At 37.3% G+C, this 72,089-nt stretch overlaps 1 protein-coding gene and 1 long non-coding RNA gene across 2 annotated transcripts; both read right to left on the bottom strand.

Annotated features, from left to right (window-relative positions):
* Positions 1-11,992: 11,992 nt before the first annotated feature.
* Positions 11,993-13,818, bottom strand: LOC145073628 (uncharacterized). Its single transcript, XR_013691465.1, has 2 exons — positions 13,560-13,818; positions 11,993-12,363 (listed from the first exon to the last, which is right to left on the bottom strand). It is a non-coding gene; the product is annotated as an uncharacterized LOC145073628 (long non-coding RNA).
* Positions 13,819-29,341: 15,523 nt separating this feature from the next.
* LOC145074831 (GABA transporter 1-like) lies at positions 29,342-32,181 on the bottom strand. The gene is made up of 7 exons (XM_079021154.1): positions 32,001-32,181; positions 30,963-31,193; positions 30,789-30,886; positions 30,510-30,696; positions 30,291-30,421; positions 29,966-30,199; positions 29,342-29,809 (listed from the first exon to the last, which is right to left on the bottom strand). The coding sequence occupies exons 1-7, from the start codon at positions 32,122-32,124 to the stop codon at positions 29,429-29,431; spliced, it is 1,386 nt and encodes a 461-aa protein (XP_078877280.1). The 5' UTR covers positions 32,125-32,181; the 3' UTR covers positions 29,342-29,428.
* Positions 32,182-72,089: the final 39,908 nt, after the last annotated feature.

The raw sequence follows: 72,089 nt of genomic DNA, 5'->3' as shown, positions 1-72,089 counted from the left end.
TTGGTAAGTTCTTGCATATTCAAGTGTTATAACACAATTTTATGTCAAGATAACTCCTTCTAATCAAGGGTGTGTAAATAATACTCTTAAAACTCCCTAGAATTCGAAGATCCCATTAAAGAAGCAAACTAGGCCCAAAAACAACACCACCTTCTTCCAATCTTCTTCGAAACCGAGAACAACAAGCAAAGGTGAGTTCATAGCCCCTATTTTTGATTTTTATTTGGTTTTGGGGGAGAATACAATTTGTTTTATGTAGATCTATGTGTATATGCATGAATATGTGTGTTTTTCATAACTTATTTGTTGATTATGTGCTATTTACTTCATAAATCTAAAAATATGTTAAGAATATCAAGTTTATCACTTGGATCTACATGAAAACCTTGTGAAACATATGTGTTATCACATATAATACATGTAAACTTGTATATCTGGGATTTATACATTTAAAATAGCAAAAATGAGTGTTGTGTTCAAAGATCTATAAACTAAACTCAAAATTCAGCCCTTAACAGAAAAGTTTTGGTCCAATCTCGGACTGTTATGACCAACTTAATGACAATATTTTTCAAAACTGTTTTACATGAAAAAAGTTCAGGTTTATATGTTTAAAATGACTACTCTCACATTTTCATACGATCTTTCTACAATTTTTGGCAAATTTTACAAAACTGCCTATTATATTTGAAATAATTTCGGACCAGCCTGTGAAGGTGAACAATTTCACCCTTGTTAGAGGCCATTAAAAATTTTGAGAAACATTGTGAATAAAGTAGAGAAAATTTCCAAACTTCTAGAATTTACGGATCCAAATTTTGACTTACGATAATTTTTCTACAAATTTTCCAATAACTAGGTCAGAAAAGCCAAAAACCAGAAAAATGTGTATTTTCATAAAAATCAAGCCAAAAATGATATTTTTGACAAAAATGGGTTTAAAATGTTATTTTTATCACAAACTAGTCAAAAACACAAGTTTTGAACAAAATGGGGACTAAAGTGTTATTTTTACAAAAATTGTGCCTTAATTGTAAATTTTTGGCTTAATGGGCCAAGAATGTCATTTTTACAAAAGTGGGCCTTTTAAGCTATTTTAGTGAATACTTGAACCAAGACCAATAATAAACTAACAAATAGATTAATTTTGATCATTTCTAGGTTATTGGGCCTTAATGGCCCATTTATATGTTTGATAGGTTTTGAATACTATTTGGGCCTATAAATATCTTACATGTGAAATGGGCCTTAGTTGTCTTTTTTCATATATTTTGGGCCTATGTTATATAAATCTCATTTCTATTAGGTCTTGAAATGACTCACATGTTTAGCGATGCCCTGGTGGCTCACTTACATGGTTCGTTGGGCCTGGAATGAGTTTTATATGTTTATCTTCACGTAAATTCGATTAAGGATCTAGTGAGTTTTTGTCGGTTGACACCTATTAAGTGTTCGATCGTAGCCTGTAGTTATAATCAAAGTCTCTTGGAAGGAGAGCGGGGATTTGAGTATACGGGGATGACACCCCCACACCTGAGCTGTTCGCTACAGTTAGACTATATCAGTCTAGGGTGACTATAACCTTATTCTATTTTCAGTCGATGTTCACTAACGCGAAGACAGATGAAATTGTCATTATTTAGTATGGTTGTAACCTCTCTATAGCACCTGGTTCCTGGTACGTAAAATTTATCTTAGTGTTTTTCATTTTTAGCCTTGGACTCGACGAGTTGTAGGTCCGACTCGCCGAGTAGAGACGGGATCCGGAACACGTTTAAGTTGGCGACTCGGCGAGTCCATATTCTGGACTCGGCAAGTCCCCGTTGTCTGATGAAACCCTAAATTTCAAGGGTTTGCACCCTATTTAAACCCTCTTATCCGCCCCCAAGCTCGCCCCCTTCACCCTTAGAGCTCTGTACTTCGTTCAAGCCTTGTTCCTTGTGAGTTTGAAGCATTTTGGTGTGTTTTCTTGAAGATTTGGAGAGGGAAGGAGAGTAGATCAAGAAGAGAAGAAGGAGGCCAGGCATATTTGTGTTATCTCAGTGATTCCTTGAGGTATAACTTAGTTTCCCTCTGTATTCATGCTTATTGTCCCTTGTAGCTCCATGAAAGTCCTTCTTGAGCCTTTCCCAAGCTTGTTTGTGTTTTAGGGTTCGTAATAAGTTGTTTAGCCTCTAGATCTAGGCATGATTGAGCTCCAGGAGCTTGGATCTACTGCCTTTATGGAGCCATATTGCATGAAAGCCCTAGATCTACTATTTTGGTGCATTTTAAGCCCTAAAACCCTCATGGGTGATTATTTACACGTAAAGTTGGAAACTTTACGTGTTAATCAGGCCCTAGAAACCCAGATCTATGAATGACATGAGCTGGATTCAAGCAGAACCGCGTGTATAGTATCTGCATGTGGCAGACTCGGCGAGTCGTTCATCTGACTCGGCGATTCGAGTCGCGAGTCCCTGAGTTTTTCCCCTTTTTCGTGTTGCGGGTTGGAGTAGTGAGTCATGGGGTGCGACTCAGTGGGTCGGAAGCCAGACTCACTCATGAAGTAACTCGGCGAGTCAATGCCATGACTAGGCGAGTTCAAGGCAACCTCCTTGCCTCAAGAACAGACTCGGCGAGTTGTTCACACAGCTCGGTGAATCTCAGCATAGAGTGTTCTTCGGATAAAGATGAACTCGGCGAGTTGTTCATACAACTCAGCGAGTAGGATGAAGGACTATTGGGATCTTCGTCTAAACTATAGGTGGCCCTGCATGAAGCGGGATGTGGCCTGGTACGTCGAGCGATGTTTGATGCAGGAAGGTCAAGGCCGAGCATCAGAGACCGCATGGCAAGATGCAGCCGTTAGATATCCCGTTATGGAAATGGGAAGATATTACGATGGATTTTATCACGAAGCTTCCCCGGACGGCGCGAGGAGTGGATTCGATTTGGGTCATCGTGGATCGGTTGACCAAGAGCGCCCATTTTATTCCGATTCAGGAGAGTGTCTCGGCCGAAAAGTTGGCCGATATCTATATCAGGGAGATAGTGGCACAGCATGGTGTGCCAGTGTCAGTGATATCAGATCGTGATGTGCGGTTCACTTATAGGTTTTGGAAGAGGTTTCATGATGAGTTGGGCACTCGTTTGCATTTTAGCACCGCCTTTCACCCGCAGACGGATGGTCAGAGCGAGCGGACCATCCAGACGTTGGAGGATATGTTGCGGGCATGCGTATTAGACTTCGGTGGTAGTTGGGATACCTATCTTCCTTTGGCTGAGTTCTCATACAACAACAGCTACCACGCGAGTATTGACCGTCCCCCATTCGAGATGTTGTATGGACGGAGGTGCAGGACCCCGATATGTTGGGGTAAAGTTGGCCAGAGGGTCATGGGGAGCACTGAGGTGGTACTCGAGACGACCGAGAGGATCCAGCAGGTTCGAAGCAGGCTTCAGACTGCGCAGAGTCGGCAGAAAAGTTACGCCGACAAGCGTCGATCAGACCTGGAATTCTAGGTCAGGGATATGGTTCTCCTGAAAGTGTCGCCTTGGAAAGGCGTCATTCAATTCAGGAAGCGGGGCAAGTTGGGCCCGGGATACATTGGTCCGTTCGGGGTTGTAGCCCGGGTGGGCAAGGTGGCATATAGGCTGGATCTGCCAGCCGAGCTTAGTTACATCCACAGTACCTTCCATGTCTCCCAGCTGCGGAAGTGCCTCGTGGATGATCCAGCGGTGGTGCCGTTAGAGGATATACAGGTTGATGACAGCCTGAATTACATTGAGCGCCCAGTCTCAATCCTCAACTGGAAGTCGAAGGATCTAAGGAACAAGAGGGTGGAATTAGTGAAGGTGCAGTGGCAGCACCGAAAGGGGTCAGAGTGGACTTGGGAGCCGGTGGAAGAAATGATGGAGCATTACCCCGAGCTGTTTCAGGATCGAGCAGCAGACTTCGAGGACGAAGTCTAAAATAAGTGGGGGAGATTTGTAGCACCTGGTTCCTGGTACGTAAAATTTATCTTAGTATTTTTCATTTTTAGCCTTGGACTCGGCGAGTTGTAGGTCCGACTCGCCGAGTAGAGACGAGATCCGGAACACGTTTAAGTTGGAGACTCGGCGATTCCATATTATGGACTCGGAGAGTCCCCACTGTCTGATGAAACCCTAAATTTCAAGGGTTTGCACCCTATTTAAACCCTCTTATCCGCCCCCAAGCTCGCCCCCTTCACCCTCAGAGCTCTATACTTCGTTCAAGCCTTGTTCCTTGTGAGTTTGAAGCATTTTTGTGTGTTTTCTTGAAGATTTGGAGAGGGAAGGAGAGTAGATCAAGAAGAGAAGAAGGAGGCCAGGCATATTTGTGTTATCTCAGTGATTCCTTGAGGTATAACTTAGTTTCCCTCTATTTTCATGCTTATTGTCCCTTGTACCTCCATGAAAGTCCTTCTTGAGCCTTTCCCAAGCTTGTTTGTGTTTTAGGGTTTGTAATAAGTTGTTTAGCCTCTAGATCTATGCATGATTGAGCTTCAGGAGCTTGGATCTACTGCCTTTATGGAGCCATATTGCATGAAAGCCCTAGATCTACTATTTTGGTGCATTTTGAGCCCTAAAACCCTCATGGGTGATTATTTACACGTAAAGTTGGAAACTTTACGTGTTAATCAGGCCCTAGAAACCCAGATCTATGAATGACATGAGCTGGATTCAAGCAGAACCGCGTGTATAGTATCTGCATGTGGCAGACTCGGCGAGTCGTTCATCTGACTCGGCGATTCGAGTCGCGAGTCCCCGAGTTTTTCCCCTTTTTCGTGTTGCGGGTTGGAGTAATGAGTCATGGGGTGTGACTCAGTGGGTCGGAAGCCAGACTCACTCATGAAGTAACTCGGCGAGTCAATGCCATGACTAGGCGAGTTCAAGGCAATCTCCTTGCCTCAAGAACAGACTCGGTGAGTTGTTCATACAGCTCGGCGAGTCTCAACATAGAGTGTTCTTCGGATAAAGATGAACTCGGCGAGTTGTTCATACAACTCGGCGAGTAGGATGAAGGATTATTGGCCTTTAGTTTAGAAGGAGGACTCGTTGAGTCAATTCTTAACTCGACGAGTAGAGACGGGTTTATGATCGTACAAAGGGATAGGGACTCGGCGAGTTAGCAAGTCAACTCGGCGAGTCGGGCCAGCTGGCAGTTGACTTTGACTTTGCAGCAGAAGACAGTCAGTTCCCACATAGATCAGCAACTACTTTGAGGTGAGTTACCTTCCAGTAGCGGTGGGTCTACGGCCACAATGCCGGCCCACCAGTAGGAGTTGTATGTTAGATGACTATCTTTGTGATATCATCTAGGTTTTCTACTACCTGATATGTTATATGCTAGCGTGATATGCATATGTGATAGTAGTAGAATTCGGTTGTTAGGACCGAAGGGTAGGTCAGACACCCCAGATATGTATGACAATATGTGATGATATGTTTATACGTTGGCATGATATGTTATATGTGATAGTGGTAGTAGGAGGGGAATAGTCCCCAAGTTCGGTCGTTAGGACCGAAGGGTAGATCGGACACCCCAGATATGTCTGATAATATGTTATGTTATGATATATGTGATAGTAGCAGTAGGGGTGAAATAGTCCCCGAGGATCGGTTGTTAGGACCAATGGGTAGTCAGCACCCCAGAATGGCTTGACATGGGTAGTCAGCACCCCAGAACGGCTTGACACGGGTAGGTCGGCACCTTAGAATGGCCATACCGGGTAGGTCGGGCACCCTAGAATTGCCCGGCAGTATGTATGATATATAATTGTATGGTATGTGGTAATATGGGGGAACTCACTAAGCTTCGTGCTTACAGTTTTCAGTTTTGGTTTCAGGTACCTCTTCTTCGAAGGGGAAGGAGCCGGCACGGTAGCGGTACATCACACACGCTTTGTATTCCGCACTATGGGATCCTCCTGGGGTTTTGTACTCTGATAGTATTATGTTTTACGAAATGGTTTCCAGACAAACATCTTTTATGAAATGTCATGATCCGTGAATGTTTTATTTATAATGTTTTGCAAATGGTATGTTTTAAAATGAAATTTTTGGCTCGTATTTTTGGGACGTTTCACGCTCACCTAGAGGAATTAATGTTATGAAGTTTGCGGAAGACTATTTTCTTTTATGTTGGATTACTAGGAAACTTACTCAGACTGGTACCCCACCTCGGTGTTGGTACGACAGCATTATCTATTTTCTTTTATGATTGGATTGTTCGGTAACTTACTCAGACTGGTACCCCACCTCGGTGTTAGTACGGCAGCATTATCTATTTTCTTTTATGATTGGATTGTTCGGTAACTTACTCACACTGGTACCCCACCTCGGTGTTGGTACGAAAACATTAACTATTCTTCTTTACAGGCGACGTCGGGTTGTCCGAGGACATTCTATTTACATTCTCTTCAATCACTTTTGACATTCTATTAAATAATAACACACATGCATTAATACAAGATTGGACATAAACATACCAAACTATTTTAAGAAAATACAGGATTTTCTTGTGATTACAAAGTTATACAAATCATTTTCTCAAATATACTTATGAACTCACCAACATTAAATATGTTGACATTTTCAAAATAACTTGTATTCTCAGGGACTCGTTAAGCAGAAGAATCAATAAAAATAGAGGATTTTGTTTTGTGTACTATTAAACATCATACATTGAATGTTTGGTCATGTTATTTAAAAGATTGTACCTAATGTAAACAATGGCATTTGTATTATATTATACATGGTAATGATGATGTTATGTTTCATTTATATTCACTATAATGATATTTCAAGATGAAGTCACGCACAAGCCCCCAGACGTTTCCGCCGTCTGGTTCAGGGGTGTGACACTAACTGCTTCTATGTTACTTTCACTGACGATTATAGAAGATATGAGTATATATACTTAATCAAACACAAGTCAGAAACCTTTGTAAAGTTCAAAGAGTTTAAACAAGAAGTGGAGAATCAATTGGGCAGGAAGATAAAGATGCTCAGATCCGATAGGGGTGGTGAGTATCTTAGTATCGAGTTCCACGACTATCTTAAGGAATGTGGAATTGTTTCACAATTGACGCCGCCTAGGACACCATAGCTCAATGGTGTAGCTGTGAGGCGCAATCAAACCTTGTTGGACATGGTTCGTTCCATGATGAGTCGAGCTTCGCTACCTATCTCATTTTGGGGGTATGCCTTAGAGACTGCCGCCCATATCCTAAATCAAGTCCCAAATAAGAAGGTTGTCAAAACACCTCACCAGATGTGGACAAGGAAGGTTACCTCGTGGGCACATATCAAGGTTTGGGGTTGCGAGGCTTTCGTAAGATGAGAGACTCATGACAAGCTTGAACCTCATAGTGAGTGGTGTATTTTCATCGGCTATCCACATAAATCTTTTGGATATCTCTTCTACAGACCGAATGACCATGTTGTCTTCGTTGCGAGGGGAGGGGTTTTCCAAGAGAGAGAACTCATATGCCAAGAGGACAGTGGCAAGCAAATTGATCTTGAAGAGCTTTAAGAGTCAAGCGAAGAAGGAACCTCTAACACTAGCGCTCAACTTGAGGAAGAGATTCCTGTTGAACCAGTTGACGAGCCCTTACCTCTAATACATTCCATTAGAGGCTATGGACATTTATCAGCGATAATACACTGATAAAGTTGGATGAACCAACAACTACAAGGAAGCCATGGCGGGCCCGGAGTCTGCAAAATGGAAAGAGGCTATGGACAGCGAGATTCAGTCCATGTATGACAATCAATTTTAGAACTTGGTTGACAATCTACCGGGTCATAAGACAGTCGGGTGCAAGTGGATCTTCAAGAAGAAGATCGACATGGATGGGAAAGTGCATATGTGTAACGCCCATAGATCCGGGCTAGTCAATTTAGAGATAATAGGGGTCGAAAACGACTTTTCGACAAAAGATTACTTAGAATAAATAATCTTAACCAAGTTGTAAAATACGTCTCAAGGGTTCCATATATATAAAGAACGTCTAAATCCGAGTTATAACGAAGAAGTTATGGTCCATCGAAGTTTTACGGCAAAACCAGCACGACACCGGGAGACGTAAATAGTGAATTTACTATGGAGGACTTTTTAGCCTTAGAAATATAAACAAAAGTTTCACTATACGTTAAACCAAGAACATACAAAAAAAACGTCTAAATCTGACTTCGTATGAGGAAGTTATGAATTTTCTAAGATTTGGCTTACCAGTGTACAACCCGAAACTCGAAATTTAGGTCGAGCGGTTTTTGGCCTACGCGAACTAAATGAAAATTGAAGATCTCATTAATAGGAATTTAACGATAAAAAGACAGACGAAAACAGAGTTCGTATGTAGAAATCATGAATTTTATGCGGACATTTAACAGTATAATCTTCTCGTACTGTTAAATTTAAGATCGGTCGAGAATTAGCCAACGGAGTCTAAATGAAAGTTGTAGATCTTATTTTTACCTATGTGTGGATATAAAAACCGTAAAAACGGAGCTTGTATGTGAAAGTTACGGATTTTAGAAGTCGGAAGTGTGTTGTGCGAAAATGGGTGATGTGGCACAATCTTGGCCATTGCTTTCTCCCCAAGTCTTGCCACCAGATGGTGACATGTGGCACCAAGTTCAACCATATTTCACCCTATAAATAGAACCTCTCTCACCCTCATTTTTTTCACACCTTTCCCATTCTTTCTTCTCTTTACTCTCCTCTCTAGAACCTCTCTCTAGCCCCGAACCCCCCCCCCCCCCCCGAAAAGCCTAGGGAACCTCCGTAGCACGAGGCGGAAGCCCTGGAGTGCTCGACGGCTCTGAGAAGAAGAGATTTTCGGCTCGGGAAAGCTGCTCCAAGCAAAGCCCAGTTTTCTATAAAACCCGTAGTAAGTGAGCTACGCCTACACTATTATTAATATAACTTTTATTTAATTATAGTAACATTATTAGGAACTTATAATAAGTACTTGGGATATTATTATGGGTTATATAAGTATTGTTTAACGCTTATATAATAGTAATAATATCTAGACTATTAATTAGTCTCGGCGAATAATAGACTAAACTCTAGTGGTAATAATACTAGGTTTCGTCGAAGGAAATTATTTTTAAGAAGCGAAGCGCTGTCTAAGTTCGGAATCACCACCTTTTCAAGTGAGTGCATAGTCTCTTTCATCTTACACATATATATGAAGTATTTTATATAAACTACGTGCTATGTGTGCATATTATATGTATACTTTCTATCTATACTGGATGAACGATTTTATACAAGTTTTATATGATTTAAACTGTATATGTATTTATATCTACATAATATGTTGGGTAAAACATGGGTATATGAAATATGAGTTGGATGATGAGTTGAGAGGTGATATAGACCATGAGGTAAGCGTGAGAGGTGGACGATGTGAGAAGCCTTGTTCCCAAATGTTGGCCCCGTCATCTAGCAGAGTATAGATGACAACCACGGACTATTCTAGACAGTCTAGTAGAACACTAGCAGGCTCGCAACCTATAGGTGTTGTGAACGATGTGTTCACCGGTGTACTCTAAAAACCCATTGACATGTATTGCGAGTGGACTCTCAAAAACGATACTGTCAATAAACGAGATAACCCTAGCAGTTGTGCTCGAAGGACAATACTAGCAGCTGCACCTCACATAGAATGTCACAATTCTGGCAGCTGCGCCTAAGTGATAGAACAGCTGTGCCATTGACAACGATGGACTTCGTACCTATTCCTTAGGATAATCCTCAGGAATGAATGAATGAGAAATAGTTGATTCTTAGGGTAGATCCTTAAGAGTAAAGAAGATAATGGGGATGGGTAATTGGGTTAACCGTTTGATGATTAAACATAATAATTATATTATTGTGGGTTGAAAACCCTATGTACTCACCAGGTTTCCTAACCTGACCCACTCAGTTTATTTATATCACAAGTGTTGATATGAAGTCACATTGCACTGAGAGATTAAGGATCACTAGTGATAATGTATGTAAGTTCTGTTTATGCTTATGTTTCTATATTGACGATGACATCCCAAATGTTTTAAAATGAGTAAAATTACTTTTCTTCGGAAATGATTTGATAACGTATTTATCATGTTTTACTGGGAACAAATTCCGCAATATTTTTATTAAAAGAGGTACTCTGATTTTTATAAAGCATAAACAAAATCAGTCTTTTATGGCCGTGAAAATGGGGATGTCACAATACGTTCAAGGCATAATTGGTTGCGAAGGGCTTTACTCAAACCCCTGGGGTTGACTATGATGGGACCCTCTCACCAGTGGCCAAGATCAAGTCTATTAGGGTTATGTTGGCCATTGTTGCGTTTCATGATTATGAAATTTGTATGCTAGATTAGGGTTTGTAAGCCTTAGATAATTATTGCATGTACAACTAGAAAAAGTAGATCCAAACATTAGGGTTTGCATGTACACCATATGATTGATGTATTTCTCATAACCCAACAGTAACTTGATTGTTTCTTAACGCAACAAAGAACTAACTAAGATCATAAGTGGAGGTTCTTCTTCTTTTGACTCCCTTCTAAGCCTCGAAGTTTATCTTTGTCTTCAAACCATAACCGGTCAAGGCTTCCTCATGTATCTCTATTATTGTCTATCTCGTTTGTGATCCCACAAACCATAAGAAGATAGAAACTTATATTAGCACATAAGCAAATGGTATCCCCGAAGTTCAGGAACGTATATAGCTTTGTACATACAGGTTAACCGACTCCTTTGGATTAAATCCCTATTTATGACATTTATCTTTAATTTAATATATTATTTCACTAATATTCCATTAACTTTCCAAAATAACTCTTTAAACCCTTAAATTTTCATAGAATACACATTAACATGTTTACTTTGGTTAACATGTCAATATTATACTTTATCTTACCGTTATAACATCTTAGCCACACTTTAATACTTATGTGTGTGTACGTCTATATATATATATATATATATATATATATATATATATATATATATATATATATATATATATATATAATATTTCCGTCTTTAAATAATTTAATTAGATTAATATAATCTCGGTATACGTTTATAAAAAAAAGTTATATGAATTTAACACCTTCAAGTGAAAACATCTAGCTCTGATTTGCATGTGTTACACATGTTTTCTTAAATGACGGTCATGTTTTGGTCAACTAGACCCAAAATAGCAACCTACTTCATTAAAATTCATTTCTACCCATTTTAGGAATTCGACATCAAAATATGATCTATGTTTTGCATAAATAGGCTTATTTAAGCAGTGCACTTTCATAAGTTAAAATCTAAATCAACCCCCAACTTCAAATGTGCATAACTCTCTCATATCAAACACTGTTTTAGCCGATTTTTACGCTCACATGTTCTGTGTTATTGTGGATACATTCTAAGATCAATAACTTGTCATTTTGACCACTTCATACTGAATTTTCATAGCCATGAACATTGGATATCGGCTAACCGCTTATTGGCATTAAATCATCAAATATCCTTAAAAAAACACAACTTTTCAATATAGTATTTTACTAATATATATATATATATATATATATATATATATATATATATATATATATATATATATATATATATATATATATATATATATATATATATATATATATAGGCTTAGGTTATTCTATTCAAAGTAATTATTGTGTTATTGTATACATAAATATGGACCACTCATTTTACTTATTTAAAAAAGTGATTAATATATATTATTAAATTAAAGATAATTGAAAAATACCATCTAATTTCATTCTAAGGGTATTTTAGACAATTGAGATAATTTTAAAAAAGGAGAATTCCATATTTTTTGGGATAATTAACTCTCTTGATTTTAAAATTATCATTTTTTTAATTACTTTAATTTTAATTATAACGTAATTTTTATAGTTAAACCCGATTTTATTCTGTCAGAATGTTATTCTTTTTATAATGATATTCTATGAAAATTCAAGCCATAAACTAATAAAGAGACTTACTTCTCACAAAATAAACAAATTTTTAGATACAAGTTAAATTTTTTCTATCACACATCCTTGAAAAAATAAAAAACTTTATATTTTATTCTATAATAATGAAACACTCCCTAATAACAAAAAAATATAATATGTAGATTATTCTATTGGAATATACTATTACATATACTCTTATCATTATATTATAGATTAATCTAATAGAATATGACAATGAGTAGTGCATTTTTCTAGAAGATCGGTGACCATTGCGGATTGTTCATGTCTATCCCAAACGCATTCATCCAACCTTCGGGTCATTGATCATCATGCACTCCATTCATTCTATGAGAACAACTGTCATGAAAATGAATTATATAAGAATAAAACTATGTGAGAATGCTTTTATACGACAAAAATAAAACAAATTTTAGTAATTCTAAGAGAACTCATACAACAGGATAAAATCAAGTAACACAAATAATGAACTTATAAATTATTTTTGTGTTATTCAAGAATTTGAACATCAAGTTCTCTTTCAGACATTTCTACAGACACCTGGTGTGCAATATTCTCGTAGAATTATTTTTGTGTTCTTTAAGATTTCTACAAACCCTTTCAATATATCACTACATAATCGTAAATTCTTTAATAGAAAAATGAAAACAAATGTTGTTGATGATTTGATCATCTACTCATCACCAAACTACTTTAAGAAACAAACACAATCAACAGATAAGGGAAGAGGTCCAATCTTTAAATCATAATCATGCAATATGTTTGAACTCTAGACAACTATGTATGTATGTAATTTACTGTTTTTCTCTTAATTTTTTGAATTCACTGTCAAAATCAAATCTAGGAAATTTCATATCAGAATCAATGTCAAACTCTTCCGTTTTATACAAGGATTATGCTGTTTGTTTTGATCACATTCAAAGAGAGTACAAGTTAGAAAAAAGATTATTTGGTTAATTGAAATTGTTTACTGTTTAATTCTAAATATAATTACCATTCAATGAAATCTCATTTTTCTTCTACATAATTCAATCAAATCCTCTTCTTCTTTTCAGGATTAATCATTTTTCTAACATTAACACCCACATAATTAAGATTCCTAGCTAATATTCGTTGTACTGGAAGTGGCTCTAGTTTTAGCTCTTATAGAAGAGACATTTATAATGATGAACAATGAGTTATTCTTTTAGAAAAAGGTATTATAATAATCACCTATTTGTCCTATCATAATCTGTCTAGTTAACTCTAAAGATGTATGGTTTAATTTTATGTCAATATACATTTTCAGGCTCGCCTTCTTCATACAACATGCATCCTGAATTTGTATGTATGTTACTGGAAATTAAATCACAAATTAACGGGAGGGATACACATAAATGTGAATGCAAATCACTATCCAATAAAATGATGTAAAATAGCTTTAAAATTTCGAACACAATCAGATGAACAGTAACAATTGCACATACAGAAATAACTAAAAATCGATTTAAACTCGAATCAATGAGTAATTTCACGTGAATAGGAAAAAAACTAACCTTTATTGTTTCAGGTCTGGGTTTGACGATACGTTGTTAGTGACAAAGGAACTAAAACCGCAGTAACGATCGCAATCCCTAATATTCCATTAACGATCGACGTAGCCTCGATCTGTCTCTCTTCCGCTTCGACTCCTTTCTCAGCTGACTCAGTTACTTCCTTCACAATCTCCAACGCTTCTTCCTCTGCCTTCTTCAGCTTCTTCCCCAATTCGAAATAGCCCTGTATCCTCCACCATCGATGGTATCTCCATTGCCGTAATACTTGTAGGTTTTATAAACTAAAGAAATTAGGTTAAAAGTCAAATATAATTATAGGGATTATTTTTGGTAGTTACTAAACAAATTACTATATTAACCTTATTTATTTATTTAATTATTTAATTTTGATTGAACCATATTTATGCATACAATAACATAATAATTAGTTTAAACAAATGAACCTCTCTCTCTTTTTATATATATATATATATATATATATATATATATATATATATATATATATATATATATATATATATATATATATATATATATATATATATTAGCTTTTATCCTACAACCAACTCTTTTTTTAAGAATAATACAACCAGGGTTACCACTCAAACTCTAAAAATAGGGTGTTACATTAGGAGACTAATTATAGTTTATTGAATTAATTACATCATCTCATCTTATTTTCCCCAGTTTCAACTTCTTTTGCATATAATTAACCAACGCTTAAAAAAATCAAAATTGGCACTTTTATGGATTTTGTTGTTAAGAGGAGACCATACGGTATGTGGTAATTAATAAAGGGATTTCCTATGGCCCATAGGAATAGCAAGTTTCTTGAATTAGCCAAAAATGGGAACATACTTGGTTTAATTCGATTTTAACACCTAAAATACCATTTTAATGACTTTTATTAATTCAAATATTTCTAATATATTGTTCTAATTTGAATTATCAATCGATTAACTTCCTTAAAAGAAATTAACTAAAAAACCCATTATATTAGCTTATGAATTCCAACTTTGACTGTTCCAAGTTGTAACATAAGTTCTAATCAATCTTTCCTTAATAATAGTTCACTTAATAAACGTCACTTTACATTTACTTACATTTTCATTATTCTCAAGTTTATTATTTGACTAGTTTATAACCCGTGGCACCACGATTACAAAACTAATTAAACTTTCACAGTAAAAACTCAAAATTATTAATCAATTATATTTTTTTAGTTATATAAAATTATAGTCGTTGATTTAGATAAATATGTGACCTTATAATCTGTATTAATTTTATTTTAAATGTTATTCCAATCTTATTTAATTTAATTTAATTAGAATGAGAAATTTAAATTTTGAAATGCATAATCAATAGATTGACATGTGGCATGACATTAATTATGATGTCTAATAAGGTGACACATATCAAAAGAAGAATCAACCTATTCTTTTATTAGAATACAGATTTTAACAAGTTCCATTACTTCAAATGTCATTTACTTTAGTCTTTATTTTTCACTATTCTTCATCTCGATACCGTTTCACTTCTTAATAATCTAGAAGTAGTTTATTATTTTACTAAATTTCCTCCAAATGACCATGCATGGAATTTATCATATCTTATAAATCTTCAAGTCATGATTCATAATCAATAACCTTAAAAGTTTCCTTATTAAAACTTGAATAGAAAATATACATTTTTAAAAAAAAAAACTTTCATATGGAAATATTTGGCTTTTAGATCATAAGTTCATGCTCATATGTAATATGATGAAATCCAATGCATGATTCAGAGCGTGCAAACTTTTGAGACGACCTATTCGAATCATTATAATTTTGTTGCATAAATATGAAAATCACTTATCAAATCTATAGATATTACAATCTTACATATCGGTCATTTATACTTTTAGGCGCAATGATCTATGAAAACATGTCTAGGGATCTGTCCCAACAAAACTTTGTACTATGTATTGGTGTATCCCCAATGGAACACATCCTAATAGACATATTTCCTTTGGATATACCATATGACATCCCCAAATTCATTGATACTTTGAGATTTTCTTTATGCCCTTAAAACCCATATTATATAAAACTTGAAAGAATTTCTAAGCATATAGATAAATCGTAAAATGTTTCAAGTAAAACCATAAGGGATGTTCTAATCAAGTATCACAAATAATAGTAAAAGCATAAGTATTACATAAGCCCGATACGTTAAAATAACATAAGAGTATCCACAACATTCAATACAAACTATGTGTCCCTAATTATAAGTATCTCTAAACTGAAATTTATATTTAAGTTGACACTATGATGTTATATTTAAATTAACAGTTTAAGTATTTTGTCCAAATTGTTCCAAAGTTGTAGCTTTAAATTGATAATGGTTTATATACAACAACATATTAAATCTAATAAATTAAGTATAATATGTTAAAAGTTAAAAACATAACTTTATAAGGAGAAGTAAAGATATTATTTTATTATTGAAATTTAGTTTATTTATAATTACACTTTAGATTTAATATTTATTTAACCTTATTAACCAAATTATAATCATTATTAGAAAGACACTACAATTTATCACTTTTAACTATTTACAAAATATTATTTGAGTTGTCTAAGTTAAACTAAAATTTATATTTAAGTTGGTCCTGTAATATTATATTTAAGTTTATAATTTAAATATTTTATACAAATTGTTCAAAAATTGTAGCTTTAAAATGATAATGGGTTACATACAAAAATATATTAAAACTAATAAATTAAGTATAATATGTAAAAAGTTAAAAAAACATAACTTTATAAGTAAAAGTAAAGATATTCTTTTAATATTGAAATTTAGTTTATATATGATTAGACATTAGGTTTGATATTTATTTAATCTTATTAACCAACTTATAATCATTATTGAAAAAAAATTGAAAAGTCATGAGAGTTTCAAATAAATTTAGTGAAACAAAAAATAATTTCTTTATAATATAGTATGATATTTCTGTTTCCTAATCACTCTAATAAAACAACTATATATCTTTTCAAAATTCTTAATTCAATGGAAATGATTAATCATAGAACAAAACTCTGCTAAAATAATAAGATTTTTTTAACCTTCTTACTTCTAATTGTATCGTTTCCCATTTTAATCTTCACATTAAATTTTACAGTTTACTAAGTTTTTTATCATAACCATTTTACTAAGGATGTCAACGGGGGCAAACGGGACAGAGATTGCATCCCCCGCCCCCGTCCCCGAATTCCCCTTCTTACCCCCGCCCCCGCCCTTGCCCCCGTTCCCCCGCCCCAGATTGATTTTGGGCTATCTTATGTAGGCTAAAAAGAAGTTCTTGTTTAGGCTAAAAGAAGCTATTTTTTAGGTAACAAATAGTTACTTATAGTATAATTTTACGTGTTACAAACAACTTGAATTTAGTACGTAAAAATTACTCTATTATTTATTATATTTATATAATTAATATATGTAAATATATATAATTTATTAACGGGGCCTCATGGGGGTTTCGGGACGGGATTGCCAACCCCCGCCCCCGCCCCTTATTTTTTCAAAAATACCTCCAAACGGGACGAAATTTTCACAAGATCGGGGTCCCACAGAACTTTTGACATTCCTACATTTTACTCATTTTCCTCAGGTTACCAATCACATATAAACTGCATTCCTTGACTATTAACCATCCTACTCCTCTACTATTTCGTACTTTACACACATATAACAGCTTATAATCGACTACTTGAAATGAGGACTGCATCGAATCATTGACAGGAAAAGAAAATGCATGTTTATTATTTCTAAATCAGTTTGTGCAATACATGTAATCTCCCCAAAACATGAAGTTTGAAAAGAAAGGGGGCTAAAGAACTCACAGATAGTTGTGTGGGTCGGAAGTGTCGGGAAAGTCGTGCTCTAACGGGTTTTGCACCGGAAATCTTGGAACCGATCTAAACACTACAAAGCAGAAAATGATGGAGTAAGGAGCTATCGACATTTGTATAGGACTGAATCCAACATTGGGATCATCCTGTTGTATCTTGATCATACCACCAGCCACCATGGCAGTTGACGACTGAACATGTTGGTCTTTGAGCATTATTCGATCAAAAAAAAAAGGAACGAAAAAGGAAGAGAAGCTACCTGATGTCAATGGAGAAGCAAGGGAAGGGCGATTTGGAAACTGCTCAGTGACGAAGAGGGCTGAAGCAGGAAGAATCAGAGTAATTGGTGGTTCTCTCCAAGTTTCCTGCACCGGTGATTAGAGGTAAACAGGGGTAGTTGCAGGTGAGTTGCTTCAACTGGACGTGGTGGCGATCAGGAGTATCTGGGTCGTCTTGCCATCGGAAATTGAAGGAAGGAGGATTGCAAGCGAGGGAGGCAGCAGCTTCGTTTGTTGTTGCTCCTTCTGGTATCAGTCACTGCACGAGAGAGAGAACAGGGGAGATTGGAGGTGAAAGTGTGGAGTGTGGAAATGTACTATTGCTCCAGTCCTTGTAATCTTGAACGAGATTTCATGGGAGACTTTTGTGGGTGTAGGAAGTACTAGCTGATCCTTGGGGAAGATTTGGAGGGTAAGTGGGTTAAACTTGCAGAAGAGGAATGGGGCTGAACGTGTGCATGTGTTTGTGAGATGTAAATCATATCTCAGGTGGTACGTGAATGAGATAGTTCCTCTTTTTCCTTAATAATTTCACCCTCTATCCTACTATTTGCAGATGTTACATATGATTTATCATTTACATATTCACATATTCTAAGGGGTGGACCGGTGGACCGAAGGGACCGCACCAGACCGTTTTTTTGGACCCCGGGTCAGTTCTCGGTTCTAAGATTTCATCAAAACCGGTTCGGTTCTTTTTCCCGGTTCGGTCCGGTTTTTATCGGGTTTAGAACCGGTTGGACCCGATTAAAAAAAATTAGTCGGCATTGCTTTGAGTCTTTGACGTCTTAGAGTTGACGGTCCCTATAAGGAATAAACTAAACAAATTCTTTTTTGTGTTTGGAAGAAACAAAAATAAATGAAACAGAAAAAAAGGAACAAGTTTCTTGCTACTAAAGTTAAACTAAATAGAAGCAATGGAATTGCATTAACAAATAAACGTCTATAACTATTTATACTAGTTAAGATAGTATCCTACTCAAACTCTAAATCAAAAAGAAGAACTCAATAAAATAGAAACCTTATCAAACTCTAAAACAATAAAACTTAGATATGGAACTTTTCTAAAATGCCCTTGCTTTAATATCTGATTAACCCAACAATCACCCCCTTAATCGGATTTGTCATACGAGCCACTCGTCATTCAAAACAATACCGATTCCTCTTCGATTAGACCCGCGACTTCTTTTTCCCATTTAGGACACTCGTTTTTATAGTGACAAAACTCACCACATTTGTAACATCTAACGTGACTTTTATCCCGGACACGTTCATTACCATCTCGACTTCTCCCGGACCCCCGACCTCTTCCCCGGTCATGTCCAAATTCATCCCGATTTGAACGTCCATTGCCACAATGTTTACAAACATGTGATTTTTTCTCACTAGCCAACAATAGCCCACCTTGAGTGTTATCCACTTTCTTGGTTCCTCTTATACGCTCCTCATATGCCTTCAATCTACCAACCGCTTCATCGAATAACATTGAATCCAACTCGAAACATTGCTCTATTAAAGCCATGATTTGAAGAAACGACTTAGGCATTGAGTCTAATAACCTTTTACCAAATCACCTTCTTCAAGCTCATATCCAAGACTCCTTGCTTTTGAGGCTAAACCTAATAACTTTGTCACAAAATCATCAACTGTTTCACCCTCCTTCATGCGCAAACTTTCAAGCTCTCTCTTTAACGTTGCAAGTTGAGCCGTTCTCACCCGATCCACTCCCAAATACCGTGCTTTCAGCCCATTCCACACTTTCTTTGGTTCGGTGTAACTCGCCATTTGCAACACCATGTCTTCGGGTATCGCTTGAAACAATAAAGCAAGATCTTGTTTCGATTTCTTTTGATCCGATGCTTCACCTAACGCCTTTGGTTCGACCGTCTCCCATATGCCGTGTGCATCCATAATCGACTTGACTTTGACCGCCCACACCGGATAATTCGTTGGAGTCAAAATCGGAACTTGATATGTCATCGAACCTTCTTTCACCGCCATTCTTCCTTTTTATAGCTTCAACCCTATTCCGATCAAACTTGTTCAAAGAGATCTATTCCACCGACGAAGAAAACAAGCAACCCGCTCTACCGTCTTCTTGCACCTGCAAAACGAACCAGATCCAAAGCCACCTGCTTTGACGGATCTCTTCCGTTCATTTATTCCGCACCTCCCCGGTTAGTCTCTTTCACCCGAACAAGCCTTCGATCAAAGGATGAAGCCTACACCCCCTTTACTCGAACCAACCCTCTTCAACCTTCGCTCTGATACCAAATTTAAGTAATAAACTAAACAAATTCCTTCTTGTGTTTGGAAGAAACAAAACTAAATGAAACAGAAAAAAAAAGGGAACAAATTTCTTGCTATCAAAGTTAAACTAAATAGAAGCAATGGAATTGCATTAACAAAACAAACGACTACAACTATTTATACTAATTAAGATATATCCTACTCAAACTCTAAATCTAAAAGATGAACTCAATAAAATAGAAGCCTTATCAAACTCTAAAACAATAAAACTTAAATATAGAACTTTCCTAAAATGCCCTTGTTTTAATATCCGATTAACCCAATAGTCCCTTTCCCATAACTACATAGCATACTAATTACAGACGCAAAGAAAGATCACTTCAAATCTTCGATCATCGAAATCCTAGCGTGAACTCGGACGTAACCCTCCAAGTCTCAACCTTGCAAGTTGCAAGTCTCGGTTTTACAGGTTTTGTTCCTTCCGAGTTCTCTCAACGATCTAAACCCTCTCGGATTCTCCCTCTCTCAAGTATCGATTCAAGTGAAAATCGATCTCTGTGAAACTCAAGTGTCGATTCAGAAGTAATGGAATAAAAAATTCGGAACGCTAATTGGATTAGAGATGATGGTGATGAAACTTAAGTAAGGGTTACGATTTTTGGTTGTTTTTTGTTAATTTTTGTTGAATTAACAAAGAATATTGTTATATTTAGTTGAATTCTTGTCAAAAAAAACTTATTGTTATTATATGTAAACTAGGGTTATGATTTTTTGTTGAATGTCATAAAGTATGTTGTTATATTTAGGTTATTTATTGTCAAAAAGTTTTTTTTTTGTTGTGATTCTATGTAAACTAGGGTTACGATTTTTGGTTGAATTTTGTTAATTTTGTTGAAAGTTATAAAGTATGTTGTTATATTTTGTTGATTAATTGTGAAAAAGTTGTTGTGACTATATGTAAACTAGGGTTACGATTTTTTGTTGATTTTTTTTTAATTTTTGTTGAATGTCATAAAGTATACTGTTATATTTAGGTTATTTGTTGTCAAAAAAAAAATTTGTGATTGTATGTAAACTAGGGTTATGATTTTTGGTTGAATTTTGTTAATTTTTGTTGAAAGTTATAAAATATGTTGCTATATTTTGTTGATTAATTGTGAAAATATTTTTGTTGTGGCTATATGTAAACTAGGTTACGAATGTTGATGAAGAGGAATTTATTAAGAATACACCACAAATTAATTTAGTTGGCTATTCGGCAAAAGATGATCAATCAAATTTTAACAAACGAAAAGAACAAATGGGAAAACGAAAACAAGTCGCAAAAAAAGCAAGTGGCAAAGAAACATCCTCTTGTTGGGATACATTTGATAAAGTTATGATAGAAAAGGATGATGGTGTCAAAAAAAGATATGGAAAATGTTATTGGTGTGAAAGACTACTACAGACAGATATGGAAAGAAATGGGACTTCTAGTTTACTCAAACATGTAAGTAGGTGTCAAAAAAACCCGGATAAGCTACAAGATCAAACTCAAACCAAATTGAATCTAAAGAAGGAGTCAAATGGGGAGACTACTGTTAAAACATGGAAACACGACGATGCTAGGATAAAAAAAGCATTACTTAACCTTTTTGTGGTAGGTGAACTACCTTTTAAGTTTGTTGAAAACGAGGCTTTTGTGGAATACACCAACGCACTTAATGCTAAGGTCGTGTTAGCATCTAGACATACGATATCCCAGAATGTTTCCAAGTTTTACACAGAAGAAAGAACCAAAATGCTTCAACTTTTAAGTAACCCAAACACTGCTATACATTTGACAACGGACACTTGGACATCTTCTTGTCAAATGACTACTTACATGGTGGTCACGACTCACTTTATAGATGAGAATTGGATAATGCACAAGAGACTTACAAACTTTAGGGAGATAGATAACCATAAGGGAGAGGATATGGGCCAAGAACTACTCGATTGTATTTGCGGATGGGGAATGAAAAATGTCATGACCATTACCTTGGACAACGTCGCTACAAACATCAAGGCAATTGACTTTTTGGTCAAAAAGTTGCCTAATCTTTACGATGGTGGAAAGCATTTCCAAGTTAGGTGTATGACCCACATTTTAAACCTTATCGTAAAGGATGGACAAAAATACAAAAACTATCATGTTGAGTGTATCCAAAAGGTGGTACGGTATATTAGATTGTCACCACAAAGAATAAACAAGTTCAAGAAGACTTACAAACGAAGAAGTTTCTATGTGGTGACACCCCTACCCGATGGAACTCGACTTTCGAGTTATTGAAGTCTGCATACCAGTTACGAAAGGCATTTATGGAATTTAGCTTAAGAGGTAATATTTATTTTTAAGTTATATTTCAGCTTTTCAGCAACATTTTAAAATTTTTGTAATCTGTGGAATTTTTTAAACAACTATAACTCATTCGTTTTAAGTCGGATTGACATGCGCGTGGTTTTTTCCAAATTTTAATTTACAATTTGTAGATGAATTTAGACTATAATTTTATTGATTTTGGTATTATATTCAATAAGTTATAGTCTTTCAAAGTTGAGCTATAAAAGCTGAAAAATTTCAGCTTTTCAGCAACATTTTAAAAATTTTGTAATCTATGGAATTTTTAAACAACCATAACTCATTCATTTTAAGTCGGATTGACACGCGGTTTTTTCCAACGTTTAATTTACAGTTTGTAGATGAATTTAGACTATAATTATGTTGATTTTGGTATTATATTCAATGAGTTATAGTCTTTCAAAGTTAAGCTATCAAAGTTAGAAAATTTCAGCTTTTCAGCAACATTTTTAAAATTTTGTAATCTGTGAAATTTTTAAAAAACCATAACTCATTCGTTTTAAGTCGGATTGACCTGCGGTTTTTTCCAACATTTAGATAAAAGTTTTTTAGATGAATTTAGACTATAATTTTGTTGATTTTGGTATTATATTCAGTGAGTTACAATCCTTCAAAGTTGAGCTATCAAAGCTGAAATATTTCAGCTTTTTAGATATTATTTTAGATTATAATTCTGAATTTTATGTATCTTTGACAGATAAATCATATGAAATGGATCTTAGTAGAGTACCGGAAAATTATGGCTTTGAAGTTGTAACCGAAATGGTGAAGTTATTTGAAAAATTCAAGACACAAACAGAGCTTGTTCGGCTACATCAAAACCTTTGGTAAATCGTTTTATCCGGGAAGTCTTAGATGTGGACATACATTTAAGAAAGTGGTCAACCAAACCAATGTTTCTTGAAATGGTAAAAGACATAAAGATGAAATACTACAAGTATTGGGGTGCATTCAACAAGATGAACGGTTTTATGTACTTTGCGATTTTACTTGATTCTACCACCAAATCACCTTTTTTGTTACATGCTTTTAAAAAAATGATCAGTTACATGGAAGTGATGGAACCGCCATTGACCCCTATGGATATAGACATAAAAGCACGTTAAATGGTCTGAGAGATTGGGAATAGGATGGAGAATTTATTTATGACCTACTTTAAACGATTTGACAACGGTGGATCATCTCAACAAGAAGCGAGTCAAAAAGTCATTGATGTTGATGATGATAACGACTTTTTCGGTGATTTTCTTTGTACGAGAGGTAGCAACTCGGATCCAAGAGATAACGAGTTTCAAACTTATTTGAAAGAGAGTATAGTTAATTATAAAAAAGATTTTTCAATTCTCGGGTGGTGGAGAGTAAACGCGATTAGGTTCCCGACAGTTGCTCGGATGGCGAAAGGTGATTACTTTTTTTTTTAGTCTTTCATAGTTTCTTTATAAATTAATGTTGTTAGAATTTAATTCTTTTTTGTTAGACATATTGGCAATACAAATCTCAAGTGTGGCGTCCGAGTTCGCGTTTAGCACATGTGGTAGAGTTGTAAGTGAGTATTAGACTAGTTTATCGACTTTGATAGTTGAAGCTTTGTTATGCACCCAAGATTGGGTGAGAAAGTCGACAAATCCGATAATTGACAATGTTAGATGACAGCTTGAACGATGATGATATAGCTTTGGGTAAAAAAATTACAATCTTTGTTCTTTTTTTTATACAACTATTACTTTTTATTAAATACTAACAACACTTTCATTTGTGTTTATGTAGAGATTACATAAGCTTTAAACATGTTAGATATGGATGACAATGATATGGGGAAGAGGCAAATGGAAGATTAGATTATGAGTTTATAAAGTTTGTTAGTTTGATTGATTTTAAAGTTTAAAGTATGATTTTTGGTGTTACGGTAATACTTTTGTATGTTTGTCTTATGATTGTTAACTTTTGTTGGTAAACTTGATTTATATGTTAGTTGCTTTTATTTGGAAAATTAATTTTGCAAGTTATGCATAAAACAGAAACGTAATCATTTTTACAAGTTGTATTGTATCAAACTCAACAACATATTTGTTTTAACGAGTTCTATTAAACCCAAAACCTTATTTTAACGACTTGTACTCTATGTAATTAAAGTTGTACCGGTCCAAACGGGTTTAAGAACCGGAAAACCCGGACGTTGACCCGGACACGGACACGACTCATCCGGTCCTGTCCACGGTCCACAAAATTCTCCATGACCGGACCGGAACCAGTCCGGTCCAAGAGCCGGTCCGGTCCGGTCCAAATGCTCAACTAACACATGGATGGTATACAAAAGTTATTTTTTTTTTGTTTTTGCACATAGTTTACACACACACATACATATATATATATATATATATATATATATATATATATATATATATATATATATATGTATAGTTTAAGATTTATAAATAATAAATAATAATAATGACACTATTTTAGAGATTTTTAAACATTATAATAGATTGTGTATAAATTAAGTTGTAATCCTATAATTTTTGTTTATTCGGGTATTCGGTGATCATGTGATAAATTTTTATATACGATTTATAGCATTCTGACAATTATACCCTTATATTTTGTTCTAATTTTCTGTATATTATTACACTCCAAAATAACATTCATGCGTTTATTTATTCATCTATTTATTCGTTTGTTTATTTCCTTTGTTATATGTATCATGTTTTTCTTTTATACGAGACTGGTTCGTGATGGAATTGCTTGACAAACACATTAGGGAAATTTAAGTGTAATACAACTAAATTTTTCATAGCATAGCCGCATAACGAGTGTTAGGTTCAAATTATAATAATGGCCTTCCCGGTTGACCAACATTACTTGGCAAATATTTTTCGCGGTTGTTATAGTGCGCCCAACGTACTCATCAGAGGCTCAAAATCCATAATAAGCTCTTATTGTGTAAGTCAAGAACGTCCAAACATAGACCTGACCCTTAAGGGGTGTCTTAACACATAAAGTTGGCAACTTTATTTCTTTGCATGACTTAATAGGACCCAATCCTTGTTTTTATCCATCTATATCTATAATATGATCACCAACTCTAGCATGCTCCATCAAAAACCCACAAGATGACATTTTTATGACTTAATAATCTCAACAAAGACCAAATATGAGGCTTAAAGGTCCTGGAGTAGCTTCTATTTACAAGAACCACAATCTTAGGACCAAATGTGCTTATAACAATTCCCATAAATGGATCTACACTAAAGAACCATAAATTTTGAAGCTTTATACCTCTAGAAGATAGATCAAGATGCAAAAAGTCTGGATTCACAAGCTTCAAGCAATCCAACACTCGTTGAAGTGGATTCTTCTTCTTAAATGAACACCAAAACACATGAACTCACCCCTAAGAATTCAAGAATCACACCAATGGAGGATAAGGTATCATATCTAGGGTTTAGTAGGATAGAGGTTGAAGGTAGGAGGGTTTGGAGTTGAGTTGAGGATATTAAACAGGATCCAAGACCCTTAATTAGGGTTTGCACCTGACTGGAGTATGCCATGCATACTCCTGGTACGCCCAGCATACTCAATAGGGCATCCACGATCCATCTGCCTAGTACGCCCAGCGTACTCCTATGCATGCCAGCGTACTAGGCTTATCCCTAATACCACTAAACTTCCGAAGGCCATAACTTCTTCGTTCTAAGTCTGATTCCAACGATCTTTATATCCCCGAAAAGGTAATAAGAAGATCTACAAATCTATCAACTCTCCCTTACCTTAAAATTTTCCAAACTTAAATCCAAAATTCATAAAAGGCCCAAATTGATTTTACGATTATACCCTTGGGCTTCAAAACGCAAACTGAACTCTCGGATCACTCAATTTACATTATCCACACCCAAAGGGGCCTAAATCTCTCATTCCCCAAGGCCCAAATCCTTATGATAACTGATCTTCAGGTCACGGGCCCGAATTAGGAAACGATTTAGAACACTGTGTTACCGTCTTTCATACAAGTATTATGGTACCACCATAGTATTTAATACAAGTGTTATGGTACCACCATTTTCCTTCATACAAGTGTTATGGTATCAACATAGACTTTCATGAAAATGTCACAAAAACAATCAAGCATACCATGACACCTTGTGTCCTATGTAGTATAGTGAGAAAACTCACATGAATCTAAAAGTTGAATCCCAACTACTCAAAGCCCCGTAGAATCAACTACACGGACGACCTAAACCAACCAAAGGCTAAACCTTAGTTTATAGTTCAAAACCTCCAAATTGACCAAAATTCAAATTAATTAAGTCAATGGCCAACTGGTCATCACGTCACGACCAACTATTTGGTTGTGTCACAAACACTAATCACCAAATTAGTTGCGATTACTCATCGTGACTCGCATCGAGACATCTACAAGCATTGTGTCGTGACACACGTCCAAATAACTTAATCCATTAAGCTCTTAATCCTTAAAGTCTAGAACTTAAAAGCTCATGCATGATTCTTCCATTGATTTTCATGGATAAAGTTTCTAACTTTACCCATTTCCCAAGTCAAATCAATCTAGATTTAAAACCCTAAATCTCTAAAGGACCAAAATTATCAAAATGGCATGCATGGCTTGGAATAAGTGCAAGCACCCAACTTTCTCATGCTTAAGGGTCTAAAAAATAACCCCAACTTGGTTTTAGTATTCTGGAGTCACTCCAACTCCAAGAATCAAGAGGTTAAAGGACCATCACCTATAAAACAACCTAAATCTATACAAAAGAAACATAAAGGTTAAGCTCCATACTCACAAAAGGTCCAGAAGAATATTAACTTGCTAGATCTCCAAGGAATCACACACCAAACACCACTTCTAACTTTCATCTCCTTTGATATTCACAAAATGGCCATCAAGATCACAAAAACTATCAATAGGGGCTAGGGTTTAGATGAGGGGACATTTTTAGAGGAGGTTGCTCAAAATGGCAAACCCTAAGGATCGAAGCCTTTAAATAGGGCATAAAACTTGAAGATTAGGGTTTACATTCCCAGAGGTATCATGTCACGACCAGGGTTCCTGGCCTTGTTTCTTTTTTAAATGATGTGGTCGTGTCACTATAAAAATCATCATGTCACAACCAGACAAACTCCCTAAAAACTAAGTGTTAAATGTGACTCGAGCATTTGGATCATGCTCATGAAGCATTTGGAGCACTTGGACCTCAATAGAGTACTTAGGGGTCTTGGAGCATGTGACAAAGAAACAGATCTTATGAGAGAGGAATGGATCATCAGACAAAGGAACTGATCAAGTTCCAAAGTAACGGATCATGTACAAGGGGTTTGGAGCACCTTGAAGGAGTTTAAAGCACTTAGAAGGGATATTGAGCAACAACGGGTCCTTTTTGCACCACATGATGAAGAGATGGGTCAAGAGGGATGGTGTTGCACCATGGCACTCCCTCTTGCACCATTTTGTTCTCCTCTTGCACCATGATGCTTCCTGTTGCGCCATGCATGGCCTTGTTGTGCCATGCATGTGTCTGTTGCTCCATGGTGATGTTGTTGCTCCATGATTGATGTTGTGCGCCATACTTGATGCTCTTACGCCATTTAGATCCATGTTGTGCCATTTAGGGTTGCTGTTGCGCCATGAAGAAGCTATTGCGCCATCATGGACCATATTGCGCCATCTTGTTCTCAATCCTATACATCATTCTCATGCATCAAGTCATACTATAAGACCCATTATTTAAAAATAGTTATGTGGTTATAAAATAATCTTCTTTGTCTCTCGCACAATAAAGTCTTTATCCTTAAAACCTATTTTACAACTAATATTAAATATATTTTTCTTAGTCCCTTATTGTAGCTTATTATCTCTATTTTTTTCGTCTTATCAGAAACAATTATATTTTAGAAAAGACTGCAAAATAGTCTATGTTGTTTGCATTATTTTTCAGGATTAAATCTAAACCTTGTGAAATTTGTAAAAATGGCCCTTTTTCAGCATATTTCTTTGTGGAGTTAGTCCCTCCCGAAATTAGAATGACTATATTGCCCTTATTTAATTTGTTTTTGATTTTCTTTTCAAATGCTAAAAACTAAATGAGTCTCTCTCCCCCCCTCGTTCCAGAAATATAAGAGTCAAAGTCTCCTTTTTTGCTACCTCACTTCCCAGCCGGTACCTCGATCACCACCGGTGGTCACCTATACAATGTTTCCAAAAAAAAACTAAAAACACATGCAATCGATTGTGTGTGTGTGTGTGCATGCGTGATATCAAAATCGATAAGTGAGAAAGGAGATGAAGCTAGATGAAGAGGGAAATAGTGGGCAACAAGAAATCAAGGAATGGAGAAAAAAGAAGCAGCAATGATGTTGGTTTTGATTTAGTAGTGGTAGCATTGACTGTGGTCGGATATTGACCTTGTGGTGGTCGATTTCTTGCACAAACAACCACATTGTTCCCGTCTTCTCCGATAAAGTCAGCGCCAAATAATGTTAGGGTTCTGGTGGTCGGACGGAAGAAAGTTTAAGGTTTCACTCTCTGTTTTTCACCACAGTCATAATACAACATTACGTATTTTATTCCCAATATTTCATTTATCCTGTATAAACTAAATCAAATCCATGACAATAAACTAATATGCTAATATCACATTCAGTTTTACTCTTTCACAACCATTTATAATTTTATATAATTAAGTGGAAATTCATACCTCATAACATATTAAGTCAAATAAACATTTTAGTTACTTTTTATACAGTATAGATATCAAGGGACAATTATATATATTTGTTTATTATTTATACAAAGGCAATATACCAAAAGTCCAAAACCCTCGGGAGGTTTTCCATATATTTTGTCTAATCGACTAAGACGAGTGAAACAATTCTCCAATTGAATAAACTGTTCATTTGGGCTTGGGCTTGGGCTTGGGCCTGACTAACGAATACTAGCGAATCGTTCTCCTGCTGAATAATATATAAATATTTAACTTCAATACAACGTTATTATATATTCATATCACTTAATTAATCTATATTTATAACGATACATATACAAAGTATAACACAGGTTTACATGTTAGCAAACAAACGATACGTTCTAGCATCTAGAATAATTTGTCGTACGGATGCCACAGCCCCTATCAACGATAGCCCCGTTGATGCAACACCAATCACAGTATTCACCCAAAAAACTATCCTTTTTTTGGAAGGTTTAAACGTCAAGTTATAAAACACCATAGGCAAAATGAAATCCAAAGGTATGCATCCAAATGCTCCAAACAATGCCATTATATCTCCAAAAAACGGCAACATTGCAGCCAAAGTTGTCGCAATGATCACAGATAACGATCTTGATATCAATCGAGGCACAAAGTTTCTTACAGAAAGCTGACCCTTCTCAGGATCTGCAAATTTACGTTCAAAAACCACGTTTGATGGTTGCAAGTAAACCTGAATTAACAAAAGTTGTTAAGATCTAACTTTTTGTTCAAAAGTACAAGTGATTGGAACCTACCAATGTACAAGCTGCAACTTGCAAAACAGTGAATTAACAAAAGTTGTTAAGATCTAACTTTTTGTTCAAAAGTACTAGTGATTGGAACCTACCAATGTACAAGCTGCAACTTGCAAAACAGTGAAGGAGTTTGTCATAAGAAGAAACCATTTGGGCAACAATGGGTTTGAACCCACCATGAAATTTTGAAGAACGGAGCTCTGTACTTTGTTACCGAAAGCCCAATACCCAGAAATCCCAACGCTGAAATAGTTCGAGATCACAACCGTGTAACACACCAGTAGCCCTTTGAACATTTTGCCCTTCACCGGCGCTGCTATTGTCGCCTGTTCTAACATAAAATATGAACTATTAGTGTTGAAATTGTAGGGATTGATGAGAAGCATATATTGAAAAAAGGAATTTACAAACAAATACATGTATTTCCGGGATGATTCCATTTCCGTAAGTAGTACAGATGATCGAAATCGCATTGAAAAATCCGAAAACTCGGTTTATTCCAACTCCGGTCAAGGAATAGTTCTTCGGAGGCGCTTTCTTCGAATCCCCTGCAAAAAGTTCTTCGTTATCAACATCAATGGAGAACACGAGAAGCAAATAAAATGATATACCTGGTTTAGGTTTAGGGTTTCGTACCAATGTAGATGGCGCCAACAGTTGTGCAAGCACAGTAAGCAAAGCATAAGATGAGGGAGACAAGGTTTATGTGCCTCAAAGAATGGAAAGATGGAATTTGAGCCAAAATTAGGGTAAAGTTTCCAAATATTGCAATAAAATGAGATAATTGCATGCTCCCATCCGGTATTGCCAATAAATATATAAACTACAAAACAAATTTAAAAATTTAGTTTATGAAAATTTGACACACAAAAAAAATTAAAAAATTAGTTGAAACAAAAAATGATATTAGCCAACCTTGAGACTCTGGCCTCCAAGAAGAATACAAGCGATGACAGCACCATAACACGAACCCAACTGAAGTGGGCCCACGTAGTACCGGCCCCACCCTGGGCCTGTAAAATGAATTAGGTTGATTAGTTGAATGCTTATTTATAGAAGTTACATGAGGGTATAATTGTAATTCGTTACCTAAAATATCGTGGGCCATATCACGGAATCTGAGTTGGCGATGCCCGAGTGCAGCATGGTGTTCCAAGACTAAAGAGAGGAGGTTGTATGAGTAGAATGTGACGATTCCTGCAAGCGCCAGCACCACCATGCCACGTCCCCACCCTAACAACGCCAATGCAAAGGGTAGGCTTAGTAGTGCTGGAGCTACGATTGCGGTTGTCAAATGATACCCACAATGTAACCATGATCCTACAGTACAATATATCGAGGTATTTAAGTAATACACATATTTGCATAAATTTGAAATAAACATTATACAAAAATAGAAACGTTATAGCCTTTACTTGAATAAAAAATATTATACTAACATTATATTATCAATAATCATATCGATTACATATTTTTTTGTCCAAAACAAAAAGTTTATCACCGAGCCATGTTTTAAAAATGTGCCAATGGTGTAATCAGTTCTAAATAACGTAAGACGTGACTTGGCGGCAATGTCAAGCCTCAAGCTTTTCCGAGCCTTGGCGAGTCATGACGTTTGCAAGGCGTGACTTAATGCGGCAATTTTCTAAATAATTAATATTTTTATATGTATTTTCAACTATTATTCATTTTTATACACATATATGAGTTAAGACGGCGTTTTGGCAAAGCTTGGCGGCAGGTGCAAGCCTTGGAGTTGTGGCGCGCCATGGCAGAGCCATGGCGAGCTTTTTAGAACCTTGCTTTTTTCCACTGATTTTTCAAAAGATTTGGATAAATTTATCAATTTTTGACAAATATATAGGTACAAAACAAGGTTTTTTTTAGCATGTGTGTGCAAGTATAACTACACTTTGTCCACCTCTATGTCATGAGTTTTAACATATTATTAAAATTTTCATTAGGAGCAATAATTATGTAATTTGTTGTATCTTACAAATAAAAGGATGAAAAAATAACATATACACTGATCCGAAAGTTTGGACTTCATTTGTTAAAAATTATGGTGTTAATCATCATAATTTATAAACAACGACATGTTCTTACAAAAAAACCCCAAACAGATACCTGCGGACTTGAGAACGAAGAGAGCTCCGGCATCAAGCTTCCTGGGGGCAGCAGCTCCGACGGCTGTAAAGTCCTTATTGTACGGCGGAGATATGTTGGAATCGGTGGGAGACACCGTCCCCATGAGAGTAAACCTTGTTTGTAGACAACAAAGTCAAGTCTGGTGAGTGGGAGTGATGGTTTCAAAGTCGGCTTATGATTTATAGACATGGGCCTGATTTATTTCTTTATATTATTTAATAATTATATGAAATCAGTCAATTTATCAATACTTTATTATTCATTTATATGAATAAGAAAGGATAATATTATAAAAGCTTCCTACGTTTTCAAGAAATATTTGATTTTATTATTTGGTGTTTTTGGTTTCATTAAAACCAGATATTTGCATTTTTTTTATCATTTTAATAGGTTACCGTGTTATCAATAGATCAACTACATGACTTAAAAACTTAAGTTTAAAAATCAATGTTTTTTAAAACTTTAAGGCTTTCATGACATTAGCCCAAAAATATATAAAAACTAAATACATATAAAAAATATATTTTTATATTCAAATGTATCTAAAAATATTTATTATATATTTTTGTTTACAATATCTTTTAGAAGTTTCATTCAATTAAAAATCAAAGCTTTGAGTGTGAACGCAAAGGCATGAAACCATGACCCCTCATGGAGGAAGCCATAGCCACTATTAGTACACCAGCATGTTTTCTTTGGTTTATCTTCTATATAAAAATATATATCGTAATTATATAAATACGTCTAAAAATATAAAAATGTTTTTATATGTATTTAAATATAAATATATATATATATATATATATATATATATATATATATATATATATATATATATACTTTTTAATTTACAAAATACTTATAAATAAATTTAAATATGTATAAAAGCTTTTTTAATACATATATTTATACATATAAAAAATGATTTTATACAAATTTAAACATATTTAACTTATTTATATATACATATTACCTATAAAAACTTCTGTATACGTACTTATACATATAAAAAAAATTAAAGGCACAAAACACGTACTTTTAAAGTTATAAATATATTTAAAAGGTATAAAATGATTATTTTGTACAGTTAGTTTATTTATAAGTATTTTGTATATTTAAAACATAATTGTATTTTTAAATATATATTTTATATGTATAGAAACCGTATAATAACATTTCATACATATTATAAATATAAAGATATGATAATTATTTTTAAAATACGTTTAAATATACATAAATATGTTTTTATACGTTCAAATATATATAAAAAGGTTTTTATATATTTTTGGACTAATGTCATAAAAGTCCTTAAAGTTTCAAAAAATATTTGTTTTCACCCTTAAGTTTAACCGGTAACCTGCTAAAAAGACAAAAGTAAAAAAAAAATAAAAGAAAATAGAAAATGCTATCTTTGGGTGACGAAACTATGACTAAAATTGTTCATGGCTGTCCAAATTAAATGTAAAGACAACAGGTACAAAAATTTTGATTAACGGGCCAGTTTATTAATAATATTATTCCAAAAATCAAACATAATGTAAAATACTAGTAAATGTCTTGGTATTGTTCACTATGAGCTTTCATATTTCAAAAACAATATATATATATATATATATATATATATATATATATATATATATATATATATATATATATATATATATATATATATATAAGTGCATCATTTTTAATATTATCTAACATAATTTTCTCAATGATAATTGACCGCTCGTCATATTGCACAAACCGTTCCTTATCCAATTCATTACTGAAAATGAATGTTCCACCGTGAATATTACAATGTATAAAAATTAATACCAATTTTAATAAATTAATAAACAAATAAATATCTAAAACAGTTTTAAATTTTTTGATTTAAGTTATAAATATAACATTAAATTAATTAATTAGCAAATCAACTAACATAACATGAAAGATAAGAAAACATAAAAAATAATAATAATAAAAATAAAGAGATAAAGTATTTATGATTTTTAAGCATATAACTCTGTAAATATAATTTACAAGACGAATGCAAGACTACCTTTCTATACCAAACATTGATCTATATTCAATGTTTTAAAAACCGGTTTTTTAATTGACCCGGTCGGGTGACGTTTCCGATTCAACCAGTTTAACCGGTTCAACCGGATGGTCAAACCGGTTCTATATTTTTATATGTTTTTAATTATTCTGCATACATTGATTACAAAATTTATCATCTTTTTAGTATTACAAACGTAAATATAATGCAACATATAAAAACAATCATTATAAAAGTCAAAATCAAACAAAGAAGTTCAAAATAAACACAAAAATCCAAGAATGTCCGGTTCAACCCGGTCCATTTCGGTTCAATTCAGCCGGTTGAACCAGTTTTTTACCAAAACCGACCGGTTCAATCCGGTCAGGAAATCATTATAAAACCGGTCCAAATCAAACCGCCCTCACCTCTGGTTCCCGGTTCGACCGGTTCAACCGGCCTGTTCGAATCGATTAAAACACTACCTATATTGTTTCATATTTATCTTTATTTCCTACGTATTAAATACTAAGAGGGAGAGAGAGAATATGAAACTGATATGTTTCACATCTCAAATATAAAAATATCCCCAACTCATCATAAAACTTTATCTTTTTATTTATTTTTCTTTTTTCATCTGCTTTAATCCTATCTTATTTTTATCTTCACTTCAGATACAAATAGTATTTTTTTTTTATCTTCATTTGATATATGAATAGTATTTTTTTTATTTTTATTTTCATTTGAGATATCAATAGTATTTTTTTATTTTTATCTTCATTTGAGATATGAATAGTATTTTCTTATTTTAGAAGAATACTATTTATATTTTCAAAAATGAAATTGAAGTTTTAGTTGTCAATTCTAGTCCATTTTTTTTTCATTTTATACATTTCCAATTCATTTTTATCTACTAAGTATAGTTTAAATGTAATATTTAATATTTTTTATATCATGTTTTATATTAAATTATATTAATTAATCATAACTATTGAGTTTATGTGGAAACAATAAACTTAGATCAACAGATTCTATAAGAGATGTGAATAAATAACAAGAACAATGAAGATCAAACTAGTGTCGAATGTTTTAATTATCAAAGCGCTAGAAGAGTTCAACTTGAACTTCTCTATCAGAGCTAGGTAGGGCGATACAATCATTAATTCTAATTGTTACATGCATGCACATTAAATAGTCTAACCTAGAAAGTAACTACCACAGATGGACAGACCCAAACCGATATAAATGAGACTATTCTAGCATATACAATTGATTCAACACTTTAATAAGCCCAACAATCTCCCCCTTTGTGTCAAATTGTGAAGAAGATTCTTCATTATTGTTTCTTCTGAACCTTGAATAACTTTGGCATTAAACTCAAAAGAGTGTTTCGGACAACTATGTACCACTTGATCATATCCGAGAAGCACTTCTGATCAGCATCATCGTTCGTTTTACAAGCTTCGGTTAAATCCATGATGTAGTTCAGAGCTGAAGTTGAATGTTAGTTTTTGTCTAGCAAGATGAAAATACACCTCTGAACTTTTTGATCCACCTTCCTTTGGTACACCACACTCTAGTTTCTTTTCGGATTTTGTCTATGTTCATCTTGTTGAGATCATTCGATTCCTCCTTAGGTTTCAGAATTGGCTTCTTTTTCATAATAGCTGCTATTTCTACATCCATCTTTGTGATCTCATGTATGTAACAAACAAGCATTCTCTTCAGATCAGCTAAGATTGGCCCGTACTTCTGGTCATCCTTTGACAAAATCCGAAATAAAGAAATCCAATTGTATGGATTCATGCAAGGCAGATCAGCAAGTGAGAACCCAACTTTCATACATCTTGCCCCTCTGAATCCTTTGAACTTGATGTTTATGAAGTTTTCAGCCCGAACAGGAGCATAGACCTTCACAACAACAATCTTCTATAAGCTCCATGTTTTGTATTGAGGTTTTCCATACTAGAGATAGAAAGGAGAAGAGCATATGATTTGCATCATAGTCAGAAAGTGGAGCTTTATCAATCCTATCAAAGCATCGGAAAGAGCTTTCTCAATCTTCTCAAAGCATGGGAATAGAAAAGCCCTAGGAGTGATCGAAAAGTCGAGTTGAGAGTTAGCAGTATTATCCAGCTCGAATGATACCGAAAGCTCCATCCAGCGAGTGGTCAGATCGTCAACTACTTCCTTTTGAATTCTTTCCATTGACCATGGAAGAAAGAGTGACTTTCGCAACATTGGCTTCCATTTCTTGATCTTCCAACTCTTTGCGAACTCGCAAAAGACCATTAAGTTCGTTATCACGCTTCTTTCTTATAAGATTTTAACCTTCAGATAACTCTTCCTCTTCTTCTTCATCATCAAACACCTGCTCTTTACCTTTAGATCCAGAACCTTCATTATCCTTTTAATCCTTAGGATTCGGGTTCGGTTTTTGCTCAGTTTCATCAGTAGGTTCACCGATCTTTTGTTTGAGTTTTTCTTTATCTCCCCTTGTTTCGGAAGAGCATCACGTTCCGAAACACCTTCAATTTTGTTAAGAATAACAAAAACTGGTTTGAGTTTATCTACAAGATGTTGTCATACCGAGACGGTGAGCAGTTCATGAGTCTCTATAATACTTTGCAGATATTGATTAACATCCGAAACACATCTCTTAAGAATATCTTTCTGTTGGGTTTTAAGCATTCTAACACTTCCTAAGTATACATGCAACCCTAATAAACCTTGGATCTATGTTTGTCTAAGGTACATGCAAAATATTATTTTCCAAGGTTTATAACCTATCTAGCATGGCATGGGGTACTTTTAAACATAAAAGTACTAGATGAATTACATACCTTTTGTTGATTGTTGATTCCTTGGAGTTTGAGAGCCAAGCACCAATAATGTGAATGCCTCAAATGGAAATCACAAATCACCACAAACTTGGAAAATGTATGAGAGAGTATACTAACACTTAGAAGTCGGCCACCACTATTACAAACACACACACTAGGGTGTTTTTCATGCAACATAAGCTTGTTTATATAGTGTGCATGGCTAGGGTGAAACCCTTGATGATTTGAATAACTCTTTGATCGTTTAGATATTACACAAGTTAATCAGAATAATGCAAACGAAATAACAAACAAGAGAATGAATCAATAATAAGCTGAATGATTCAATAGATTCACGCCTCAGCAGAGCTCGACGAAGAACTTCCGTTGTAGAGGCTTTTAGGGTTACAATCGATAAAACAATAATGATCGTTATGAATGATCGACTAAACAGCTACGTACAAAGATGCATGCAAGCATCTATAAATACTAAACCCTAATAATTAAATCACGGATGGACAGGCCCAATCCGGATACAAAATTGGGCTAAGGACCGAGCCCAAGATGCAACACATAATGGACCCAACAATCTCCCCCTTTGCGTCAATTGGGGCAAGACTCTACTTAGGATTACTGGATCCTGCTGCATTAACCTTCTTCGTGGTTTCGAACAGGCAAGGAATGATGGCAAGAATAGTTCGTCGGAAACGAATATACCAGTGGATCATGTCATTGAAGTATTTCTTATCATCTTTAGAATTTTGCTTACACCGATTGATGATCCCCAGAACATGCTCCAGACACGTAATGGTGTAAAGATGTTTATCAGCTAAAGCGAACAGACATTTCTGGCCTTCATTCCTAGTGAACATAACCAAGTTTCGCTTCGGATCAATCCTCCCTATCTACATTTTATTCAGATCACTTACAGAACCGACTGGGGAGATGGTGGGCTTCTTCCTAAGTACATTTGCAATTTCCTGATCCATCTTGGCAACCTCCATTATATAACAAACCAACATCCTCTTGAAGTGATCTATGATCGGCCCATATTTAGCTTCATTGGTGAGGAGGATGTTATGCAGAATGATCCAATTGTGAGGATTTAGATTAGGAAGATCAACGAGAGTAATGGCATGTTCGGATTTATCTGACCCCCTCAAGACTTTGAATCTGACGTTCGTGAAGTTATCCTCCCGAAAGGGTTTGAGGACCCCGAACATTGACGATCTTCTATGCACTCCACGTCTGATACTGAGGCTGAGCAAACCTCAGATAGAAATCAATAAGTTCCCTATCAACCTTCGGGTGAGGATGAGGGACTTCAGCTATGTGGGGAAATGCATGAAAAATAAATGCCTTTCGGGTCAAGGGCATGTCGAATTGAGAATCAACAGAATTAGCCCTGTCCAACGAAATCACAGGTTCAAGCCAGAGGATGCTAGGGGACTCGATAGCTTCTTTGATAAGCTTCTCAAGAGTCCATGGAGGAAATAGGGTTTTTCGACTTTCAAGGAGATCATGAGCCTCCTTCATCTTCCTTTCATTTGCTTCCGCCTCCCTAGCAATCCGAGCATTCATGTCCGATTCCTTGTCCCTGGCCTGTTTCTTCAAAATATCAGCAATGGTTTCTTTGTCTTCGTCTCCATCACTGTCATCGAGAACCTTTTTGCCTTTGTCTTGAGCACCCGAACCTGATGCATGACCAGTTGTTGGTGGTTCGGTTGCTTTAGTTGGAACTGTTGAAGAAATTGGAGGCGGTTGAGACTGAGCTGTGGAAACAGGAGGAGGTTGAGATTGATTACTGCCCTTTGAAGCTCCTTCTCCCCCTTGTTTTGGATGGACCACTTGCTCAGGAAGCCCCTCAATTTTGCTAAGCATAGCAAGGGCAGGAGCAAGTTTCTCAGCAAGAGTTCGCATCACTGAGTAGTTGAGAATCGGGTCATGCGCTTCGATGATGTTCGAGAGGGCTCCGTGGACATCCGAAACACAACTCCTAACCACAGCACGCTCAAATCAAAGAGAATCAACCTCCTTCTCAGTTTGGGAAAGTTGAAGACTCTTGATTTTTAGCGCAGTTGTTTTGCGTGCAAGCGCATCCATCACAGAATTTTCTGTGGCAAGGTCTTCTTGGAGCTTGGTCAGCCGATCCTCAATGGCTGTCTGGAAGGATTTGTTGTCGGATGCTAGGGTCTGACAATGACTGGCGAAGTGGAGCTGTTCTGTTTCAAAGGAAGTAGCCAACTTCTCAACAACCGACTTAACCTTCGCTGCATTAGATTCGGTTGCCCCCTGCAAAGACTCCAAAAAGATGGTAGCATCTCGAAATAGTTTTTCGACTTTTTCGGTTGCAGCAGCACAAGCCTTTGTTGATGCATCAATAGCAACAGTAGCAGAGTTGATGGAGGCTTCGTATGCCTTGGTGAAAGTATCGACCATCCCCTGAATGGCAGCTTCCGAGATATGGGACCGAGAGGAAGAGGAAGAAGCGACGAGATTATCAATCTTCTCATGAAGTTCCTTGATGTGCTTTTTGGTGACAGGAGCATCATCATCATCATCTCTATGAACCTGGTAGGGACTGTAGTAAACTGAATCGAAGGTCATATCTTCCCCTCCTAGAAATGTCTCGGTTTCGGCTGAGTGATTGGGAGATAAAGGCGATGTTGGAGGTTGGGTTGTGGGAGTAGGTTCGGGTGTGAAAGTGGGTTTGGTTGTAGGTGTGTGTTTGGGTGCTGAAGTACGATCCCCCGTATCAGATACGTTGGTTCGAACTCCAGTGGTTGTTGTTTTTGTGGCTTCAGAGAAGATGAGAGGTGGTATAGGAATAGAAGTGGGTGGAATATGAGTGGAGGAAGTTATAGGGGGAATGGAAATAGGGATAGTGATAGGTGGAGAAGAGACAGGTTCGGTTGTGACTAGTACCTCAGGTAAAGGCGAACGGGGATGAGAGTCGCCTCGAATCGACCCCTCTGAGTCTGAACTTTCATCCTCTGATTCGCTTGAGGAAGAAGCAAGAATAAGTTTTCGTTTAGGCTGGGTTTTCGCCTTCTTCGGTGGAGGTGATTGGGTTGCCTTTGTAGATTTTCTCTTCTTAGGAGTAGGGCCTTTTGCCCCTTTGAACACTTTCTTTCCTTTCCCTTTATCTGGTTTCTTGCCTCTGGGAGCAGGTTTGTCTGCGTCGTTGATGGATTGAACCATCTCTGCAGTCAACTCTCTTGGACCCGAAGGAAGAAACTCCTTGTAGGTCTTTATGATGTGGCTCTCCGCTGATACACAAGCATACATGGACTCAAGAATTGAGCCAACAAAGAGGAACTTGGAGGGATCAGTGACGATGATCTTTGTAGTGTGGAACACACCAATCGAGGAGAGTGGAGAAGTGGCCACAATGGGGACATGATACTTGTCCATTGCCCATTTGGTGACGATCGTCCAGAACCTCGCATAGGAGATTTCAGTGTGTCGAGAGGTAGAGGCGAGGCTTTGAATCAACTGCTGCCAGAGAACCGAGCCATAGTCGAGGTTGATCCCATTGTACAACCCATAAATAATTTTCATGAACAAACGACTGGCCCCATCAGAACCTGCACTCCTCTCAGATAACCCTTTGAACAAAATCGTGAAGAAGCCGTTCCATTGAGGAGGAAGGCATGACTTCTTGAACTTCGTGACAGTAGTAAGGGTTTCAGTGTAACCCATGTTGTAAAACATGGAGAATAACTGACCCACAGTGATCGAATCAGGGTTAACCCTCGATTCGTCAAGTTCAAACCCTAGAAGCAAGCAAAATCGCTGCTTTGAGGTGGAGGTTTTGGTGTCAAGGATGTCGAAGTAGATGCGATCAACAGATTTGTCGTAGTGAGCTGTGGAGAAAATCTGGGATAGACATTCCATAGGCACAATTTCAACCTCGGTGAGTGTGAGAACCAGTGGAGAGTATTTGAGACACTCCACTATGGGATACATGAAGGCATCATAGGAGATTGGAGTGAGATCGATGACCAGGCTTTGCTGAGGTCTGATTGGGAGAATGTTGGAGGTTTCATGAATAGAGGAGGAATCCGCCATTGTTGAATGCTTCGAAGAAGAAGATGAATAGTGGGAGAAAAATCGCCTTTGTTTGCTCTCAGAAATTTGGGTTGCGGTAAAAAGGTAAAACTACTAGGGTTTAACCCTTTATACCGGGTATGGAGGTGAGAGAAAAATTCGCCCCCAAATCCTCTTGAAACGCGAAACGGTTCCTGATTTGATTGAAATGTGACAGTTGGCAACCCCGATGATTACGCATGAGAGAGAAAATCGTTTCAGTTTAGCATGCCTTCCCATCAAATCCCTTTTTTGAATTTTGGAAACCTTTAATCTTCCGGCTGAGTCATCATCTTATCTTTTAAATGAGCTGTCATCATTAAATAAAATCAAAGACTTAGAAAAACCACAACATTCCCTTGTTGAGTATATCCTTAAGAACCAAAGCTGCATAAAGGAAAATAGCTTGTAGAGAACCGAACCAGACTTTTGGAAAATCAAAAGGATCTTCGTGCATAGAGTGTCAAAGATAAAGAAATAAAGCAACATGTATATGGGAATTTGTGATGTCAATATAGACACGAAACTGTGGATCCCGGGCACGAATCGCTTCCTTCAAAGTCAAGAGAGATTTTAAAGTGTCTGTGTGGTTTCCCGTTGAATTACGATCAAGCACTTGTTAAGAAGTGTTGAAAGGCATCTTTTGATGAGGCTTATAAGGGTGGCTCTCGCTTCATTTCAGAATTCCGGATCTTGACATAAGACCGAAACCGAACGAAGTACCTGTGAGACCGATGTGGTCTATTGAACAAGTAAGTTTGGATTATATTCAGTGGCTTGTTGGAAGTGTTTGGTGTGAAATCTCAAAAATTTAAAACTGGATTCTATGGGAAGAAATGTTATGGTGTGTAACAATTTCATAAAAATCACACAAAAAGAAAAATAGAGATTTCATGGTACATCCACTTGGGTGGTTTCGTTAATTTATCGGTGAAAGATAGAGCAAATTTAATTGTTCACCGTCAATTCATAGTAGGTATTGAATTTTGGGTTTCACTTAGCATGTAGTGATACGAAGCTAAGATCATAAACACAGAGATTGTGTAACCATAAACCTCAGTGGTTATTTCTGAGAGTCTCAAGGGTTACATTTATGAACCGAAATGTGATGGAGAAAAGTGTTTGAGGTGTTGTAAAGAAACCAAAGTACCTCTGCTTATAAAAAGAATGACCAAGCAGAAAACTCTTAACTCATATGAGAAAAGAGTAAGGTAGCTCATGATCAGAATAAATTTAGCAGCCTAATTGGGAAGACAAGGTTTGTATATACCCAGTCAATAAGGCTGTATTCAAAATCTGTTGAGGCTTTGGACAACATGCAGCAGTATGCTTCTAGGGACACTTAGCTAGTATAAAGTGTGAGAATGATACCTAGCCCATCGATATTCCAGAAACTGTTAACATAAACAGAAGTAGAGACAAAAGAAAGAAAATATTTTTGGAATTTTGATAATTTTTTAAATAGAAAAACAAAACAATCCAAACAAAAAAAATTGAACCGGACCAGAAATGGACCGAACGCTCGGTTCATTTCGGTTCCTTAAAAAAAATATTTTTGGAAAACAATTGTACAAAAGTATACAACCAAAGACATCACCTTTTTGAGATAAGCGAAAACAAGTGTAGTGGGACCGAACCCGAAATAGACCGAGGGTTCGGTTCATTTCGGTTCTCGTGTGAACCGAGCTCGAAATAGACCGAGCGTTCGGTTCATTTCGCTTCCAACTTTTAGTTTTGAGAAGGTGTTTTTGGTACTGACTCCGATTCCATCATACCTAGGCCTTGTAGGATTTTATTGAAACTTGCTTCAGGAAGGGCTTTGGTGAAGATGTCGGCTAGTTGATCAGTGGTTCGAACAAAGTGAATTTCGACGTTTCCATCTTCCACATGATCCTTAATAAAGTGATACCTCAGTGCTATATGCTTGGTCTTGGAATGTTGCACTGGGTTATGACAAATCCTAATTGCACTTTCTGAGTCGCAATATAGTGGGATCTTTTTCATATTGAGTCCATAATCCCGGAGTTGGCTTTGGATCCAAATCACTTGTGATGTGCAGGAGGCGGCTGCAATGTACTCTGCTTCGGCTGTAGATAGAGAAACACATGTTTGTTTCTTCGATTACCAGCTAACCAACTTCCCGTCTAGGAATTGGCAGCCTCATGTGGTGCCTTTTCGGTCTAGACCACAGCCTCCTAAGTCTGCATCTGAGTAGGCTTGAACGAAGAAACCTGAGTTTGAGGGATACCAGAGACCGAGAGAGGTGGTTCGCTTCAAATACCGTAATATATTCTTCACTGCCAGCATGTGTGGTTCACGAGGATTTGCTTGAAACCTGGCATAATAGCATATTGAAAACATTATATCGGGCCTGCTAGCTGTGAGGTACATCAGGGAACCAATCATTTGGCGATATAGCGTTATGTTGACTGCCGGCTTTTCCAAAGATGGTGTGAGCTTGGTGCCGAACGCCATAGGGACTTTGACCTTTGAGTCTCCCATCATGCCGAATTTGGAAAGGAGAGTCTTTGTGTATGCTTCCTGGTTGATAAAGATGCCTTCGGGTCCCTGTCTAATATTTAAACCAAGGAAAAAGTTAATCGGACCCATTGAGCTCATTTCAAATTTAGTCTCCATCAACTTCCTGAATTCAGCTGTTAGGCTAGGATTCATGGAGCCGAAGATGATATCGTCGACATAGATTTGAACGATCATAAGGTGGTTACCTTCCTTTTTACGAAAGAAGGTTGGGTCAACCGAACCTTGTTTGAATTTAGACATCTTTAAAAACTTAGTTAATGTTTCATACCATGCCCTAGGAGCCTGTTTCAGATTATAAACTGCCTTATCCAAGATGTAGCAGTGATTTGGATGCTTTTCATTTACAAAACTAGGAGGTTGCTCCATGTACACAGTTTCTTCAAGTTCCCCATTCAGAATGGCACACTTCACATCCATCTGGTAGACCTTAAAGTTCTTGTGTGCAGCATAGGCAAGAAATATTCGAACGGATTCCAACCTTGCAATCGGAGCGAATGTCTCTTCGTAATCGATTCCTTCTTCCTGGCAATATCCCTTCACCACTAGCCGAGCCTTATTCCGGATCACATTTCCCTCCTTGTCCATTTTGTTTCTGAACACCCATTTGAGACCGACAACCGAGGCATCTTTTGGTGTTGGAATAAGTCTCCAGACCTTATCTCATTGAGTTCGTCTTGCATTGCCTGAACCCAATTAGAATGATCGAGAGCAATATTGATGGTCTTCGGCTCTATTTTGGAGATGAAAGAATTAAACATGCAGAATTCTAGTTTGGAGAATAGAACAGTTTGCTTCGCCTTCAGTTGTGATCGAGTTAGAACTTTTTCTGATGCATCACCCACTACTTGAGATACTGGATGATCTCTGGTCCATTTGGTGAGAGGAGGATAATTTGGATCATAAGAGGGATCCAATTCAGCATTTACCATTTCTTCCATCTCTGATTGAATATCATCATCATACTGCATATCAGAATTCTCCCCCTCGACAGATGATGAATCATTTGGATGTGAACCAAAAATTCTTTCTTCGACTGGACTTTCGGGCTGTTCCGTACTTTCGGTTGCTACAGGACTTTCGGGTCCATCCGGGCTTTCGGTTCTAGCTGGGCTTTCGGGCTGTTCCGGACTTTCGGTTGCTACAGGACTTTTGGGTGCGACCGGGCTTTCGGTTATGGCTGGGCTTTTGGTTCCGTCAAAGATTGGATTCTCCCCCTGGCCATGAGCATTATCATCGATTGAAAATGATGAACCATCCCCCTGGATATGAGAGTCCTGTTGATCTGAAGAGAAATGATTCTCCCTCTCGACTGAAGTATTGCTCTGAGGAGGTTCGTTTCTAACCGGTTCTTCTTCTGCCATTTGTTTGGCTGCGTCTTCGATAATCTTCTTAAGGTGATCCACCTTATTGTCTGCTGCCATGGATTCAGAGTGAATAGCCTTCTCAGGTTCATCAAATAAATCCATGAACTGGTCAAACAAATTGGCGATTGAGGCTGTGACCTGATCGATTTGAGAGAAAATTTCTCCAATTGCCCCTTTGGTAGACTTCAACTTCTTGACGTAATTGTCATCGAACGTTACATAATAGGTTTCTTCAATTCATTTAGAACGCTTATTCAGAACCCTGTACGCCTTTGAAGTAAGAGAATATCCCAGAAAGATGCCTTCATCGGCTTTGACATCGAATTTGTTGCGATGCTCTTTGGAGTTGAAAATGAAACACCTCGAGTTGAACACATGAAAGAACTTGACATTCGGCTTCCTGTTGTTAAGAATCTCATAGGGGGTGAGAGAGAAACGTTTGTTGAGATAAGACCTGTTTTGAGTGAAACAAGCTGCAACAATGGCGTCTGCCTAGAAATATAGAGGAAGGGAGGAAAAACTCAACATGGTTCGGGCCGCCTCACATAGGGATCGGTTTCGCCTTTCGACAATTCCGTTCTGTTGAGGTGTATAAGGGGCTGAGAAATTGTGACTGGTGCCTTTTTCTGCTAAGAAATCTTCGAATTCTTTGTTCTTGAATTCCAGTCCATTGTCGATCCTGATGTTTCGAACGACTTTTCTCAATTGCACTTCGATCTGCTTGATAAAGATCTTCAGCTTGGGAGTCGCCTCAGAATTGTGCTTTAGAAAGAACACCCAAGTAAACCGTGAGAAGTCATCGATAATAACAAGGATGTACTTGTTACCGCCAATGCTCTCGATTGATGATGGACCACATAAGTCGATGTGAAGCAAGTCAAGTGGTTCAACAACTTTGGTGTTTATGGTTGTTGGGTGACTTTGGCGACTTTGTTTCCCCATTTCACAAGCGGCACATAAGTGTTCTCGATCGAATTTAGGCAGTGGAAGACCCCGAACATGATCACCGATGACTAGCTTGTTGATGTCTTTGAAGTTGAGGTGTGAGAGCCTTCGTTGCCACAACCAACTTTCGTCTGAATGGGCTTTAGACAATAGACATATGGTTGGATTCCCTTTGATTGTGTTGAGATTCAAAGGAAACATTTCACCTTTTCGTTCTGACTTGAGAATAACCTTGTTGGATTTCTTCTCTATTATCTCTGAACCTTCGTCATCGAACGAGACTTTGAGACTTGTACCTCCCACTAGTTGAGACACACTGATGAGGTTATGCTGCAACCCCTCTACATAAGCCACCTTCCTGATTGTAAAATCTCCATTGGTTATCATCCCATAACCCTTTATTGTTCCATAGGATTTGTTACCAAACTTTACATTACCACCATTTTGAAGGGACCGAAATTCCCTTAGCTCTTCCTTCCTTCCTGTCATGTGACGTGAGCAGCCACTGTCTATGTACCATTCTTCGTCGAACTGCTCGTCACTTATAACTTGCAAGAATTAAGCAGATTTAGGAACCCAAAGTTTCTTGGGTCCTCGTGAGCCTTTCACAGAAACAGGAATAGTATGAGAAGCATCAACAAGATAAGTTCGTTTTATTAATGTTGTTTTATCTTTCCTCTTAATAGTAAACACTTTGATTTTATTGGAGTTAGATTCAAGTGTTTTGGATTTAGGTTTAGGAGTTTGGGCTTTTGCTTGCTTTCGGTCTTCATTTGCTGAGGAGATCTTACTTTTTCCTTTCAAATCCATCGTCGATTGTGAGCTTGGTGTAGGATGAGAATTAGGCTTAGAAGAAGTATGAGAACGAGAAGAATTAGAGGAATGGAAATTAGAATGAGAATCTTTCCTGACTTGAGGTTCGAAATGACCCTTTCGGTTGTGATCATTTGAGGGACCGAACCTGGACCTTCGGTTGCTGTTTGTTGATGGACCGAAGCTGGGTCTTCTGTTGTAAAAGCTTGAAGGACTGAACCCTGGTCTTTGTCTATTGTTGTTTGGTGGAGTGAAACTAGGCTTTCGGTTGTATTTACTTTCAGGACCGAACCTATCCTTTCGGTCTTGTTCTTTCTGTGGTCCGAAAGTCTTCTTTTGGTTCTTTTGATCCAACGGACCGAAGCTCCTTTTATCCTTATTCTCTTCTCCTTTTGGCTTGGATTTTCTATCATAGTGAGTATAGTGAGGATTTTGAGAGCGCCAAAATTGCTTTCGCTTTGAGAGATTTTTCTTATATCTCAGATTCCTCTGCTGCTTTTGACTGTTCACCTGTTTCGGTTGTCTGTGAATATTTGCCTTCTGTTTCGACTTCTGAACAACAGGTTCACTTTCCATGGAAGAGGTTTCTCTTGTTGAGGAGACGTGTTCCATTGGAACCTCTTTTGTGCCACTGGTACTAGGCACGTCAAAGTTGGTATGTTTATTAAGTGGTTCTGCCACATATCTACCTTTGACCTTCCATGATGTTCGCTCCGACAAACCGTCTGTTTCATCTGCGTTGTCTATCGGTGCAGTCCAGAAAAACTCATCACTACCATCTGCATTATCTTCATTCACCAATGCAGTGAGTTCGGCTGTCTGATGTTCGGTTACTCCTGTGACTTTATAAACCTGTTTGGGAGTGGTTCTTACCTTTTGGTATACAACGACCTTTTCTTTAAGGATTGGGGACTTATTTTTGGACAGACTAGCGAATTCCACAGGATTTTCAGAAATCAAGTTTTTGTGGTTTTCAGGTTCGCTCCTAATAAACTCTGAACAGTCAACCTCATCCTCTATAGAGATTTCACTCATGTCATCGTCCTCATTAAGTTCAGATGCATTTTCAATATCAATTTTATTTTCTGAACTTAATTTGGTACTCAATGAGTCAAATTTTTGTATAGTTTCGGCTCTGAGTTTCAACCTATCATTTTCATCCAAAAGGTTCTTAAGCATGTCCTTATGGTCTTTGGACTTTATAAACGATTCAATTTTGTCCAGAACAAACATATAAGTGGGATTTACATCATCAGAAGATACAACACTTTCACAGTTGTATGCTTCGACATCGATTTCATCCTCCTTTAGCTCAAGGAAGGGCAAAATCATGCGATGTATTTTCTGGCCTATTTCACAGTCTAAATGCAGTTGTGTAATGTTAGTATAAAGTCTTTTTGCAATCAAACAAAAAACATTTTTCTGTTTTAACAACTTAAGATTGTCTCTTTGCAAATAGATATTTTCATCCCTAGACTTAACCAACTCCAACTCCTTCTGCTCAATCCACATTCTTCGCTCCTCACTCTTGGATGACACCCTGCTTATTTGGTCAGTCAGATTAGAATTCGTGACTCGAGTTTGAGTTAAACAACTATCTAGATTTGAAATTCTTGAATTCAAGTTATTTAATTCTTTTTCGTATGATGTTTGTGGAATTTTAAACGAAACAAAAATGGATTGTACCTGCTTGATCAGTTCATCAAGTTCACTGATTTGCATACTGAGAGGCTTCGCTGTAAAGCACACGTCCTCTCGCTCCTTAGCCACTTTGTTTCCACCATCAGTGTTGTATCCCCTCATCTGGGACACATCTGTCACCATCAAGCATCTTCCACTAGCATCACCACTCTTCGCCACATAAGCCTTTCCATGAGTAGGCTTTCTCACTTCATCATCTTCTAAATCGGTCGACCACACCTGTACACCACCGAACTCATCATCATCTACCGAACCCTGCACAATTAGAGCATTCATATAGGGATTAGTAGAAGCTTTCTTCCTTTTAATCTCCTCCAGTCTTTTCAGGAGATTTGCTTCTTCATCCTTCTCCTCATCTTTCTCTGCCATTTTCTTCAATACACAATCTTTTGCATAGTGATTTTTCCCTCCACAGTAAAAACAGCTGACACCAGAATCAGCTTCACCCTTCGCTTCTTTCTTTGGTTCTTCAACCTTCGGCTCCTCTTTCGCCTTTTCAGAGCTGTAGCTTCCCTGCCAATTACGGTTCTTGTTGGTAGGGAACTTCTTCTTGATGAACCTCCTGGGATTTGACACCATCATTGCATAATCTTCAGATGTCAGATCATAGTCTCCCAGATTCAGATCTTATTCTTTTTCTGCGCTCTTACCTTTAGACAGAAGGGCTAAAGACCCCAAGTTTGAAACCACGCTCTTCTCTTGCAGCACAATCTTTTCCTGGGATTTCAGAATCCCCACAAGTTTCACCAAAGAATATGATTTAAACTGCTCATGTGCTTTAACCGTTGACACAACTGCCCTCCATTCGGGTCTTAGGCCATTTAAGAAAGTGACCTTCTATTCGATGAGCTTTCTTTCTATGTCATGTTTGATAATATTACTGAGAAGATGATTGAACCGATCGAACGTTTGTGTAACAACCTCCTCTGGCTTCTACTTGAACTCTCCAAATTCTGAGAGAAGTAGGGTCTGAATCGAATGCTCCAGATCTTCATCTGTGGAGTACAACTCTCGCAGCCGATCCTAGATTTCCTTTGCTGTACCACATGAACTTACTAACCGAAACGTGTCGGATTGAAGGGCGAATCGAATTAGTCTCAATGCCTTAATGTTGCATTGGAACTTCTCTTTTTCGTCCTGAGCGACGTCCTTTACATCTTTTAATAGATCATTGTACTCCTTCTGAGTTTTAATGATTCTTGAAGTGCTTGAGTGAGCGAAGGGGCCAGCTGTGATTGCTTCCCATATCAAATACCCGTTATCTTCCGATCCAATAACGTAATCTTCAAAATGATGCGTCCATACTTCATAGTCCTGAGTGTAGAGGATTGGGATCTTGGTTGTTGATCCGGTGCTGTTAGAGATGTTGATGGGGTTGGATTGAGAATCGTCCATGCTTGATCGTTTAACCTGTTATAAGATCAGACTTTGTAATACGTAATATTAGGGCAAGATTAATAATTAATGAGATACGTCAATTATGGAGTGACGGCTCAATAAATATCAGTGAATGCGGAATGAACCCTAATCACTTCTTTGACAGAAAAGATGTGTATGAATTACACAGCCTCCTGCTCTGATACCAATTGATGAGTTGAAAAACTCTTTGATCATTTAGATCTTACACAAGTTAATCAGAATAATGCAAACGAAATAACAAACAAGAGAATGAATCAATAATAAGCTGAATGATTCAATAGATTCACGCCTCAGCAGAGCTCGACGAAGAACTTCCGCTGTAGAGGCTTTTAGGGTTACAATCGATAAAACAATAATGATCGTTATGAATGATCGACTAAACAGCTACGTACAAAGATGCATGCAAGCATCTATAAATACTAAACCCTAATAATTAAATCACGGATGGACAGGCCCAATCCGGATAGAAAATTGGGCTGAGGACCGAGCCCAAGACGTAACACATAATGGACCCAACAATATCAAGTATCATTACTAGTTATCGAAACACATGTTATCTAAAAAGATTCGGTTGTCACCATTCAGTTTCGATTAGTATAGTCCTCATCTTCCCGATTTAACAACTACAAAAGGGCCCTTCACCTAACCCTCCGAATATCGAAACCTTCATCCCTCATAAACGTCCAGCACGGACCTTCGGGTCATCTCTCGCTGTGAAACTCCAAAATGCGCACCAGAGGAGTGTTATACTTCCTAAAACCTTATCACAAGTATTTACAGGTGACCCTTCGGAAATGTCGCGCATACAGCAAACAAGGTTCAAGCACAGAAACTTGGGACGGATACGGTTAGTCTACCACTACTACGTATATACGCAAGGATAATGTATAATTAAGATTCTACGGACATTGGATGTGTGCTTCCACCCCATTTCCTGTTCCATGTCTGGTTGTGGACTTGGGGCAGAGTCACCCACCCAACTGTCTTGCCAATATTAAACACATACGACCTATATGCGCAAGTTAATGATAGATGGACCAGGTACGAGTACTTCCATGAACTTCGGGCCAAGGTTGCCCAGGAGGACGAGTGAATGTCCTACCATCCGAGAAGGCCTAGTCGCGTAAACCAAACCCACATGCTTCCTACCGAGCTACAAGAACTGTCAGGACAAAACCTGTCGAACTACTCAACAATGAAATTGAAGAACCAAGCATCTCACCATGGAAAGCTCCGGTCTTGTTCTTCAAATAGAAAGGCAATTGCTCGTAGGTCCATCGACCTCAGAGGCCCCGACAATATCTTCAGTAGAAACCTTTACTATCTGCCTCGCATAGACGAATAGGCCGACCAACCGCAAGGAACGAGGTACCCTTCAGGAATTGGACCGAGATCCGAATATCACCAGTCGTGAGTATTGGAGAAGGATGTCCGAGGACAATCCTCCAAATTCGATGCGGACGCTGCAAGTCCGTAGTGATACCCCTCGGATAGGACCAACCCGCTCGCAGTCTTCAGGAACTTAATAAATAGGGTACGCCATTCTTACTGGGATCAGTTCATCATTATCCTTTAAAATGACTTGCTTATCTACCCTAATAGTAAGAAGAAAACCAAAAAGAGCAGCTACAACAAACCGTGGGAACAATACGATCAGAGAAGCGTTACCTGAAGTTCTCTAGATACGAGTTTTGAAATTGAAGAGTCAAATTCCTAAGACACACTATTATTGATGTGGAAATTCATGAGGACCCTTTCAATTAATCAAAACCGTTGAGAAATTGTCAGCACCAAAGGCGTCGACGGAAATACGCCGAAATTCTGGGCCCCGCTGACCTACTATCTTAGTTCCTTTAGAACTTCTCCCAAATTGCGGAACCCCTTAGGGGTTTGACCCTGAAGGGAGCAACCCTTTTCTGGGAAGAGAAGCAAGAGGGAGAGACCTTTAAAACTCCAGAGTAAGAGACCAAATTCCTCTGGAAGCCTCACTCTGGGAAGGCTTGGTACGCTTCGGGAAGCGTGGAAAGCTAAGACCCAGGATAATTAGGCCCTTCGAGATTATTGTCAGAATCATCCCTGTAACTCGCAACTTCAATCTACTCCCGCGAGCTTGGTAAAGTACATTCTACCCGACACGTCTCGAACTTGCAGAAGTGTCTATCCGACGAGACTCTTATAATCCCCCTCGACGAGATCGAGTTCCACAAGAGCCTCACCTTCGTGGAAGAACCGTAGTGACCATGGCTGAAAGGTCAAGCGGACGAAGCAACGCCTCTTCCCATTAGTGAAAGTAAACTGGAATACTAACCAAGGACCTGGATTCACCTAGGAGCGCAAGAATCAGCCGATTAGGAAGTATCCCCACTTCTTGGCTTGATTATTCATGCCTACTCCTTGCCTAAATTCAAATTTCGGGACGAAATTCCCTCTAACGGGGGGATGATGTGACAATCGTCAATTTCTGGTCAAGTCAAAGTCAACTAAGGTCAACAAGTCAAACCGGTCGACTCAATTTGCCCATGGGTACTAGAGTTTACATTATGTAATTCCTAAACAACTCGTTATTCTTATGAGAGATCATAAATCGAAAAGTTCGTATATCTAGATTTCCTTAGCCTAAAACTATGGTAAGTAACAAACCAAACTGATAAAACAATGTTGCATACTCATTGGGAGTGTGTAAGAACCTTAAACATGACCTAATGGGGCTTATGGACCTTGCGTTGCGGAGTCAAACACTCACAAATGTCACACACGAAACCTCCCTCAATCGTTTTCACTCTATCTCTCTTTTTCGAGAGTCTCTCCCAAATCTCTCCAAGAATGCAAAATCTCTCCTGAATCTCTCTTTGTATGAGAAATCTCTCCAAGTATGTGAAATCTCTTCCAAATCTCTCCAAAAATGCGAAATATCTCCCGAATCTCTCTTTCTATGAGAAATCTCTCCAAGTATGTGAAATCTCTCCCAAATCTCTCCAAGAATGCGAAATCTCTCTTTGTATGAGAAATCTCTCCAAGTATGTGAAATCTCTCCCAAATCTCTCCAAGAATGCGAAATCTCTCCTGAATCTCTCTTTGTATGAGAAATCTCTCCAAGTATGTGAAATCTCTCCCAAATCTCTCCCTGTATGAGAAATCTCTCCAAGATTGTAAAATCTCTCCCAAATCTCTCTCAAAACCTCTTTCGATTTATTTTGATCATTTAAGGGCATCCGTGTACTCGGCTTGATAAGGAACCACTCAAAGAAGGGAAAAATCTTGGAAAATTACCCTTAGGACCGAAGCCACTCTTTGAGGGTCAAGTCCTCTTGGATCCGAGGCCCCTTGAGCAGCCGCAGTCTTCGGACCGCAATGGGGTGCAGCCGCAGCAGCGAGCCACAGCCCGACCGCAGCCAAGCGAGCCGCAGCCACGCCCGCGTCAGGACCTCCACATCCTTAGCTCCTTCTCCTCGGACCGCACCAGGCGACTAAGCCACTCCGGTTTTGGCTGCTGATGACCAAGACTCCGGCCCTAGACTTCGGATTTCACCCTTTTTCACCCGGTTTTTGACTAATTCTCCATTTTAAGTCCGTTTTTAATTATTTTAACGCGGGATTTTCTCCAGAAATCATATTTTAACATATAAGACCCTAAATAATCATAATTTGGGCATATTTTCATGAAAATATTTATTTAAGAATAAAATATTTTAAGTGAGATCTTGAGGTGGAGTGTGAATCTTGCCATAGTATTTGGCACAAACCACCACCCCATGCCCATTCCTTTGACCAATCCTTGTACTCCCCACTACTCCTAGTCACTTCAAGGCACTACTCCTCTCTTTTCCCAGCCACCCACGTCCAAAAAGAGCTGGAGAACCCTCTTTCACTCTTCACTTTACACATTTTTACTCATTCTCTCCAAGTATCAAACATCACTTTTCTCTCAAATTTCCCCACTCCAATTTCGAGATTTAAGGGTTGATCTTCACACTTTCTCTCATTTTTGGTAAGTTCATCATTCTCCTTATGGTTATTACAATCCCTTTTACTCAAATTCATAGATTACTTACACCAACATCATCACATTCTTGTTAGATCTTCCAATCTTCAAGTGATTCTTCAAGTGTTCTTGAGTTGAACACTTCTCTTCTTCAAAACTCATCTACTGAAACCACTCAAGGTGAGTTCATACCCCTATATTTTCATGCTTTCTTAAGTTTTTAGGGGGGGGGGGGAATACAAGTTAAAACACCGAGAACATAACTAAACTTTTCTAACAGCTTTCATCAGAAAAGTTGGACTCCATTCACGGACTGTTTTGGACAACTTAAACATTTTAGTTTTCAAAACTGTTTTAGGTGCAATTAGTTCCCGTTCTTATATTTAAAATGACTACTTTCACATCTCCATACGATTTTTCTACAATTTATGGTGATTTTTACAAAACTGCCTATCATTTTAAACACCAATCCGGACCAGTCTATGATTATCGTCGATTTCAAACTGAACTAACCCTTTTTTGCCCGCCCACTTACCCCTTCTTCATGATCCGGCTTGTCCGTGATATGAGAATACCTTTGCTCGAAATGGATTCCGTTAGCGCCAAACTTAATATGATGCCTGCTACTGTGACTTCCAGTGCTCTTGCCCTATTTTGGCTCCCACTCCCACTAGTTCCTGGTCCCTCCAGCTTCAGGTTGTTTTCATGAGTGCGACTTTTTCACCCAAGTTGGAGGTCATTAAAAATCATGATAAAAATTTTGAGTAAACTAGACACGTTTTGGGAACTCTCAGAATTCATGGATTTAGTTTTCGACTTCGTATGATTTTTCTATGGCTTTTCTAAAACAGCACAGAAAGGTTAAAAATTAGTTAACAGCATATAATTTTCATAACACTTTGTATTATGTTGAGCAAAGTGTATAACAATAAGTTATAAATATTGAATGTGTTTCCTTGTTAGTTTATCATCATAAACTGAAACTTAGTCATTCATCATAAGATTATTCATTCATATAGAACACGTATATTAAGCTATAATAAGCATAGTTTATGGATTCATAACACTAACGCATTTTCATAAGAGTTCTTATACATTACAAACGTTTTGGATAAACTATAATAGGTATAGTTTATGATTCATCACATAACACACTTACACAAAAAGGGTACATTCATACAAAAAGGTTCTACACTTACGCACACTACATGTAAACTTGTTAACTCAGGTTGTGAGACTTTCTATCCTCGTACATCCGAGTACGGGATCCAAATTCCTGTAAGTTATAACCAAAATCTCTTGTAGGGAGAGCGTGATAATTGTGTATAGATCTATATTGGGGTTGACATCCCACACCTCGCTGCTAGCTACAGCCGGACCGGCAGGTCTGCGGGTGACAAGAGTCATAGGATCAGGGCGTCTAAAAGACGTTGTGCAGGTTACCTCTAGTCATAGTATGGTTATAGCGACTCACATAAGGAGCTAACAATACATAAAGTTTACAGGATTTTTATAAAACGAAAGGGTTTTTATGTCGATTTTAAAATCACTTTTTATATCAATAATTACATATATTGTTGTGTATTTTTAGTCTTGGTATTTAAGACTACACACCATTCATTATGAGAGTTATCTCAAATCACAAAGGGTTTTACGCCAATTTGAAACCACTTTTATATCTTTAAGTATGGCAAATACTTGTTATCTCTCGGTCTTGGGATTTAGGACTACATATACATAATAAAGAAAATATTGGATTTTCTGGATACATACTCTATCGCTTTTACAAGGAAAACGGTTTACTTCTCTAACAAAATCTCTTATGAACTCACCAACCTTTGTGTTGACACTTTTCAAAACTACTTGTATTCTCAGGAATTCAGTGAAACAGGAAATCAACAGCATTTTGAGGATGGGACGATAAATCGTCAAACAATTCATTTTGTCATCATAACGTAATTGATTTGAAATATGTAAACATATACATTGGTGTAACTTTTTCAGTTATATTTATGATGGTTGTATTTACTTTGACCACTATTATACACGTTGTTGTGATACTATACATGAAGTCCTCCACCCCCGAACGTTTCCGCCATCCTTGGTTTGGGGGTGTGACATTTAGACCATAATCTAAAAGCTGATTTTGAATCCATAGAATCTGAGCGCAATACCTTCCAACATTTACATATTAAGCTTCAACGGTACAACAAGCCACTGATATCTGCTTCTTGCTGGACTGACTCACCAATCTATTTCCAAGCATTTGAGCCACTCCTGGAGTACTTTTGTGATCAATTCCGCATTCACCTTAAAAAACCCTAGAGAGTTCTAGTCGAAATCTAAAGCTCCTTCTTCCTTCTCATAACTAATCTTCTTGCTAAGTGTGTTTGTGAGCCATTAGAGGTATTACACTTGTGTTACTTGCTCTCAAGCTTCAAGATCTATAAGGCTTTTGGATTGTTATCACTACATAACAATCAAAGGTATGTATCTTAATCCTTATCATGTGATTTTCGATTATTATACATAGACTTAGGATTCGAATGTTGTTCATATTGTATGTTCAATTAGAGAAGGCACATATCAAATTAGGGTTGCATGCACACATACGATTGTATGTTTATGCTAAATCATATCAATGGTATTAGAGCATAGGTTTAGTCTTCTATTGAATTGATACTTATATGAACTTGAACAAGAAATTTTTTTCGAATCTGCATTCTGTTCACCTAACACGTCGTGGAGATCTTCCTACATGGCGTGTTGATTTGCGGATTCGACTCAACACAACGTGATAATTGTTCACCACGGCGTATTGAGCTGTTAGATCCTAAAAGTTCGATTTTTCAAATATCTCATGGATTGATTAGGATAATTACCATAATAATGTTTAATTTTTTAAAACTGAATATTTTAATTTGATATCCTCATCAGTAGTTACTTGCCATGTTTATCTTCCAAATTTGTTTTGGTGATAAATTGAAGGCCAAGAAATTAGGAGATAAATGTTTGACTAAGTTAATTATTTTGTGTTTAATATAATTAATCAATTTTATGTTTAAAATTGTTAACTTGAATATTAATTGTACTTAATAACTAATTGTCAAATATTTGGAATTTAATCTTTTAAAATTAAATGGTTTATTCGATAATAAAAGATTACAAAACCTTAGTATTTTTGAAAAGTTTTAACCGGCACACTAATATGGACTAATAAAGGGTGGCAATGGGTGTCTCATAAATTATCATTGATTAATGGAGCATTTGTGGTTAACCAACACCTTAATTAGGTCATAAATGACATTGAGAGTGTCAAGCTAATTTGCATGGTTATTCACACCTTATTTGTGATCCTCGGTATCCCAGTGACAAATGGAAAGGGCATAATCGAGATTAAACATGTCATTGAATAGTTCAATGAAGCTTAAAATATCTAGGAATTTCATTTAAAACCTAATTCATTTAAATTTCGTATTTCATGGTGAAATTGCTAAATCGTCATTTACCTACCTTTACATTATTTTCAATTAGATTAAGATGTCCCTCTTCTACATTGTCAATTATTTAGTTGGATCCTAGCCTTAACATTTCATTTGGGTGTTATATTGAGGATTTTCTTATCTAATCAAAACTTATCCTTCTTCTTTTTCATATGTCAACTTTGAAATATGCTCTGGTTCCTCCAACTACTTCTCACTCTTGAGCATCTACTAAAAAGTCACTTTTGATGGCTCCAATTATAATGATTGGATGCGTAACATCAAGATGGATTTACGCTTCAAGGACAAGGAATATGTTCTCAAGAAATATCTGAACGAGATTGATGAAACAATTGCTACTCCTGAAGAAATAGTTGAGTATAGGAGACAGTGCAACGATGCTACCAAAGTGGCATGCATCATGGTGGCTACTATGACTCTTGAGCTACAAAGGTTTTATGAGGACTACTAGCCGTATGAGATGTGCAAGGACTTGATGGAAAAGTACCATCAACGAGCTCGTCAAGAGAGATATGAGATAGTCAAGTCCCTCATAACCAGCAAGCTGAAGGATAGAGAATCCGTCACGACCCACTTGCAACGCATGCAACGTTATGTGGACCGTTTGCTGAAACTCAATGTGAACTTTGATGAGGAATTGGCTATTGACATAGTCTTTCACTCATTGCCTAGCTATTATGATCAGTTCATTATGACCTATCATTTGAACAAGAGAGGGGACCACATTGAGTTAGCTTCAAAGCTTGCTGAGAACTGTCGAGAGTGGAATGAAAGGAAAAGATATTGCCTCCACTCCTACTGTTGTTGCTCCTGTCTTTTCCATTGGGCAAGGGAAAGGGAAGAAGGGGAAAACTCCCTCGAAGCAGAATTGGAAGGGAAAGTCCCAAGTAGGGACTTCAAGCAATGGATCAAAAGGAAAAACCAGTTTTGATGCTCCTCCTGCCTATGATCCTAAGGAGAATACTTGATTTTACTACTATGACAAGGGGCATTGGAAAATGAAGTTGCCCCAAGTACTTGCAATACATAAATGATGGCAAGGTTAAGCTGACCTCAACTGGTATTTAAACTATTCTATCTAAAAACTTGTCACATTCTAATTCTTGGGGTCCTTGATACAGGATGTGGTTTTCACATTTTCTCTAACTTGTAGGGACTAAAAAGAAGTGAGGATATGGAGCATGGGAAGATGAACCTAATTATGGGAAATGGGAGATCGTCGCTTGTTACCAAGATTGGTGTTTATACTTTAGTGCTTAGTAATGGGTTGTGTTTAGATTTAAACTACTATTGCTATTCGTCAGAAATGACGAGGAATATTATTTCTTTTCATGGTTTATATAAACAAGGCTTTAGATATTCTTTTGATAATGAGAATGGATCTATTTGTGCTTATTATAATGGTGTATTTTATTTTGAAGCATTACCTTGTGATGGCGTGTTTGAAACTGTGATGGTTGTAGACAATTTAGGTAATAGTGTTTTGAAAATTGATTCGTCTAATGGTTTACACAAAGCATGCTTGTGGCATTGTCGTCTTGGACACGTCAACAAGAAACGCATTGCCCAACTCCAAAAGGATGGAGTGTTGGAATCATTTGACTTAAGGTCAGATGATACATGCGAATCTTGTTTGCTTTGAAAGATGAATAAATCACCTTTCACTAGCTCTTGTGAAAGAAGTGAATGATAGTTAGATCTCATACATAGGGATGTGTATGGGCCCTTCAGATCCACCACAAGGGATGCAAATCGATTCTATGTGACTTTCACTAATGATTATAGTGGATATGGATATATCTACTTAATCAAGCATAACTTAGAAACCTTTGAGAAGTTCAGAGAGTTCAAACATGAATTCGATAATAAATTGGGAGAGAAGATCAAGATGATCAGATCTGATAGAGGTGGTGGGTATCTTAGTATCAAGTTCCATGACTATCTTAAGGAATGTGGAATTGTTTCACAATTAACACATCCTAGGACATCACAACTTAATGGTGTGGCTGAGAGGCATAATAGAACCTTGTTGGACATGGTTCGTTCCATGATGAGTCGGGCTTCATTTCTAATCTCATTATGAGGGTATGCCTTAGAGATTGTCGCCCAAATTCTTCATATGGTCCCAACAAAGAAGTTTGTTGATACACCTCATTAGATGTGGACAGAGAAGGTTCCCTCGTAGGCACATATCATGGGTTGGGGTTGTGAAGCTTTCGTAAGATGAAATACACACAAAAATCTTGAAGATCGAAGTGAGAGATGTATTTTCTTCGGCTACCTAAATAAGTCTTTTGGATACTTGTTCTACAGACCTAGTGAAAACGTGGTTTTCGTAGCACGAAGGGAGTCTTTCGTGAGAGAGAGCTCATATGCAAAAAGGACAGTGGGAGTACAATTGATCTTGAAGAAATTCAAGAGTCAAGCGATGAAGGAACCTTTAACACTAGCACTCAACCTGGGGAAGAAATTCCTGTTGAACCGGTTGACGATTCATTGCCTCTTAGGCGTTCTAGTAGAGTTAATGTTCCGCTTGTATTGTATGGTTTCTATATAACTGCAGAAAGTGATATGTTTATCAGTGATAGCATACTAGTAAATTTGGACGAACCTGCCAACTACAAGGAAACAATGGCGGGCCAAGAGTCTGCCAAGTGGAAAGCTGCAAGGGACACCAAGATCAAACCCATGTATGACAACCAAGTTTGGAATTTGGTTGATAATGTACCGGCTCGTAAGAAAGTTGGGTGTAAATGGATCTTTAATAAGAAGACCGACATGGATGGAAAGGTACATACTTTCAAGGCTCGACTGGTTTCGAAGGGCTTTACTCAAACCCCAGGGGTTAACTATGATGAGACCTTTTGACCAGTGGCTAAGATTAAATCTATTAAGGTTATGCTAGCCATAGCTGAATTTCATGAGTATGAAATTTGGCAGATGGATGTCAAATTTAATGGAAAGTTGGCTGAGGATGTTTACATGAGTCAGCCAGAGGGTTTTATGGATGCTAAGTACCCCAATAGAGTGTGTAAGCTTGAGAAATCAATCTATGGATTAAAACAAGCTTCTCGCAGATGGAATCTTTGCTTTGATGAGAAAGTTAAAGAGTTTGTATTCTCTAGAAGTGATGATGAGTCTTGTGTATATGTCAAAGCTAGTGGGAGTATAGTTACCTTCTTAGTGTTGTATGTTGCTGACATACTACTTATAGGAAATGACATTCAAACCTTGCAGGAGGTGAAATCCTAGCTTGGAAAGTGTTTCGCTATGAAGGATCTGGGAGAGGCTACTTATATTCCGGGAATAAGGATTTTTAAAAATAGGAGTAGAAGACTAACTAGATTTAATCAAATCACATATTTGGATAAGGTTCTGAAACGTTTTAGCATGGAGAACTCCAGAGAAAGGAGAGGTACCTATCCAGAGAAATACCAAATTGAGTAAGACTTAGAGTCCAGGTACCGATGTAAGGATAGCAGAAATGAGTCGGGTTCCATATGCTTCTGTCGTTGGATCGATCATGTATGCTATGACATGTAATCACTCTAACGTTGCTTTTTCTTTGTTCATGGTTAGTTGATATCCGGTAAATCCGGGTAAAGCTCATTGGATAGTGGTTAAGAACCTTTTTAAGTATCTGTGAAGGAATAAGGATGGGTCATTGTGCTTGGATGTAGTGATGACTTAATAGTTACTGGGTATAGTGACGCTAGCTTTCAGACAGACAGAGACAACTTCCGTTCTCAGTCTAGCTGGGTGTTTACCCTTAATGGAGGAGTGGTGACTTGGAAAAGTTCCAAGCATGAAAAGGTGGCTGATTCTACCTATGAATCAAAGTACATTGCAGCAAGCAAAGCATGAAAGGAGGCTATATGGTTGAAGAACTTCATCGGAGATCTTGGAGTAGTATCAGCCATAAACGACCCTATGGAGAGTTTCTATGATAATGAAGGAGTGGTTTCCTTGACCAAGGAACTAAGAGATCATGGTAGATCGAGACATATCAACAGAAAATATCATTTCATCAGACATAGGGTAGAAGGACACCTCGTCGTAAAGAGTGTATCATCTGAAGAAAATCCTGCCGATCCTCTCATAAAGGGTCTCAGTAGGGTAAAGTACGTTCAACATGCAAGGAACATTGGTTTGAGGGATGAAATTAGTCTTAGTGAATACATAGATATTTAGAAACTTGTAACAAATAAATGTAATTGACATTTGATGATTAAATAAATGGAGGTTTGTTTATAAGTATTGTTTACTATCTTCTGTCAATTATTTATCATTGTGTTTCACTTTTGCATGTTTTACTTCCATAATAATTAGATTATTCAAATATCCACATTCAATCATACTTTAGAAGTAAGTAATGAATTAAGGCTGTCACGAATTGGGTTGTATATGTTCTAAGGGTTTAGACATAGAAATGGTTTGCTGCAACATTCATGAGTACTTTTGAAATAGTGAATTTGAGTATCAGATTAAACCCATGCTCAGTGAATTACTTCATGTAATTTATCACAAGTAATTCTGAGACGATAATATCATATAATCTTTAAACAAAGATATATGAGTTGTTGTTTACAAGTTGGTTGTGCATTAATAATGCGTAAACGCATCAATAACTTGATGTTATAAAACGTATTGTTGTGCATGATTTGATGAGTAAATAGTGCAAGCATATAAGTTAAAGTTTATCTGTTCCTTTTTCCCTAAACGGGAAAAGCGATATCTTGGTCCACTCGATGATTTGGCGTTGACTTATGTGTCAGGCCTGGTCAGGACTTGATTGATGTGTTCAATTGTAGTTCTTAGCCAATACAAATTAGAAATCGGGAAACAAACTATTGTACAATGAGAATGATTCTGTTCCATGTCATTTGTCCACATGATATCTTGAAAAATGGAGGATTATATGATCACTTATCTTAGGACACATATTTAACTAGGCCAGAATTTGACAGAAGCTTTGCGAGGTACAATTTGCTGGTCAATTTTTGAAGTCATACTTGCAACTATAGTTATTAGACTTATCTAAGTAGGAGACTATTGGATTAGGTGTCTAAGCTCATAACTATATTTGGTATGTGCTTGAATTTATAGTAGCTTGGTTCTTTTAGATTGCCTACACACTAGCAACTAGACAGAATGATTAATTGAGAAAGAGGAAGAATTTATTAATTTGATTAATAAATTGAAATAAATGATTTATTAATGTATTATGAAAATAATATATTAATTAGAAATCATATTATTAACTAATAGTTAATCAGAAAATAATTTGGAATTAATTTTGGGATTAATTGTATTAACTAAAAGTGTGGGGGCTGTTTGCTAATTTATTAATATTTAAGGAAGAAACCCTAGAACCCTCCTAAGAGGCTTGGACGAAAATCTTCAAGAGAGGCCCTCGAATTTTCAGCCATAGACTATCTTATGGAAGGTTTAAGGCTTGCCTTGCTCCTTCAAAAAAGCAATTAGGGTTTCCTTATCCTAACCCTAGCTTTGGCTCTAAGTCACCTCACTATATAAAGACCCTTTCACTTATGATTTTCGGTCACTTTAAAAAACCCTATAGAGTTCCACCCAAAATATAAAGTTTCTTCTTCCTTCTCATAACTCGCCTTCTTGCAAAGTGTGTTTGTGAGCCATTAGAGGTATTACACTTGTGATACTTCCTCTCAAGCTTCAAGATCTACAAGGCTTTTGGATTGTTATTACTACATAACAATCAAAGGTATGTATCTTAATCCTTATCATGTGATTTTAAATTATTATACATAGACCTAGGGTTTGCATGTTATTGTTCATATTGTATGTTCAATTAGAGAAGACATAGATCAAATTAGGGTTGCATGCACACATATGATTGTATGTTTATGCTAAATCCCATCAAAGACGATACACATGATTTGGAAATTCTTCACTTTCATACCATAGAGGTTTCTTTAGAAAAACTTCTTCTTCAAGGTCTCCATGTAAGAAGATAGTCTTAACATCCATTTGATAGACTTTGAAGTTCTGTAATGAAGCAAAATCAAGAAACAGACGAATTGCTTCAAGTCTAGCAACATGGGAAACGTTTTGTCATAGTCTAACCCTTCCATTTGACAAAAACCTTGAGCCACAAGTCTTGCTTTGTTTATAATAATGATCGCATCTTTATCCATCTTTTTTCTGTAACACTCGTGTTTCTATCCTAGGCATTTATATTGAGTTGATTGTCTAGGTTAACCTTTGTAACTCATTCTGAAGAAATGAATAGGAATTATGTGAATATTATGTGAATTATGTGTTTTATGCTTAATTATTAGGGCTTAATTAATTAATAATATAAATAAGCGTCAAAATTAAAGTGTGAGATAAGCCCGATATCTTTACATAAAGTTTTAGTGGTCGAAACAAGGATTTCAGGGATATAAAGAATACCAAAATCCGAGTTATAACGAAGAAGTTATGACCTGTCGAAGTTTCGTGACAAAACCGGCACGGTGCTGAATGTCGTAAAAAGTGAGTTTTCGATAAACTACTTTTTAGCCTTAGTAATCTAAACAAAAGTCGTAGTATTCGTTAAACCGAGAAGTTCGATAAAAAGAACGCCCAAATCTGACTTCGTATGAGGAAGTTATGATTTTTCAACGTTTCAGCTTAGCAGTAGACAGCTAAAAACTCAAATTTTAGAGCGAGCGATTTATAGCTGACACAACCTAAATGAGAATTGAAGGTCTCGTCATTACTAGCACAACGGTAAAAAGTCTGACGAAAACGGACGTCAGATGAAGAAGTTATGAATTTTTAACGGATTTCGTGTCCCGGTCTGTTAAAAATAATAATAAAAAAACTTAAATTCAAAATTAGCCGACGAAGTCTAAACGGAAGTTGTAGAGCGTAATTTTAGCTAAGCGTGCATATAAAGAACGTCAAAAACTGAGCTCGTATGCGAAAGTTATGGATTTTAGAAGTGTTGGCGCGAAAATCGAGAAAATTCGCATAGTCACACTTTGCCACGTCACCCTCGCTTAGACACATGTCCTGCTGAGTCACCGAGCTGCTGAGTCATCCGAAGCCGTGGCACATCCGAGGAGCGACGCGTGTGTAGCCTAGTCCGAGCCTCGCAATGCCTGTCGCGTGTCCGACCTTCGCACCAGCTGTCTCCCTTCCCTCCTACTTCAGGTCCGAACCTCGGACCTAGACTCTGGTCCACTTAGAAGCTGCCAGCGAGCCCTCGCAGGTGCGACCCATGTGCGAGCCATGCACAACCACATGCGAGACACCTCCTCTGCGAGCTTCGGATCTGCAACGTGTGTCTTCTTTCTGACCGTCCGATCAGAAGCCTCGCCCCTATATATAGAAGGGTGCGAGACCTCCCGGGTAACTTTGAAAAATTGTCAATTTTAACCCCTAAACCCATATTTCTTTCATCTTAACATCCTGAAAAGCCCCGATATCGATTGTAAAGCCCGGAATACTCCACGAAGTGCCCGAGAAGCCTGGAAAATTTATCTTTTCGGTTTCGAAGCCCGACTTTTGCAAAGCCCGATTTCTCAATAAAACTCCCGGTTTTATTAGAAACGATCGTTTTAGGAAACGAATTGCTGCCCGATTATCATCAAATCATGTGAGTGTGTAGTTACTTTCAATTTACACATAGATATGAAGTATTTACCTTGAAATACGTGTTATGTGTAAATATGTTAATTGTTTGTTTGAGGTGACTATTGAATTGATGTTTTATACAAGTTTTAAACTGTATATGCTTTTTATCTACAAAATATGTTGGGTAGAACATGGGTAGATGAAATAGTTGATGTGTGTTAAAATGGTGAGAGGCCTCGATGTTGTTGTTGTTGCTGTTGTAGTCATCTAGCGGAGTATAGATGACGACCACGGACTTTTCTAGACAGTCCAGTGGAACACTAGCAGGTTCACAACTTGTAGGTGTTGATGAATTAAATGTTGATTGGCATACTCCATCCCCCTCATGGTTGCCTTTAGGACATGTATGGCTGAGGAAACCCCTTAGCAGTAGTGTCCATCCCGATGATAATCCTTAGGCTAGGTCCCTTGTGATAGGTGTTTAGAGACGTAAAGTGAGGACAACGGGAATGGGTAATCAGGGTTATTGTTAATTGGTGAACTTAATAAGTATATTATTATTGTGGGTTGAAAACCCTATATGCTCACCAGGCTCCCAAGCCTGACCCACTCAGTTTTTATGATTACAGGTAGTGGACCCCGAGCATAGTCGGAGGACGACGAGAGATTTTTGGATTATAGGCTAGTAGTTGTAAATAACTGTTGAAAGGCTTATAATGTCTTGTTTATGCTTTTGATCTATATTGGAACATGACATCCTGAGGTTTTGATATATATGGAAAATATATACCTTCTTAATGAAGGGTTTTGATAAACTTTTATCATATGTTGTTTGGGGACCAATTCCGCAACATCTTTTAAAAAGATTTCTCTGATTTTATTTAAAAAAGCATAAATTAAATCGGTCTTTTCTGGCCGAGAAATTAGGGGATGTCACAGTTGGTATCAGAGCATTAGTTTAAGCTAAATGCTATGTGTTTGCCATGTGTGCCATTATTTGTTCGGATCTATGGTCTGTTGCCGACCGGATCTGGAAACGTTTCGGAGTGATAAGGGAATTGACATGTCTAACAAGAATAAAGACCTAAATTCACCTTATTCGGTATATAGATTGTAATGGCAAGAACTCGGAGTGGAGATGGAAATGCAAACAGAAACCAACAACCTCAACCCCAAGTGGTGGAATAGGTGCCTATTGTAGGAGCTGCACCCGAACCCATCACCATGGCTGGAGTACGAACTATGATTCAAACCATGTTGGCTGAACAGAGGGAAGAATTGAGGCAAATGTTGCTGAACGACAGGGATGAACCTGTTGGGATAGTGTCTAAGGCTGCAACTTTATTAGGCAAGTATTTGACCCGGTTATGCATGGTCCTTTTGGGTTGCCTTCACCACAGCAACTTGATAGGATGATTTATTAAGAGAGAATAAATATTATTAATATATTATGAGAATAATATAAAGAATAATAATATTGTTATTTGATTAATATAAGTCATAGAATTAATTGGAATTAATTTGGTGACTTAAAGAGATTAATTAAATAAGAGGGTATAAACTGTCAATTGTTTGCTAGTTAAACTTTAGACTATAAATCCATATTAGATAGGGATTGGACGGATTCTAGAAGCTAGGGATAGCTTCAAATCGTCCAAAGGGTTATCTAAGGAATGGATTTGGATTGCTTTAAGAGAAGATTATCCAATTAGGGTTTAAGCTGTAACCCTTAAGGAGTCTACAAGTATAAATAGACCCTATGGCAAAGGGAAATCGACACTTCATCTAAAGTAGAGAATCCCTGGCCGATTTCCTCCCCTCTCCTCTCTCCCAAATCATCCTCCTTGCTATTTGGTGTTTGTAAGCCATTAGAGGAGTGACAATTGTGACTCTAGAAGCTCCAAGACAACAAGATCAAACAAGAGATTCAAAGGTATGATTCTAGATCTGTTTTAACATTGTTCTTTACCTAAATAGTCATTAGAAGTCATGGATTCAAAGCATGTTTAATTAGAAAGCCTAGATCCAAGCATTAGGGTTTTGCATGCGCACATAGGAAAGTTCTTATGGCTAAAACCCATTAGTGGTATCAGAGCCTAGCTTGGTTTTCATTAAATTGTTGCTTGTTTGTTTCAAACTTAACTGCAAAATTCGAATTTTGTGTTTCTGAGTCATGGTCTCGGCGAGTTCCATAGTGGACTCGGCGAGTTGGTTTGACTCGGCGAGTCCCTTGGTGCACTCGGCGAGTCCAAGCGTCAGGAATGGCCAGATTCGGGATTTCTTCATGATTATCTTATAGAAACTTACCTTAATCATATTAGATCAACCCTAATCCGATTTTTTGATATATATGACTATTATCTTGAGCTAATTAAAGATATTTATCAACTAATAAAATATTTAATTTCCTTATATGATAATTAATTAATTATTTTGATTATTTTGGTAATTATCTTGAAAGAAATCTTGAATAAATCAAATATAGATAATTAGGAAATTAATTGTTAATTGAAATTATTTGTTATTTGATCCTCCATGTTTTAAATGTTTAAAACTTGTCCTCAAGTTTTGAAATTTATATTTTGTGATTAAAAGTTTTAATTTAGACAATTTAAATTTCAAACCCTAGATTTCAAAAGGTTTAAAATACAACCCTATACTAATATAATATTACAAGAATAATATATATATATATATATATATATATATATATATATATATATATATATATATATATATAACTAAAATACTAGTCTTACCGTTAGTAGGCCTCATTCACGAAGCCGATCTATAAGGTGGGTATAAGGTTGCGGCCTATAAAATGGCGCTTAATGGGTGTACACTCACACCCACCACTTGCTTGATCGGTGGAGGGTCGTTAGCCGAACGGGTAGGATAGGGCAACCTCATCCTCTCATTAAAAGTATAATAAGTAATACAAAGTAACTACACATTTTTAAAATTTCCCAATCTTAGTTACTTTAGGAAAAGTGAATTGATGCAATCCCATGAAATTACACTTTGCACCCTTGCTAAGAAGTTAGTGGAGCGTGTGTGGTTTACCGGCACACTAATTGGTTCTAAGCAAAGGTGGCAAAGGGTGATTCATTGTTTATCATAGTTCGATGGAGCGTGTGTGGTTTACCGGCACATCGAATAGGTGATCGTTACAATGAAGGCACCATGTGAATTTGCATGGTAATTCACACCCGCTTTGTGATCCTCGGTATCCCAGTCACAAACAAGAGGGGGCATATCGAGATTTAAACATGCCATTGAATAGTTTCAATGAATCTCATCCGAACCTAGGAATTCTCAATACTTTTAGGACTTATAATAGGTTTTTATGGTGGAGAATTAGTGAATCGTCATTCACTTACCTTCAATTTATTTGCATGTTAGATTACGACATCCCTTTTCTAATATGTAAATATTATTGTTGGATCCTAGCCCTAATTTTTCTTATTGGATGATAATTAGGGATTCATATTCTAATCTATCTTTGTCCTTTCTATTTGTAGATGTCGAACGCAAACAACGCTGCTGCTAGTTCTTTCAAATTGATGAGCCTTTGCCAAAAGGTCACCTTCGATGGAACGAACTTTAGCGAATGGATAAGATACATTTGCACCATTGCTCGCTATGAGGATAAGGAGTATGTCCTCGATGAGATGCTCGAGAAGATCAACCCTGAAATTGCTACTCCGGCTGAAATTACCGCTTTTGAAACTCATGAGCGCGATGCAACGAAGGTACATTGCATCATGATAACCACCATGAATTCCGAATTCCAAAAGTCCTATGAGGACATGTACCCGTACGAGATGCATCAAGACTTATTGGAGAGATACCACCAAAACGCGAGACAAGAGCGTTATGAGATTTTCACTAACATAATTTCTGCTAAGATGGGTCATGGAGAGTCTCTTACCGTGCACCTGGAAAAGATGCAAAGGTTTTTCGAACGCCTTCGCAAGTTAAATGTTGACTTTGGGGAAGACTTGGCGATCGACATGGTGCTTCACTATTTGCCTCCGATGTACAATCAATTTAGGATGACCTACCACATGAACAAAGAGGAGGTTACCCTAAGAAAACTCCAAGGTCTCTTGAGGGTCGCTGAGAGCAACTTCAAAGACAAGTCTGTTGCACCAACTCCCAATCCACCCGCTGCTCCTGTCTTGGCTATTGGTCAAGGAAAGGGAAAGAAGAGGAAGGCTTCGTCTAAGAACTATCGCAAGGTTAAAGCCCGAGATGGTGCCTTTTTTAGTGGGACCAAAGTGGATCCCGCTAAGCCCTGCTCTAACCCTAAGGAGGCAGAGTGCCACCACTGCCACAAGATAGGACATTGGAAGAGAAGCTGCCCAGAGTACCTGCAAGCTATCAAGGAAGGAAAGATCAAGCCATCTTTCGCAGGTATAAACACAATTAAATCTAACGATTCTAATCATGATATTTCTTGGGTTCTTGATACCGGTTGTGGTTACCACATTTGTTCTAATGTGCAAGGACTAAGAATAAGTAGGGATGTGGAGCAAGGAAGGATCAATCTAATCATGGGGAACAGAAGATCGTCGCCTGTGACCAAGATTGGAGTGTATTCTTTAGTGCTTAGGAATAATTTATGTTTAGATTTGAACAATTGTTGCTATTCGCCAGAAATGGCTAGAAACATCATTTCATTTCATGGTTTATATAAACAAGGTTTTAGATTTTCTTTTAATAATGAGAATGGTTCTATTTTGGCTTATCTAAATGGTGTCTTTTACTTTGAAGCTATACCATGTAATGGAATTTATGAAACTGTCACTGCTTGGAACTTTTCTTCCATGTCACTGCTCCTCCATTTAGGGTAAAGACCCAGCCCGACTGCGAACGGTAGTTGTCCCTGTCGGTCTGAAAATTGGCGTCACTATACCCTCGCACCTTCAAGTCATCACTCCCTCCGAGGACTAAGAACCATTCCTTCGTCCTCCGAAGGTACTTAAGGATATTCTTCACCGCAATCCAATGTGCTCTTCCAGGATTCCCTTGATATCTGCTAACCATGCTCAAAGCGAAGGCTACATCAGGGCGAGTACAAGTCATAGCGTACATGATTGAGCCAACTACAAAAGCGTATGGTACTCGGCTCATTTCTGCTATCTCAGCTTCGGTACTCGGACTTTGAGTTTACTCAACTTGGCATTACTTTGTATCGGTAATTCTCCTTTCTTCGAGTTTTCCATACTAAAACGTTTTAGTACCTTCTCTAAGTAAGTGTTATGAGTAAGTCCAATTAGTCTCTTACTTCTTTCTCTTACTATCCTTATTCCCAAAATGTAAGAAGTCTCTCCGAGGTCCTTCATAGCGTAGCACTTCCCGAGCCAGGACTTGACCTCCTGCAAAGTCGGGATGTCGTTTCCTATGAGTAATATGTCATCGACATATAGAATGAGGAATCTTACTATACTCCCACTGGCTTTGACATATACACATGATTCATCTTTGCTCCGTACAAATCCAAACTCTTTGACTTTCTCATCGAAACAAAGATTCCATCTGCGAGACGCTTGCTTAAGTCCATAAATGGACTTCTCAAGCTTACACACTCTATTCGGATGCTTTGGATCCACAAACCCCTCTGGCTGAGCCATGTAAACATCCTCAGCCAACTTTCTGTTAAGGAAAGCGGTCTTGACATCCATTTGCCAAATCTCATAATCATGAAATGCGACAATCGCTAGCATCATTCTAATAGATTTTATCTTCGCAACTGGTGAGAAGGTCTCATCATAGTCAACTCCAGGAGTTTGAGTAAATCCCTTCGCAACCAATCGCGCTTTATATGTGTGTACATTTCCATCCACGTCGGTCTTCTTCTTGAAGATCCATTTGCACCCAACGGTCTTACGTCCGGGCACATTATCAACCAAATTCCAAACTTGGTTATCATACATGGATTGGATCTCTCTATCCATTGCCTCTTTCCATTTCGCAGACTCCGGGCCTGCCATGGCTTCCTTATAGCTATTAGGTTCATCAAGATTTACTAGTGTACCATCACTAATATACGTGTCCCCTTCGGTAGTAATATGAAAACCATAAAACTGGGGATGAACTCTAACTCTATCGGAACGTCTAAGAGGTAAGGACTCGTGAATCGGTTCAACCGGAGTTTCCTCCTCGGGTTGAGTGCCAGCGGTAGAGGTTCCTTCATCTATCGACTCTTGAATCTCTTCAAGTTCGATTTTCCTCCCACTGTCTCCTTGGCCTATGAGTTCTCGCTCTCGGAAAACTCCTCTCCTTGCAACAAAGACAACATTGTCCTTCGGTCTATAGAAGAGATATCCAAAGCCTCACTTCGAGGTTCAAGCTTGTCGTGAGTATCTCGTCTTACGAAAGCCTCGCAACCCCAAACCTTGATATGTGCCAACGAGGGAACTTTCCCTGTCCACATCTCGTGAGGTGTTTTGGCAACCTTCTTAGTAGGGACTCGGTTAAGGATATGGGGGGCAGTCTCTAAGGCATACCCCCAAAAAGAGATAGGTAGTGAAGCACGACTCATCATAGAGCGAACCATATCCAATAAGGTTCGATTACGCCTTTCTGCCACACCATTCAACTGCGGTGTCCTAGGAGGCGTCAGTTGTGAAACTATTCCACACTCCTTGAGATAATCGTGGAATTCAAGACTTAGGTACTCTCCTCCTCGATCGGATCGAAGCATCTTGATTTTCCTGCCCAATTGATTCTCCACTTCATTCTTGAACTCTTTGAACTTTTCAAAGGTTTCTGACTTTTGCTTGATTAAATAGATATACCCATATCTACTATAATCATCGGTAAAAGTCACGTAGAAGCGGTTCCCATCCTTCATGGTTGATCTAAACGGTTCACATACATCGGTATGTATTAGGTCCAATAGACCCTCACCCCTTTCACACGTACTCGTGAAGGGTGACTTAGTCATCTTTCCAAGTAAACAAGACTCGCACGTGTCATCTTCCCTAAGGTCGAATGACTCCAACACTCCATCCTTTTGGAGTTGGGCTATGCGTTTCTTGTTGACATGTCCAAGACGACAATGCCATAAGGATGCTTTATCCATACTAGTGGAAGAATCTATGTTCAAAACATCATTTCCTAAGTTGTCAACAATCATAACAGTTTCATAAATTCCATTACATGGTATAGCTTCAAAGTAAAAGACACCATTTAGATAAGCCAAAATAGAGCCATTCTCATTAAGAAAATCTAAAACCTTGTTTATATAAACCATGAA

Source organism: Lactuca serriola, chromosome 9 (genome assembly GCF_051521515.1).
Source record: "Lactuca serriola cultivar US96UC23 chromosome 9, Lser_US96UC23_V15, whole genome shotgun sequence".
Taxonomy (NCBI): domain Eukaryota; kingdom Viridiplantae; phylum Streptophyta; class Magnoliopsida; order Asterales; family Asteraceae; genus Lactuca; species Lactuca serriola.
This window is presented reverse-complemented; position numbering and strand designations above follow the sequence as displayed.

What these genes read in the sequence shown, in the direction of transcription:
- LOC145074831 (XM_079021154.1), bottom strand. Translation starts at nt 32,124, where the DNA reads ATGGGGACGGTGTCTCCCACCGATTCCAACATATCTCCGCCGTACAAT. An exon ending in TATGGCCCACGATATTTTAG is followed by an intron (nt 30,887 to 30,962) that starts GTAACGAATTAC and finishes TTCATTTTACAG; the next exon opens with GCCCAGGGTGGGGCCGGTAC. An exon ending in GAATCATCCCGGAAATACAT is followed by an intron (nt 30,200 to 30,290) that starts GTATTTGTTTGT and finishes ATGTTAGAACAG; the next exon opens with GCGACAATAGCAGCGCCGGT.